General features: G+C 37.8%; 4 protein-coding genes and 4 pseudogenes across 11 annotated transcripts; 5 read left to right on the forward strand and 3 right to left on the reverse strand.

The window, feature by feature from the left end:
* Positions 1-808: 808 nt before the first annotated feature.
* Positions 809-4,841, reverse strand: LOC137733853 (GRF1-interacting factor 2). The gene is made up of 4 exons (XM_068473048.2): positions 4,488-4,841; positions 2,169-2,245; positions 1,707-1,791; positions 809-1,624 (listed from the first exon to the last, which is right to left on the reverse strand). The coding sequence occupies exons 1-4, from the start codon at positions 4,563-4,565 to the stop codon at positions 1,244-1,246; spliced, it is 621 nt and encodes a 206-aa protein (XP_068329149.2). The 5' UTR covers positions 4,566-4,841; the 3' UTR covers positions 809-1,243.
* Positions 4,842-8,303: 3,462 nt separating this feature from the next.
* Positions 8,304-11,046, forward strand: LOC137734126 (putative protein S-acyltransferase 12; annotated as a pseudogene). Its single transcript, XR_015964440.1, has 7 exons — positions 8,304-8,318; positions 9,011-9,246; positions 9,361-9,452; positions 9,775-9,901; positions 9,980-10,065; positions 10,370-10,435; positions 10,522-11,046. The product of XR_015964440.1 is annotated as a putative protein S-acyltransferase 12 (transcript).
* A 16,925-nt stretch (positions 11,047-27,971) lies between these two features.
* Positions 27,972-32,427, forward strand: LOC137733409 (CBL-interacting serine/threonine-protein kinase 9). Of its 2 annotated transcripts, XM_068472560.2 has the most exons (15): positions 27,972-28,553; positions 28,826-28,888; positions 29,096-29,167; positions 29,291-29,398; positions 29,519-29,599; positions 29,826-29,879; positions 29,969-30,094; positions 30,179-30,268; positions 30,468-30,590; positions 30,757-30,864; positions 31,149-31,265; positions 31,412-31,468; positions 31,631-31,705; positions 31,817-31,887; positions 32,003-32,427. In XM_068472560.2, exons 1-15 carry the CDS (start codon positions 28,377-28,379, stop codon positions 32,007-32,009), a joined length of 1,329 nt encoding a protein of 442 aa, XP_068328661.2. In that variant the 5' UTR covers positions 27,972-28,376; the 3' UTR covers positions 32,010-32,427. The 2 variants fall into 2 exon arrangements, with proteins under 2 accessions (XP_068328661.2, XP_088552640.1); XM_088696514.1 differs by lacking the exon at positions 32,003-32,427 and having other exon boundaries at positions 28,162-28,553; positions 31,817-31,891.
* A 1,876-nt stretch (positions 32,428-34,303) lies between these two features.
* LOC148695877 (uncharacterized) lies at positions 34,304-36,624 on the forward strand (annotated as a pseudogene).
* Positions 36,625-41,008: 4,384 nt separating this feature from the next.
* Positions 41,009-43,158, forward strand: LOC137734783 (3-ketoacyl-CoA synthase 1 pseudogene; annotated as a pseudogene). The gene has a single exon (XR_015964021.1). The product of XR_015964021.1 is annotated as a 3-ketoacyl-CoA synthase 1 pseudogene (transcript).
* Positions 43,159-55,371: 12,213 nt separating this feature from the next.
* Positions 55,372-56,021, forward strand: LOC137734365 (uncharacterized). The gene has a single exon (XM_068473643.2). The coding sequence runs from the start codon at positions 55,483-55,485 to the stop codon at positions 55,951-55,953; it is 471 nt and encodes a 156-aa protein (XP_068329744.1). The 5' UTR covers positions 55,372-55,482; the 3' UTR covers positions 55,954-56,021.
* Positions 56,022-61,937: 5,916 nt separating this feature from the next.
* On the reverse strand, positions 61,938-67,388 carry LOC137734027 (heterogeneous nuclear ribonucleoprotein Q). 5 transcript variants are annotated; one of them, XM_088696515.1, is made up of 9 exons: positions 67,227-67,388; positions 65,877-66,280; positions 65,651-65,767; positions 65,408-65,548; positions 65,138-65,314; positions 63,878-64,085; positions 62,721-62,902; positions 62,550-62,635; positions 61,938-62,457 (listed from the first exon to the last, which is right to left on the reverse strand). In XM_088696515.1, the coding sequence occupies exons 2-9, from the start codon at positions 66,276-66,278 to the stop codon at positions 62,319-62,321; spliced, it is 1,452 nt and encodes a 483-aa protein (XP_088552641.1). In that variant the 5' UTR covers positions 66,279-66,280; positions 67,227-67,388; the 3' UTR covers positions 61,938-62,318. The 5 variants fall into 5 exon arrangements, with proteins under 5 accessions (XP_088552641.1, XP_068329373.2, XP_068329372.2 ...); XM_068473272.2 differs by having other exon boundaries at positions 63,878-64,091; positions 67,227-67,387; XM_068473271.2 differs by having other exon boundaries at positions 65,877-66,329; positions 67,227-67,386.
* A 3,556-nt stretch (positions 67,389-70,944) lies between these two features.
* Positions 70,945-71,452, reverse strand: part of LOC137734366 (putative L-gulonolactone oxidase 6 pseudogene) — a 1,106-nt pseudogene continuing 598 nt past the window's right edge.

Genomic DNA, 71,452 nt, shown 5'->3' on the forward strand with positions numbered 1-71,452 from the left:
ACCAATAAAAACTTCTGAAGTTGAGCAGATTATTTCTTTGGCATTGGGAAATGATAGAAAATGAAAAGCCTCTGCAATCTGCATGTTGCATCACAATGGCTGCACAAAGAGGGGACCAAGGGGAAAAAAAAATTCAAAAAAGAAATGCCCCTACCAATTAAAATTTCCACTTGTATCTATGACAAAAAGTTGATACTACGGAGCATCATATAATTTCACTTCGCTAAATCTAACCATCTCTTTCGAGCTCTGATCTCATTTGAAGCATGACAAATCACACCATCCAGTTGGCAATGAGTATATTGCCGATTTTCTTCTTGAACTTTAATCTAACTTTCAATTTACTCCTTAAACTTTTATATTGGAAAATCAAGGACTTGAACTAATTTTTTTGGCCGATTTCCCCCTTACCGTTAGTTTTCTATAGATTAACGTTAACTCTTATCACGTGCACACCACATGACTCTCCTTTGAGAACAAAAACGTTACTTCGTTAGACTTTCTAACATAAAAGCTATAGAATCACACAAGTTTGTACAAATAACATTCCAAAAATCTAGGATTTTCATTTATTTAAAAAAACAAAGCAACTAAACTACCCCACATGTTGTGCACATGTTTTTATTTAACAGAAATTTAGATGAAATAAATTAAAAACTAATAGCAGGAAGGAAATCGACCAAAAAAATTAGTTTAAGTCTTTAATTTTTCAATTAAAAAGTTCAGGGAAAAAATCGAAAGTTAAGTGAAAGTTCAGGAGAGAAGCCTACAGTTTACTCAGTTGGCAAATATACGAAAATACAAAGCGTTCTAAACTTCAATCAAGTTATTTTGGCTAAGAAGAATTCGTACACACAAGCACCGAAAAAACCGAAACAAAAGCCGAAAACCTACCAGCAAAACTTGGAATAGGATCAGAATTTGTGGCGCATTACCACATGCATTTTATGAGTTACAAACTGAGACGGACATCACGTGCAGAACACATGCTTCCATCTCAAAAGCACTTGTGAACTAAATCTGTCTTCTCCCACCACTTGTTTCATCTGATGCCAAAATCCAGTGCATGCAAACGGACTTACAACACAACTCGTCTACCTAATTGCTTAAAGACTAAAGACCAGACAACTTTCGCTGCTTCGCTCAGATCTGTCACACATCACCGAGCACAGCAGCTACTTTAGGAAAACACCTACTATCAACAGACACATGTTTCCATATGCAATCATCCATAAGGGCCAATTCACTTGCCGTCCTCTCCATCACCGTTTCCATGCCCACCGGCTGAGGTCCCCTGGCCATCACCACCTGCCCCAGACTCTGAGGCGTCTTTGCTTCGTCCACGCCCATCATTTGGGTCTCCAGCTGAATTTGGTCCGCCACTACCACCACCATGTGTGGCCTCAGTATGATGCATGGAAGGCATGCCATTAGGCCCTCCAGGTCTCATTCCCATTTGCCCTTGCATGGCTTGTTGGTGCTGCTGTGGATCGTGCATTTGATGCATGTTATTAAACTGCATCGGCATCTTTGGGGAGAAAATACCCTGTTGCTGAGCCATTGCTGCTGCCTGAGGATGTTGCATGTAATATCCCGCCTGTTGCATAGCAGGATGTGGGGCCATCTGCAAGTGTTGAAACATAGATGATAAGCATGGATAGAAAAGACGAATCAGTAAAACATCGAGTCATGCTTACTACTCCCACCTGGGGAGGCGCAGCTGGTGCCTGTGGTTGCGCATCAGCAATTGCTGCTAAATACATCAGATTCTTTTGAAGCAGAGCCTGGTACCTAAATCATCAAATTTGCAACAAGAAAAGTCGTATCCAAAAATCATAATAGGGAGACTGCCATGAAATGAATGGCCAACGGTACCCCCTCCCATATCAATAAATGTGTAAAATCAATTTAACTAATGCAACAATTGCAATACTAAACAAGTTCTTAACATTAAGGATCTTATTATCAATGATACCAATACAAAACATGAGGCTAGTTCTAACTTATAAGAGACAAGTGCAATCAATTGTATATACAGCCCCAGCATATAACTAAAAACATAATTCACACAAATGCATGTGTCTCGGTGTGTGTGTGTGTGTGTGTGTGTGTGTGTGAGAGAGAGAGAGAGAGAGAGAGAGAGAGAGAGAGAGAGAGAGAGGGTTTACTGAGCACACTCAGCAAGTTTTCCAAGATTTTGATTATCCAATATTGCCAGAATCAACTTTTTGTTGTCATCAAGGTACTGCATCAAGAATTTAAAAACACATTATAAATAGATACTTTAAATTCCGATGCACATCAAGTGAGATCCAATAGCATACTTAACAATCAAGGTGAATATCCAGAAATATCAACAACAAAATAACTGTACCACAGACAACTTAGATCCAAGTTATATCAACGGTGCCAGTAATTATCAGCCTATTATAAATTCAGGGGAAAGTAATTAAAGCTATTAAAACCATACATGAAGAGAGCAACATTGTACATGATGCGAAAAAAGGCTACAGTCATCCTAAAATCTGAATATGACAAGTAACAACATAAGATCCTATCATCTAATGCTGGCAATGATCATCGTATGTCTTAATTCTTCGTCAATTTTAGGTTCAAAAAAGCATAATTGTACCTTTCAAATGAGCTTCTCGCTTATATGGAAATTTTTGGAAAAACATCAACCTTATCTATGACTTTATCCAACTACTCACTAGCTTAGGGTTTCAGACAATGAAGCTTTGGGAGAGAGTAACTGAGCATAGATTGAAGCAAGAGACACAGTGTCACACAATCAATTTGGGTTCATACTAGGGCGCTCGATTATGTAGGTAACCTATCTCTTACAAAAATTGATGAAATGATATAGAGGCATGCAAAAGAATTTGAACATGGTCTTTATAGATTTGGAAAAAGCGTATGATAAGGTCCCAAGAAAAATTCTTTGGACGATTCTAGAGAGAAAGGAGTATGAGTAGCACATATCCAAGTAATAAAGGATATGTATGATATGTATGATGGAGCAAGGACTACATTAAGAACTCATGAAGGACAATTGAAAGCTTTCCCATAACCATAGTGTTACACGAAGGCTCAACTTTAGGTCTTACCATTTTGCATTGGTAATGGACGAGTTAACGATACATATTCAAGATGGTATCCCTTGGTATATGCTTTTCGCAGAAGACATAGTGAGTGCTGATAGATGAAACGCATGTGGGAGTAAATACAAAACTTAACCTTTGGTGGGAGCTGTTAGGAATCTAAAGGTCTTCGCCTAAGTAGGTCAAAGACAGAATATAAAGGGTGCAAGTTATGTGCGAATGGGGTTCCGAATGAGGTAGGGGTGAGGATTGGAGACCACGAAGTACCAAAGATTCGACCCCTTCGTTATTTTGGATCTATCTTGCAAAAGAAAGGAGAATTGAATGGATAAGCCAACCATAGAATACAAGCTAGATGGATGAAATGGAAGTTAAGATAAGAGAAAATCGGTTAAGATGTTTTGGACATGTGAACTGAAGACCTACAGATGCTCTAGTTAATGCGATTATGAGATAGAGGCTCAGGGCAAAAGGGGTAGATGAAGACCTTAGAAGACTTAGAGAGAGAATTTAAGAAAAGATATGGAGTACTTGAAGCAAAACCGGGCACAATGGTGTTCTAGGATTCATACAACTGGCCCCACTTAGTGGGATAAGGCTTTGTTGTTGTATCAAGAATCCTGTTTTCGTAAATAAGAACAGACATCTTAGGTGACAAGAGAACTATATCATGTCTGCCTTGATCTCCAATTCAGGGGAGACTTGTAACCAGTGAAACAAAATCTGCATAGCAGTAGAGTAACTAGATAGCTTCTCAACATGAAATCCAGTGGCCAGAAGACTGATCGAGGGAAAAATCTTAACAGACATTAAAAAGGCACTTCACACAGATTAGGAGAATAAACTACAAGAAATACTAAGCATCCCTAATGTTTCAACAAAACATTCGACAAGCACCAACTGAAGACTATGTCCCGTGGGCTTTTTTTTCATATAACAAGAAGAACGTTCCCCTATTACCCTGAATGGGCAACAATTGATTAACTTGACTCCTCTGTGAAAACCACTTAAAGTAGATACAATTATACACCACCTTTTGAGTTGATATTTGATTTCCGTCTGCATAGACGCTGCTTACAATATGAATCAGTATTCTTAATTTCTTATTGGTTTCGTTGTTCTCTTCACACTCTCAGCCAACCGTAGTTCAAAACTCTATAAATGATCATCACCTATGATACATCAGTCCACCATAAAACTATACAACAACAGCGGGACTTATCGAATTCCTCCCTAAGTAATGTCAGCTAAAGGGCTCTCTTATATGCAGAACAAAATTAACAAATTTTATTCAAGTAATCACAACTAACATAACAAAAAATTAAGGAAAAACCCAAAAAACAATTAACAGTTAACAGTTTCAAATAAACAAGGGAAAAAGGGTACCTTCTGAATTTGCTCGGTGGTGATGTTGGTGGGAGGAAGTGAAGGCATGACGGGGATCATTTGCGGTGGCTGCTGCATCTTTTTTTCTTCCAAAATTCTCTCTGGCTTGGGGAATACAAAACCCTAACCCTAAATCAGCCCCCAAAAGAGAAACAAAATCAATTAGAGGCAGAATTAAGAGGAAAAGGGACGAAATTAATGGGGTTGAAAGTCAGAGAGAGACAAAGGAAGGGCGGTCGAGTGAGAGTACAGGAAAGGGGGAGGTGGGAACAAAGACTTTGAAAGAGGATTTAGGGGAACATCTTTTCGGTTTTCGGTTTTGGATGTCGACGAGGTTTCTCGACTTTTAAAGACAAAATAAAACAAAAAATAAAAATTCTTTTATAATTTCTACATTTACCGCTTTAAGAGCAATTTCACTGTTGCAAAAGTCCTTCCGGGCTATTCATTATTTAATCCTCCTAGTGAATAGTAATTCTCCGTAATAAATAGTAATTATTTTTTACATCTTCACTCTTACATTGAATAGCCCTGATAATAGATAATAAAATATTAGTATTTTATTTATTTATACTTTGTATAAATTAATATTATATTATTAATTTATCTTTTCTTGCAAATCCTTTGGCATCCCCTTTGAGCGCTCCGACTTAGTCGCCGCCTTCACCTTATCCCAAAACCTCTCAGCCCACCCCCACTCCTCCAGCGACGACCCCACCCATCGTCTCTTCGGTGTCTTCTCCCACACCAGCATCTCCCGCGAATAGCAAGTCCCGGATGATGTCTCCCCGGTTCAATCTCCAGGCACCTCTACACCAACCATTGCCTCTTCGAGGCAAGACTCCAGAGAGCGCTCCCAAGAAAAATCCAGTCGCGGCTTTGCTAGTTGTAAAGGGTGTTAAGATTGCAGCGACCCCATCATTACCGATAAGCATTCCTTCGAGTTCGGAAAAATCGGCAGGATCCCCGGGAATGTTGAGGCCCAGAAATTGCAGAGGAGATGATAGCTGACGTCGCCTAAACGTCAGCCTTGTGTCAAGTGGCCTTCGGGTTCTCGGGCTGGCAACTCCTGCTAGGCCTCTCCCTTGGGCCCGCTCGGGCTCCATCACCAACACACGCTGGACGTCCCCACTCGGGCTCTCTGGCCCTATTTGAGAGCCAGTCTATAGAGCAATAGCCCACGGTGGAACTGCTCTAATACGTTGACAAAAATTACTCATGTTAGAGCACTTCCATTGGAAGGCCTCCAGGACATTGCTTATTAAATCCCCTCCAATAAATAGTAATTGTCTTTAATGAACAATAATTGTCTTTTACATATCCACCCCTAAATTGAATAGTTATGACAATAGTCAATAAAATATTAGTATTTTTTATTTTATAAAATAATAAAAATAATTTTATTTGTAATTTTAGATAAGATTTTTAATTAGTCTCGTTGTGCCACATGTCATTAAATAATAAATTACAACCCAAAGTATTTGAGAAAATATAAAATTGCAGTGTAAGGTCGAAGATAATGATAAGATATTTATAGAAAAATTAAATCAATTTTTTTTATTTTATATTTTTTCGAATTTTTTAATTAATTTTTTACATTTGTTATTAATTTTTTTTACATTTTTAATTAATTCTTTACATTTTTTATTAATTTTTTTTACATTTTTTATTATTTTTTTATGTGGCTGACGTCATCCTAACGTCAGCCTTGCGTCAGCGCCCTCAGGCACTTAGGCCGTTGATTCTTGCCTCCCCTCTCCCACGGGCCCACCCCTAGCCCAATTGCCCACATGGGCTAGAGCAAGGAAGGTTGGCTATTGGATTTTTTTGGTCCCATGTCCACCGGGCTATACCCTCTGGTGGACTTGCTCTTATGTACTAGAGAATCTATCGCTTAAAAAAGGAACTCTCTATATTCCTTGTCACTTTATGTTTTTGGCACAATGCGTTATAATATTATTACAGGAACTGACTTTAAACTATGAGTTGACATAAAATTCATGTAGAATTCCACTTTAAGAGAGTTCTCATAATATCTTTGATAATGATGTTGAATACTAATAACTAAATATTTAATCTACTAACGGTAGTAAATTGTATTTATGTGTCCATAATTGGTACTTAAATTGTCTGAATTATAAGAGTGATTGTGTTTGATCATTAAGATTTGATCGCGGAATTGGAAACCATCAATTTAGTTCAATGAGAAAAATCCAAATCTTCAATCTATTGAAATTCTCATTAAAAAAATATTTCTAAAAATATAAATAATTTACTTTTTTTGCCATCTCTTTTTTTTTTTTTTTTTTGGGTAAAAAGATAGAATTTTATTAAATTAAATACGAGTAGCTACATTTACATTTTCTACTAAAACATTAAGGGGGCGTTTGTTTCACCTTCTTAAGTGGGATTGGACTGGCTAGGCTTATTGTCCCATGTTTGGTAAGCTTGGGGACTAACTTAAATGAGACTAGCCCGGACTCGTGTGGACTATCTCCCTCGCTAGGTCGTCTTAGCGAAACCCCCCGAAAACCACGGGACTGCTAAGACCTGCTTCATCTCCTTTGTGTCGCTTGGCGTCCTCCCTTTGCGAAGACTTTGCTTCGTCTGCGTTGCGTCCTCTCTCCAACGAGATCACAGCACCACACCAAGACGGGTACGCCGCGCAGGTGGAGACGTTTCCGACGGACTCGCCGGTCAAGAGCAAGCTCTGCAAGGTCATTCTGGTGGTGCAGAAGACGCAGGGCGATCCATTTTCGAGAGACTAGTTGCAGGTAGAGGCACCCAGCAGGACTCGGAGGCGTTGGGTGGGGGGAGGAAGTTGCCGGTGCGGCGGAGGTACTCGAGGTCGACGAGGCGAAGGCCCTGGATGAAGTACTGGCATCCGGTGTTGAGATCGTAACGGCGGCGGTTATGGGAGACCATTCCCTCATCTCAAATCCGAGAGAACTACGACGGCGGCGGTTATGGGAGACCATTCCCTCGGAGGCGTTGGTTTTGATTTGATCTCAAAGTATGGAATTGGGTTTTGATTTGATCTCAAAGTATGGAACTGGGTTTCGAAGAAGAGGAAGAGCTTTCAGAAAAAAGAAGGAAAAAATGAGAGAAGTAAGAATAAAATATTAAAAGAGATATAGATAAATTAATATAATGTTAGAATTTATTAATTATCCTGCTTCTTAGTCCGCCACTGCATCAAACGCTTCATTAAGTTAGTCTAGCTTAATCTATTATAAGGCAATCCAGCTTAGTCCTTAAAGCTAGTCCAGTCCGAGATAGTCCGTGTAACAATCGTCCCCTAAAAAGAAACACTGGGCCTTTTCTGCTATCTGACTGTGAAAATATTTTAGTATAAAGAAATTAATTAATTTTTTGTTCAAAAGTATAAAGAAATGATTTGTTTGTCTGAGAAAAAGGAGAGAGAGAAAGAGGGAAGTGAAATGATAGATCCTCCGACACGCCCAAAGTACCAAATGATCAGAATCCTCGTCTGAGTAAAGTAAAAGGTAAGGATTCTCTTGAACAAACCTATCAAACCGTTCAAATGAAATTTTATTCAACGATAACAAATAAGCCTTCTAAAAGTACCGAAGGATCAGTTACTACTCCGGAACACCTTAATCCTGGCTCCTGACATCTGGAAACGCCTCTTCCCACCGCGAACCAGGCGGCCAATCACCCTCCCCCAGTTCCCAATCGGCATATCTCGGCCGTTCCGAATCCCAATCCCTGAATGAAGATAAACCTCTTCAGGCTCTGCTCCGGCCTCAAAGTCATCGGCTACTTCATGATCCTCCTCGTTTCTTCATCATCGTAATGTTCCATATTCTGGTAATTCTCAACTTGTTCGGTCATGGATGCTTCAAGTTTTCTCCTTTTTTTTTTTTTTTTTTTCCTCTGTTGTATTTAATTTTAATTGAAGGGTATTTGGAAAATTAGAAATTATAAACAACCCACTTTTTATTTTGCAAAAAGGATTTGTTTTTTGTTTTGTGGGTTGTGTGTTAATTCCAGTTGATTGATACGGTTAGATAGCGTTTAGGTACATTAATTAGACTGATAGCTGCTGCAATGGGCACAATTTAGATTAGTTTGTACAATTTACTAATTTAGATTAATAGATGAGCTTGAACGAAGTTGGTCTCGAATGTCTGACGAGCTAATAAGATTTTAATTTGAAATGAGACCCGAAATTTGGGGAGACAAATCAAATATCGGGTTCAGTTTTGCTAGCTGGTTTACAACTCTTCTCAAAAACTTAGTAAATAGAGAGGTACATTTGATACTTATATCGAGAACCCGTGGGAGTTTTGCCATTGAAAAATATTAGAGTGAATGTTGATTTCTTGTCATGTAGAATTTTTTCAGTCTTGTTAAAGCAAACTGTAAGGAGAAAATACATTGTTAAATAATGTTATTTGTTTATGACTTCTGAGAAAGCAGAATTGAGTAGAAATATTAATTTGAAAGAAAATTAACTCTTGAGTTTGGCCCTCGTTTTCAATTTCCATTTGTGGTTGCAGCTTGTAATGTTATTGTGGAGTTACTTTATGATAGTCTTTAAAGACCCTGCTTCTGTTCCAGAAAATTGGAAACCTCTAATGGAGGCTGGTAGTTCTCTGACTTTGTCAGAAAATATCGAACCCTGAGGCTTTCACTTCAACACAATCTTCAGGTGGAGGAGAAAGACTACCACAAGTACGGTATTGTAGTCGATGCCAAAATGGCAAGCCACCACGATTGCATCATTGCTCTGTCTGTAAGCAACTTTCTGCTAACATTGACGATATATATATTGTTTACATTCAGCGATCAGTGAAATTGTCTATTAAGTGATAAAGAAAATAATTTGGTTTTCTTATATGCTCTGTAGGTCAAAGATGTGTACTTAAGATGGATCACCATTGTGTTTGGGTGGTGAATTGTGTTGGTGCACGCAACTACAAGTTTTTCCTTCTTTTCTTGGTAATGCCATATTCCTTTTCTTATTAATTTACTTGCAGTCACGAAATAAGAACTTTGTGTAGATTGCCTTCCCCACCAAATTTTTTGTTCAAAGGCGCCAGTCCCACAGAATCTAGGGCTGGGAACTGGAGATGTTTGAGTTTTCTTTGATGTGTGTGCGCGTTGGGGGAAGTCGGGGTGGTATAGAGATATGGGAAATGACAATTGATTATGAAATAAATACCTTCCAGTGTGCAAATAAATTAAAAGTGGGGATAATTGGCTATTTTACTCTCCCCTTGTTTTTGCTCACTCTTTCCAGTTTCTGTTTGTGCCTTGAAAGCTTTATACATTTCTGGAAACGACGATGGGTACCTTAGTTTTGCTGCCAAATTTTATCGGTTTTTTCTCTGAAGCCATGGATCATTCCGAATCTCCTGGCCATCTTGCAGTCGTTTTTTTGGCTTTTGGTAATATTCCACCGAGTAAATCATTGGTTCTGCTTTCATTGTTTACTTGTTTCTTACAGATTGTTGACCATGTTGCAGTGCTTAATTTAGCCTTTGCACTGAGTCTTCTTTGTTTTGTGGTTATGCATGCGTCCCTTCTGTCTAGCAACACCCCTACAGTTGAGGTAATACACTCAACTGCTACTTTCTTTCTACCAATTTTGAGATTTATGAATATTTTTGCAGTTTGCACTTACCATTTGAGACCTGAATTACCGAATGAAGTTTTGTTCATTTGGTTATTACCTTCTGCTTGAGTTTCTGTATTAATTTTATGAATTCATTTTACATGCATTGTAAAATAAGAATTTGCTATAGTTGCCTAAAATGATCCAAATTTTCAAAGTAATCTGAATCTATGAGGAATTTTATAGCGCCACATATTTATCATGTCTTAATCATATGCAACTATTTGAAGCAATGTTTCAGGTTCATGAAAAGAGAGGAGCAATCAGATGGAAGTATGACTTGGGCAGGAAGAAGAATTTTGAGCAGGTGGTACTCTCTCTCTCTCTCTGTGTATGTAAGCCCTTCTTCCATCAGACATTTGATGATTTTTAACTCTTTTCCCCATCCTGTAGGGTTTTGGCACGAAGAAGGCACTGTGGCTGTTACCACTGTTCTCAAAAGAGGATTTAGACAACGTACCTGCTCTTGGGGGACTGGAATTTCCAACACTTTTAGATACTGATGCTTGATGCTTGGTAAACTCCCATACTTTTACCTCCCACCAGCCGTTTAAATATTTTTACAGACTCGTACGTACTGGTCGCATTGGGTCTAAAAAGATGTGTTACCCCGTGGCCAATTTAGTCAACTTTAGTCTTTTAGTTAGGAGAGGATCCAAATTTGAGTCGTGCTTTTTGTTTTTTATTTTTATACGTTGGCTTCAGACCTAACAGGAAAACTTAGTTAGCAACGCATCAATTGTTATACAGATAGTTTTTCTGCTCCATTTTTTGTCCCTCGTTCAAACCATGTGTACAGTACCCAATCTCTTGGATACCGGAAAGAAGCCGTGCTGAAGTAGTTGCGTCAAAGATATTATACTGAAATCTTCATAAATCTATATTGATGTGTAGCTAAGTTTGCTCTACTTCCTCGAACTATTCGTTGCTGGAAGTTGTGATTTCCAGTAACTCATTCACAGTGCATGGGATGTTCATGTGCACTTGGGGTGATAATTTGGATGTCCGGTTGGCTGAAAACTTGGTTTATGTTATCACCAAATATTTTCTGATCATAAATCAAGGCGTATGTGTGCATCAATAGTTAAGGGAAGTATTAACTTCCTCCCTCTCTTCTCTCTTTCAATTTTACCGGTTAATCTTCATAAAAAACAATTGGCTTATTTTTAGCTACACCCTTGGAATTTCATTTTGATTTCACTTTGCCTTACTCAAAAGTCACCACTTTATTCATTTAAACACAAAATTCTTTCCATTTGACCTGTGGACTCTCTCTCCTCCCTGAAACTTATAGATCGACTCCTGAAATATATGTGGGACCTAACACACAGTAAACTGTGCCACATATGCAACAAATTTGATTATAAATCTAGATTATGTGGTGATATAAAAATTTGATTAGCTTGGTGAACCTAAATCAAACTTACATAAGAAATTAATAGATCTAAAACAATGTGGAGCGAATTTTGAATTTTATAGAGACAACTTTTAAGTTTTAGAGGACAAAATGGAATCAAAATCAAGTTTTAGGAGGCAAAGTGGTGTGAACTATGAATTCCAAGGAGTAAAGCGGTGACTTTTGAATTATAGGGAGTAAAGAGAATTAAAATCGAGTTCCAAAAAGGGTAACTAAAAACAAAGCAAACAAGTTTCTGGTAACATGAGTACTTAGTCCTAACTCTTAGAGCATCTCTGGTAGAGTCCCTATATAGGGACAACCAACGTATAAAATGAGTATAAAACAAATATAGGGACAAAATGAATCTCCAATGGATCGGAAAGTGAGTTCCTAAAATATAAAGACTCACCGGATATTGGTGCATGTACCCACATATAGGGACTAGAGGAACTGAGATGATGGACCCAGTAGGACAATTTAAGTGGAGAAGTAGGCGTGAATCCCAATCACATGGCCTTGCTTTTTTTGTTTTTTTGTTTTTCTTTCTTTTCAATTGTTTAAAATGGAGGGTCCAAATTGATTTTTGCTTTTAAATTTTTTTTACCATTGAAAGATTAACAGTTCCAATTAAATAACCATTTCAATTTTGGTTACTCTCTCATGTTGGTTTTCAAGTTCTTTTGTTTTCTCTTTTCACAATGCCCCGTTGAAATATTAATATTTTCAATTTGGGTTGCTCTTTCATTTGTTATCTCATCATTCCTATAAATACCAAATTATATAACCAAAACTTACCACAACTTCATCTCCTATTCTCAGTTCATTCGTACTCAATTCACTCATCCTAGTTAAAAATTAGTGTCAGAATTTGAATTTTATTTTGGTTAAAAAGTTCACAAAAATATTTTATGAGAACGTAATGTTAACATAAACAAAAAATGTGCACCTAATAAAAATATCACATAAAATTGTAAAACCTCAAATTTAGGAATTCTACTATAATGACTCTCCCATTGTAGACAATATTCCTTTAGAGACACAAAGATTCCTTTTAAGTCTTGAAATGAGCACTCAAAGGTGGTGGTAGGAGTCTCCAAATAAAGACAACCATTGGAAATGCTCATACAAGGGGACAGAGATACAATATTTAAGTTTACCTCATACGTGTTGTTTTGCGAGTGGTTACATGTAACGAAAGAGAAGATTCCCGGGAAGATTTTATATTTGTGAGTATTAATATTATTTGGAACCGTGCAATACCAGGGAAGGCAACATCTTAACCTCTACATATTATAGTTTATAACATAAACTTGATTCAAACAGCTCTCTAACCTTTTAATTATTTAACAATGAATCCATGATGAAATTATAACAGCACAAACCTGAGACTTATCCCACCCAATATCCTTGTTTCGGATTTTTAAATTGATTACAAATGCTGTTAAATTGTTTCCAAATGCTGTTAAATTGTTTCTAGGGAAAAAAAAATTTTAAGATTGGTTCATAACTATTTTAAATATTTTTTTGTTAAATAAATGAAAACTAAAAGTGAAGTGGTTCGTAAACTTAGCACAGCAACTGTACCAAAACTAAATCATACTAATAATGTGATTCTTAATTAAGTCATAGTACCAGGTTCCTTAACATAATATATGAATCTCAATCAAATACTTGGAATCTACATGGCTCTTATAAATCTCTTGTTAAAAAACTCCACCCATGTTAACAAATTGTAGGTAGGCATTATATATATTTTAAAAACTATACAAGAGCCACATGGTTACCCCATTGCTCATCTTTTTTGGCCGGAACCACCGAGCCATTGAGCGGGTGAAGCGGTTGACTCACTCTTGTGACATGATCGTCGTTCCGGTTACAGAGATCGGAGGCCACAACTGAGAACCAAACGATGGCCGGGGTAGCAAATAGGATGAGACCGAAGGGCACCATCCACAGCTGCCTATTTGCAGGATGATACTGGTACTCCCACCACCCTAACATGAGTGCTCCTGCCACACTCACCAGAACTGACCAAAAGCAAGCTGTTCTCAGCTCCACAATTCTTGGTTCCTCCAAGTAACTTATTGCATCTTTGTCTTCCTTGTTTGATTTTGATCCCATCAAACCACGATTAAAAAGTAAATTCATGGCTACACCCCTGAAGCCAAATTGGTGAAGGAAACGTAAAAGGAAAAGATCAATTAAGTATCAGATTCATAATTTGTAGAGTAAAGTGAAGTTCTCTTGCCATGTTATGCAGCCAAACATTGTGATAAGAGAACATTTCTCCTATATCATGCATTTTACGGTACTGAATAGATAGTTTGACAAGAGAACATTTCTCTTATACTTATGTACAAGTTTCGTAAAACAAAACAACAAAGCACAAAGAAACATACCTTGGTGTTATTGGTGATGAAGAAGAACAAGAGAAGAAGATTGAGAGGTGTGGAAGTTAAGTTATAGGTTGGAGGGCAAGAGTCCCATGAATCTGGTGGATAAATGGAGTGAGGTTCCGAGGAGGAGGATTTTGGATTTTGCAATGTCAAACAATAACAAACAAAAGAGTCTGATTGAGCTAAAGATCCGACGTGCCTTTCTATCAAAGTTGTTATTTGTTAAAGAGAATAAATATAAAGGAGAATGGTTACGCATCAAGATTACACAAAGTGTAGCTATCTGAGGTAGCTAGATTTTATATGAATCTATTTTTGTAATATATATATAAGGGATAGCTCCGTAACACCACATTTTTTCAATAATTTTTTACACACGCTTTTGTGAGGCTTACTCTGTAATGTATTTTAACTATCGAAATTGTCTACCTTTTGGAACATCATTCATAAATCATCATTATAAAAAATTAGACAAATTCAAAATCATTGAAACATTCATTTGTAGTGAAGGATTAGACAAATATAGTTCTACAAAAGAATTTCTAAATCATTAATCCAACGGTCGTCATATGGTTTTAGATTTGAGTAATTTTTAATAGACATGATCATTAAGGAAAACCTAAATGATAAACGATACGAATCGTTGAAATACATTATGAAGTGAGTCTCAAAAAAAAAACATGTATCAAAATTTGTATAAAAAAAGCAGTAGCACGAATCCATCCAATAGGTCATTGTTTTGGTAATTTGACAAGTGGCTTGTTTTGTTCGATAAACCAAGGGGTTGTGTGCATAACATTTTAAACTTTTATTTTTCAATATTTCTAATGGTCATAAACTGGTGGCTAGCAAGCTGGCAATACTAGAGGTGGAACCGAGGGTTCGTCCTCATTTATTAAATTATAGAAATTTTGGTTCAACTCCATGAAAGTGTGTGAAATATTTGAGAGGAAAAGAGGTGAATCCTTCATTGCATAATCCATTACTTATAAAGAAAATTAACTTATCTATTCTAATCTCTCTTCTTCTGCATAAATGAAATAATTAATGAGAAATTTCTTTTATATATGTCTAATTTTTTTTCACCTTGACTATCTGTAATATACTTTGAATTTAAAGATCATTCATTCAATCTAATTTTAGAGATCTAACGAAACATATGTGCATCAATCCGTTATAATCCAAAGGGATTCCATCCGAGCCCGAAGTAAATAACCAAAATCCTAAAATCGTCTTTTGGTACCTCAAATAAAAAAGGACTATAATCTAAATGAAAGTAATTTCTTTGATGTGTTTGACAAAATTTAAACACAGGATATATCTTATGACCCCTCTTTAGCTACTAAGGCACATCTTAGGTAAAATAGGCTACTCTTTTTCTCTTCTCATCAATTTAGTAACAAAACATCGAATGTTGAACCCTTGGTGTAAAGATAAACATTCTTAACCACTTGAATTTATTTTCACATCACAAGTTTATAAGGTACTATTATATGTTTGTTTGCAGAAACAGGTATGTAATTATGTATAGTATGTGAAACTCAGCAATTTTGCATATTTAAAAGGTCAATGTGACATCCCACATCGCCTAGGGGAGTGATCCTTATATGTATATTCTCATCTCTACCTAGTACAAGGCCTTTTGGGAGCTCACTGACTTCGGGTTTCATGGGAACTCCGAAGTTAAGCAAGAAGGGGGCTAGAGCAATCCTAGGATGGGTGACCCATTGGGAAGTTCTCGTGTGAGTTCCCAGAAACAAAACCGTGAGGGTGTGCTGGGAGCCCAAACTGGACAATATCGTGCTACAGTGGTGGAGCGGGCCCGGGAAGTGATCCGCCTCGGGCCGGGATGTGACAATTTGGTATCAAAGCCTAACCCTGGTCGCGTATGTGCCGACAAGGATGTCGGGCCCCTAAGGGGGGTGGATTGTGACATCCCACATCGTCCAGGGGAGTGATCCTTATATGTATATTCCCATCTCTACCTAGCATGAGGCCTTTTGGGAGCTCACTGGCTTCGGTTTCCATGGGAACTCTGAAGTTAAGTGAGTAGCGCGCGAGAGCATTCCCAGGATGGGTGACCCATTGGGAAGTTCTTGTGTGAGTTCCCAAAAACAAAACCGTGAGGGTGTGCTGGGGTCCTAAAGCGGACAATATCGTGTTACAGTGGAGTCGGGCCCGGGAACTGGTCCCGCCCAGGCCGGGATGTGACAGTCAACGTACGTGATATATATAAATATATATATATATATATATTAGGTTGTGCGGCTTAGAGCTTCTAATTTTAAATGTAGAGTTAATCTAGGGAAGTTTTGTTTCTGGGTAGTCCCAACTCTTGGACTTTATTCATTTGCTCGTTTTTCTTTTCTAAATAATTGAAAGATATTTTGTTGCAACCCTAAAACAGGACGTCTACACACCATGTCCATGTGATCCATATATATAACTTGGGTTGGTTTCTTCGACATTCTGCAAATGCCAACAACATAAAGTTGTTTTTCTTATTCTTCAGCTTGATTTGTGCACAACTGTAGACTTGTACTTATGCAAAGGAGTTCAGATCCTCACCGGATTTCTCTGTCCAAAACCAAGGGCCAAGAAATCTAGACCACTCAAATTGAATCATGCAGTCCTTATTAACTCATTAACTCATTTGGCTCTAGCGGTTGGTAAACGCCAATCGATGATCCTTTAGCCGAAACTTGGAGCCAAATAAACAATTCAAATGTTTATTTTAATAGTTGTTTTCAATTTAAATGTAGACCCTTGGATCATGGTCCATGTGGCAGCTCTCACTTGCATCTAGCTTAAGGGATAGAAATTTGACTTCTAAAGTGAAGATGGAGACTGGAGAAATTGTTCAGGTTGCTAGAAAAGGAACCCTGGTAATAGAGACCAAATTAAGAAGAAAACACATACAAGAAGTGATGCTTGTTCCTGGACTCGAGGAGAACCTTCTTAGTGTTGGACAAATGATTGAACATGGCTATTACTTAGTGTTTGGAGGAAATGTAATGAACATTTTTTATAGCTGATCACTTGATAATATGATAATTAGAGTGCAGATGACAAGTAATAGGTGTTTTCTTTGACAATGAGGCATGCAAATCAATTTGCACTAAGAGCAAGTGTCACACAATGCTCTCAGATTTGGCATAAAAGGTTGGGACACTTGAATGAGGAGTAAATGCTTGAAGAACAGGAGATGGTGCATGGATTACTCCACTTGGAAATGTCTACAAAAGTATGTGAGGGTTGCATGATGGGAAAAAAAAAACACAAGGATTAATTCCCTTCTGAGTTAACTTGGAGAGCCAAGAAACCATTGGAATTGATCCACACAGACATCTGTGGTCCAATGCAAGTTGAATCACAGTCTGGACACGTACTTCTTGTTATTTACAGACGACTGCACTAGAATGATATGGGTGTATTTCCTGAGATATAAGTCTGATGCATTTGAGTGTTTTAAGAAGTTCAAGGCAATGACTGAATTACAATGTGGCTATAAGGTGAAGTGTCTCAGAAGTGATAGAATAGGAGAATTCCTTTCTGCAGAATTTGACAAATATTGCAGTGAGTTAGGAATTCAAAGACAGTTGACTATGGCCTACACTTCCCAACAAAATGGAGTGTCAGAGAGAAAAAAAATAAAACTATGGTGGAAATGGCAAAATCAATGTTGCATGAAAAGAACCTTCCATATGAATTTTGGGCAAAAGTACTGAATACTGCAGTTTACTTGCTTAATAGGTGTCATTCCAAAGCCTTGGAGAAAACAACTCCATTTGAGGCTTATAGTGGTAGAAAACCAGGGATAGCTCACTTGAAGATCTTTGGTTCACTTTGTTATATGCACATTCCTTCAAATCTCAGGCACAAGTTGGAAGAAAACAACCATAAGTGTATCTTTGTGGGTTATGGTGACAGTGAGAAGGGTTATAGATTGTATGATCCGATTTCAAGAAAGATCATTCTCTCAAGAGGTGTTACATTAGATGAGAATACTTCCTGGGATTGGAACTGCACTACAAACAATGAAGTGAGATTTCTAACTGTCACTGAGTATCACAATGCTAATGAGATCTGTGAAAGTGGTGAAAGTTCTCACTTTAAGCAACTTATTATCTCTCAAAGTGAAAGTGTGATTGACAGGTCTCAAGTATATGATTATACACCTAAAAAGTGGAGAAGTGTGAGTGAAATCATGGCTCAGTGCAATATGTGTATTATTTAACCTGAAAGTTATGATGATGCAACCAAAGATGATTCATGAAAAAAGGCAATGGAAGCTGAGTTGGAAATGATAGAGAAGAATAACACATGGCAACTTGTTAAGAGACCATTTGACAAGCCAGGCATTGGTGTCAAGTGGGTTTATAAGACCAAACTCAATCTAGATGGTACTGTGCAGAAAAGTAAAGCTAGGTTGGCGGCTAAATGCTACTCACAAAAGCCCGGAATTGACTACAATGAGACTTTTGTCCCTGTGGCAAGGTTGGACACCATAAGAACCTTATTTGCTCTTGCTGAACAAAAGCAATGGAGCTTGTATCAACTGGATATGAAGTTTGCATTTCTTAATGGAGTATTAAAGGAAGAAGTGTATGTTGAGCAACCACAAAGGTTTGTGAAGGAGAATGAAGAAACTAAGGTGTACAAACTAAACAAGGCACTGTATGGATTGAAACAGGCACCAAAGGCCTGGTATGATGAGATTGATGCCTATTTCAACAATGCAGGTTTCAAGAAAAGCTTAAGTGAAGCAGCCTTGTATGTTAAAACAAAGGAGGATTCAGGTATCATTATTGTCTCCTTATATGCAGATGATATTGTATACATTGGTAGAACCCACAAATGCTTGAAGAATTTAAAAGTGATATGATGAAGCACTATGAGATGATAGATTTGGGGTTGTTACATCATTTCCTTGGAATGGGAGTACTACAAACTAAGAAGAGTATTTTCATACACCAAAAGAAGTATGCACAGAAGTTAATTGAAAAGTTTGGGTTAAAAGATTGCAAAATTGTGGCTACCCCACTTGCAATGAATGAGAAATTATGTAAGATTGATGGAAGTGAAGCTGCAAATGAAGGAGAATATAGGCAGCTTGTGGGAAGTCTTCTCTACTTAACAGCAATTAGACCTAATATGATGTTTGCAGCAAGCTTATTAGCAAGATTCATGCATAATCCCACCAAGAAACACATGGGGACAGCAAAGATGGTGCTAAGATACATTCATGGAACAATTGACTTTGGAATTGTTTTTGAAAAATGGAAGGCAACTACCCTAATTAGTTACTGTGATAATGACTGGGCAGGAAATGAAGATGATATGAAGAGCACTTCATGGTATGCATTTACACTAGGATCTGGTGTGTTTTCATAGGCATCGATCAAGCAAAACACAGTGGCATTGTCCACTACAGAAGCAGAATATATCAATGCTGCAGAAGCTACTTCTCAAGCAAAATGGCTAAGATTTGTGCTTGAAAACTTTGGAGAGGAACAAGTGGAAGGAACTCAGATCATGTGTGATAATACATCAGCCATTACTATGGCAAAGAATCCTGTCTTTCACCAAAAGACAAGACAAATCAGCAGAAAATTCCACTTCATCCGAGACGAAGCCAAGGAGATTGAATTGGTGTATTACAAAACTGAGGAGCAAATTGCAGATATTCTCACTAAAGCCTTGTCTAAAGATCGATTTGCATATCTAAGGAAGCTTCTGGGAGTTAAATCGACTAAAGGATTAGAGAGGAGTGTTAGTGTATAATCATTCAGCTGAAACTTAGAGCCAAAGAAACAATTCAAATGTTTATTTTAATAGTTGTTTTCAATTTAAATGTAGACCCTTGGATCATAGTCCATTTGGTAGCTCTCATTTGTATCTAGCTTAAGTGATAGATTAAGACATGTATCATCATCTCATAGGGTGATAGCAATTAAGGGTTGAGATTGTATTTCAGTTTGATGAGTGAAGGATCTCCCTTCCTTTTCCATGTATAACGGTAACAAACTACTCATGCTTTGAGTGAGGATTTTCAGAAATTAACTCTATCACCATTCTCTGCAATTCTCTGTCACTCTATGGTATTTCTCTAGATTTGTATCAAGTCTCCATCGAAGAATATCCAATACACACACACTCTAACAATTGAGAGGGGAGATGCTCATGAATCGGCTGGTTCCGAGCCTTACACAAAACTATGGCCCAGATCTCTCAGTTTTGAACAGTTCGAATTTCTTGGTCTTTAGGCTTCTAACATTAAGATTCAGAGATGATCTCAATTCTATCTAGTGGTTTCTCCCTTTGAAACTTTAAGCCCTAAAAAACTGGTCATAAAGTAGAATCCAATAACCTTCTCTGTCTCTCGTTTAGTGAGAGTCGTTATCTGTACCTGAGAATGTTTCTCATCGGTGTGTGAGTGTTCTTCCGTTCATCCTTTCTTCCACATCCGACGATCCTAGCTCTGGCTAGGGTCAGTGGCAGTCCTCATTTCTCTTTCTTTATTTTTCCTTCTCTTTCTTTCTTTTTCAACTTACTTTTTCCTTTGTTTGTTGGTTGGATTGATCTCATCTATCACCCTTGTTTTCCTCTAATTTTACCATCCTTTGGCCCTAATTTTCCCATCCCTTCACCTTTAAGATTTCCAACAATCCGCTGCATACCCTTCCTCATAGGCTCAATCCTTCATCAATCTCGTAGAGATCTGCTCCCATAAATCTTCAACGTAATTTCTCACGATCCCCTGGGAAGGTGCATGGAGCTTCTGCTCGGTGTTCACACCACCTTCTTCCCTTTCTTTGTCTTCGCTGGCACTGTTACTTGCAAGTTGGTTCCTCCCTCGCGTTTGTTTCGATTTGTGGTGGAGATCTCGATACTACTCTTTGGAGGATGTTGAAGCCTTCTCTTCATCCAGTTCGGGGGCTATGTTAGACCTAATTTTAGACTTCTGTTGGGGACGATGAGTCGAAATGGTGGGTACGTGGTGTTTTGGTGGCGATGAATGTTGCAAGTTGTTAGGGTTTGCTTTGGTGTTTTGGTTTTTTTGATGTTGGGCCCAGAACTTGGTTTTGGGTTCTTTTGCTTCACTTTGATGGTCCACTTATTTGTTATGTGCTTATTATAATTAGGCCTCTGTGTTTATAATTATGGTGTCTTAGTAATGAATTTTTACCCCCTTTATATAAATATATATAGGGATAGGATCAAGGGACAAATATTTTTACAAACATTCTTACACTTCTTTGTAGCCTTTAGATTTTATAACATCCAAGGGTTCCTATTTATTCATTAAATGACTTGGATACTTATGTGGATTTTAACTAATATTAAAAATAAAATTGATAAAAAACCATAAAATCTGGAAGAAAGTTAAAACTAAAGTTAATAGAATAAATAAAATTAACAAAGTTTTCTTTGGTGCATTGAGGTATGTATCGAAGAGATCCACCCTATCCAAAAACCAGAGACATCAAGAGAGAGTGGCATTGAATTACACCACTATTTCGCCTCTCTTTCCTCCCTCTCTGTGTCTGTCATGTCGTCGACCAGTGCTTTAAGCTCCCGACTTTCCAACTTCCACCACCTCACCGACTCCCAGGACCACCTTTCTTTTCGTAAGCTCTCTCGAAACGTTAGGGTTTATTTTTGATATTATTATTAGGGTTTATTTTTGATAAAAATAAAAACTCAATCCTTGTTTACGTTGGGTATTACGTATGCCTGGTATCACCTTTTTTTTTTAATTTAAAAAGTACGTTGTTTTGTTATTATTAGGGTTTATTTTTGATAAAATGAAAGAAGAGATTCCATCAAGCTTCCTCATCGGCAAAGAAAAAGTTTCATGATTTTTTTTATTAGGGTTCAAAGTCTGAATCCAAGTCTTGATCGAAATGGAAATGGGAAAACCAATTTCAGTTAAATTATCTTCCTTTTTTAATTATATTTTTAATTTTCCAGTTTTTTTTTTCAATTTTATTTTATCTTTAATATTAGTTAAAATTCACATAAGCATCCATGCTATAAATAAGAACTCTTGGATGTCATGTAATCAAAAGGCTTAAAAAGAGTGTAAAAGTATTTGTCTATATGTATGTATGTGTGTGTGTATATATATATGTATGTATGTATAAAGTACAATAAACTTTGTTGCCTGTTATACACTTCACTAGTTCACTTATATAAAAATTCCTTTTTAGGGGGCATATCCGCTCTTGGACCCGGGTCGTCCAGGACCACCCGAAAGTCTAAAATAGCGCCTATGAGGACTTCTGAGGAAGACCCAACGGTTTGGGCAGGTGGTGGAAGAGAAAAGACCACAATGGTTGTGCAAATGTTGTGCAATAGAAGTGTGACATCCCACATCGCCCAGGGGAGTGATCCTTATATGTATATTCCCATCCCTACCTAGCACGAGGCCTTTTGGGAGTTCACTGGCTTCGGGTTCCGTAGGAACTCTGAAGTTAAGCGAGAAGGGGGCTAGAGCAATCCCATGATGGGTGACCCACTGGGAAGTTGCTCGTGAGTTCCTAAAAACAAAACCGTAAGGGAATGGTAAGCCCAAAGTGGACAATATCGTGCTACGGTGGTGGAGCGGGCCTGGGAAGTGATCCCCATCGGGCGGGGATGTGACAATTTGGTATTAGAGTCTAACCCTGGTCGCGTGTGTGCCGACGAGGACGTCGGGCCTCTAAGGGGGTGGATTGTGACATCCCACATCGCCTAGGGGAGTGATCCTTAAATGTATATTCTCATCTCTACTTAGCACGAGGCCTTTTGGGAGCTCACTGGCTTCGGGTTCCGTAGGAACTCCGAAGTTAAGCGAGAAGGGGGCTAGAGTAATCCCATGATGGGTGACCCACTGGGAAGTTGTTCGTGAGTTCCCAAAAACAAAACCGTGAGGAAATGGTAAGCCTAAAGCGGACAATATCGTGCTAGGGTGGTGGAGCGGGCCCGGGAAGTGATCCGCCCCGGGCCAGGATGTGACAATTTGGTATCAGAGCCTAACCCTGGTCGCGTGTGTGCCGATGAAGACGTCGGGCCCCTAAGGGGGGTGGATTGTGACATCCCACATCGCCCAAGGGAGTGATCCTTAAATGTATATTCTCATCTCTACTTAGCATGAGGCCTTTTGGGAGCTCATTGGCTTCGGGTTCCGTAGGAACTCCGAAGTTAAGCGAGAAGGGGGCTAGAGCAATCCCATGATGGGTGACCCACTGGGAAGTTGCTTGTGAGTTCCCACAAACAAAACCGTGAGGGAATGGTAAGCCCAAAGTGGACAATATCGTGCTAGGGTGGTGGAGCAGGCCTTGGAAGTGATCCACCCCGGGCCGGGATGTGACAAGAAGCTTTGAACAACAAGAGAAAAATTTAATTTTAGACGAAACGGAACACCCTAAGAAAACCACCATGGCTTTGAACAACAAGAGAAAAATTTAATTTTAGACGAAACGGAACACCCTAAGAAAACCACCATGGCTTTGCTGCTTTTTGGACCTTGGTTCCAACAAAGAAGAAAGAGAAAATTACTTTCTACCTCCATTTCCCACTTGACAAACTCCTAAATTTTTTTTTTAATTGTTGTCTAATTAGGTTGTGCCACCTAACATTTTAATTAATAAAGGAATAATGTATTATTCAACCAATACCTTTTATACCATATGTTTACTGCTGTTATTTCTTTTGAAATTCACTGTAAATTCATGTGACATCTGAAAAATATTTCGTAAAGTACTACAAACTTGTAATCACTTGAACTTACTTCTTATACCATCAAATTCACTAAAATATTAAAGCAACAATTCCGATATTTTTGTATGTTATATGTTAAATAATAAACTTAATTAAAGTAATAAACCCAGTTTCTCAATAATATTTTCGTAAGTGTAAATAGACACTTATTTTATGATATATAATAAATTTAGTTAAATTCACCTAAGACCTTGCCTAGGTTCCGTCTAGGTAACAATGTACCATCCGACTAGCGCCTACCGTAGCTTGACTAAAACCATCTGACGTTAGAATCTTGAATCTGTCATTGAATCTTCTATGAACTCTTTTCAATTAAATTGTGCAAACTGATCAATTATTCTCCAAATTTTCTAGTAAATAATACATGTAGTATAATATAAAACTAACAACCAGAAGTTCGCTCACATCTTTCTGCACAGTCCCTCCTTTTTTGTTTCTGGGGTTATAACTAAGTGGAGGAAACAAGGCAAGGAGTGCTGAAGGAGAAAACAAGAGTACAGCTTCATAAAATAGGGTTTTAATGCAATGACATATTTTCAATTAATTTGGTATAAACGTATAGCTCTTTTTGTGCTTTTGGAGAATAAAATCAAAGGAAAACTAATGAAAAATGCTTGAAAACTTTGAGTTTTAACGATAAGGACAAAATAAAGGGTAAAGTGAATAGTATCATGATTGACTTTTTAGTGTAAAAATATGGTTTTTTGTTAAAGTGAATAGTACCGAAAGCTTTTCGTTAAAGTTCTCTAAAATCAAACATTCCCCGTAATGAACCTAATAATTTGCATCAAAAAGTGACCAATCGCTAATCTCACACAGTTATACATCTATCTCTTTTATAACGTGATTGACTTTCAATTTTTCTCGTAGCTCGTATGTCTTTTTGCTTGAATGTGGACAGGAGGACCAGTACTAATTTTGATCCAATGAGAATTGGGCTGTAATTCAAGCCCAATAAGATTATTTTGATTCTTGACACAACAGTGTAGAGCTTGTTTACTATAAAGCTCATTTCTCAATGATTTGGATAGTTGAAATTCTTAACCATTGCATGCATAAATGGCCAATGAAGAAAGTTTTTTGTGATTAATTTATCCAATAGAGGGTTTTGCATGGCAGAAGTGTGTTCTTCGTCGCATTCAATCATCGTTGAATTTGATATACAAGATGTATATTAAATGGTCGTTTGTCTAATGTTTCAATCTCAATTTTTGATAGTAAATTCAACGATGAGTGATATAGGTCGCTAGACCACCGAGAGAACAACAGCTCTTGCTTATTTATGGAGATAGAGGCAGGAGTTTCTACAGTGTTACAAAGATGAAATGTTATCCTAACTCGATTGAGTAGTTTTTGTACATGTTGTTTACACTTGTACGTTACATATTACTATAAATCTACATGATATACAATATTATAATTTAAATAGACATTAACACGTGATTGTGTGACGGTTACAAACAAATTCCAGTGTGGCTTGGCAAGGACAATATGTCCCACTCATGATACGTGGACACAGTTACATAGTTCCACGTCAGTGAAAGTTACAGGATAAGATGATACGTAATTATTGTACATGAGGTGTAGAATCAATAAAAGATATGAAGCTCGACATAGAAGGCCCCAGCAAAATCATCCCCAGTTGCCAGCCCTTTGTCTTGGAGCGAGGCATCCCTCAATTATTGTATGAGAAATCACGTCTGTGTTTATCTATATCGTTTAATTTTGACCACAAATCGTTTGTCTCTCCTACATAATTAGCAGTCAGGTTATAATCACAATTACACAATTGCCCTCGTATCCCAACAATGCTAATGAATTTATTTTTTATTTTTTCATTAAAATAATATATTTGTTAGATTAGATGTTAGATTAGGAAACCAATAGAGTTCGAATCCACGTGTGTAAGGGCATCACTTCTCTCTACCATTGTCGTATGAACTGGACTAACTAATAATAATGTTAGTATAAAATACAAACTAATCAATTAGGTTAGATATCAATGCTATTATGAAATTATAGTTACCAAAATATAAATTAACTAATTTGATTTTCTTTATTAGTTACACTCTTATTGTAAATATGAAATAATATAAAGACTAATTAATCTCATTATATTAGTTACAAAATTGTTTTACAATTTATATAATATGTCCGAGATTCTAATGTACTATCGAGTTTTATTTTGTAACGCATTTCACACATGCCATTGTTAACGCATGGTCCTTTTATACGCATTAAAATAAGGTATAGTTGATTATTCTCAAAGATGGCTTAAGAGAAGGTCCACAAGTGCTGAAAGTGTGAAATACTAGGTATACAAGTCAGCCTAAAAGATTTAGTAGATAGAGCGCTACCTCAGTGATAGATGATGAGCGCTACCAACGATCACTCAATGTCATGGATTGTCTACCAACTACAAGGAACGAGCATTGGGCTTAAATTACTTCTCGTCTGCTCAAACCAGTTGGTGGACCTAACAACTTTTTGGCATAGAGCTCCAAAAACAAGTCTGTCCAAATGTAATCTCTAGACCACGCGTTGGCCAGTAACAGGGAATGAATCTTCGAAAAGGCATAAATACTATCAAATCCAAACACTTGGATTAAAATGCTTTCCAATCACTCTCGAATGAGCGCTACGTTTGGTGGCGTTGACTTGAGAAACCAAGCAAGTATCCTTAAATTAAAGTGGTAAAATATAATTTACCTACAAAAACAGAAAAAGAAAACTCAATTCAAACAAACCTCAACATGCAGTCGTGCAATGTTAAGAGGTAAAGTTCACGTGAACGCGTTCATTTTTTCAAAATATTTTAATATTTAATTATGAAAGTATTTTTATTTTATTATTATTATTTTATTTTTCTTTTGAAAAAATTATGAAAGTATGTTAAGACCACTTTGTAATCCTTGTCTTAGAAACGCATTTTAAATTGATTCAACTCTACTTCATAATACACTTTGGTTCTTTTGATTTTAAGTAAATTATAAAAGGAGAAATTAGGTTCTCATCCTTCTTTTTGCTACTCCATTGATTAAAGGGAACTTTGTAAACCGTATTTCTTTCCATTTTTTATCAAGGTCCTTAGGTATTAATAAATGTCATTGATTATTTCAATAATAAAAATATTTTTTTATTTCTAAATATATTCATTTAGTGTTTACAAATGTTACATTATATTTATATTTAGCCATGCTAAATTTTTTATCTTATATTTTATTTTTAGTTTGTACCCATTTTTAATTTGCAACCTTTTTTTTTTTTAATAAATACCAATTTTCTTTTTAGTTTTAATTTGTACCTATATGTTAATTTCTTTTTGTGCCCATATTTTTTAAAGTTTTATTTGCATTTGTGCCCATATTTTTTAATGTATTTGTACCCATTTTTAATTTTTCTAAATGTAACCATACTAATTATATGTATTTATTTTCTTTTTAAATTATATAAGTAGTTATTTTTTAAAATATGTTAATAATCATGTGGGTTGTGTCACATCCCAGCTCGGGGTCCACCACATCCCGAGCCCCCTCCACCACCGTAGCAAGATATTGTCCGCTTTGGGCCCCGATCACGCCCTCACGGTTTTGTTTCTGGAAACTTAGATGAGAACTTCCCAATGGGTCACCCATCATGGGAGTGCTCTCGTGCGCTACTCCCTAGCTTCGAGTTCCCAGAAACAAAATCGTGAGGGTGTGGTAGGGGCCCGAAGCGGACTATATCGTACTACAATGGTGGAGCGAGCCGGGGATGTGGTGGACCCCGGGCCGGGATGTGACAGGTTGGGTACATTATTTTCTTGCTATAATTGTGTGAAGAACAATGTTACTGTAAATACTTATTTTTTAAGTATTTAGTATATTTTAAAAATATTATTTGAATTTTTTAAAATTTCATAATTTGGGGGACATTAAATGCATAAATGCATGAGTTAAATCTCTTAAATAATGTTAAGGACCTCGATCAAAATATTGAAACAAACAAGGTTTTAGTCCAACAATTAAGTTAATTAGGGATCAAAACCAAAATGATTCATTATAAAAAGTGCGCATATATTTCTTGTAATAACAACTCTAAAATTGAAAATATTGTCCTGTAAATTAAAAGATTTTGTGATTTATGTCGCCTCAAAGAAAGCGCACTTATCTCCCGGTCTGTGAGAGTGTTTGGATTGAGCGCGAATAACTCCGGCACCACTAAAACAGGCTCCAAATTAGCAAAGGCGTCAAATATTCCACCACAATTCCAGCCTTTTGAGGAGAAGGGTGTTTTGGGAAAACAATAAAAAAAAGAAGAAAAAAAATAAGAGACAATTATCGAAATTATGACATAACAGCAGGTGATTAAGGATGATGTAGGACATGCATGGACAGCCATGGAACTTGTGAAACAATATCAGACGGAGCATGTGCCTGATTGGTAGAGTCGTGTGATACTAGTCATCCCCCCATGCGGGCCCAACACGCTTTCGACACGATAAACACCACCACCTTAATGCCTCCCTCTTCTTGCTCTTCTTCCTATGATCTGCCACTCTCTCTCTCTCTCCCCTTCTCCTTCCTATCAAACCCAATCCAGAAGCTGCAGCAAACACTGAGTTATAATCTTTAGATCCTTCGCGCGGGACCCCAGTTGGAAATTTCGGACCGTGGGATCTTGGACGTGCGGTAAGGAAGGGCGGCAAGATGAGCGCGAAGGGGCCGAGGATGAGGACCCAGGTGGGGAAGTACGAGCTGGGGAAGACGCTCGGAGAGGGAACGTTTGCGAAGGTGAAGTTCGCCAAGAACATGGAGACCGGACAGTGCGTCGCCATCAAAATCGTCGACCGCGAACAAGTCCTCAAACACAAGATGGTCGAACACGTATGTATATATTCATACATATATATATATATATATATATCATTTATATTGGTTGTTTAGAAATGTTGATATTTTGGGGATTATGGGATCTAAGCCAAGGTTGCATGTTTTTGAGTAGTTCAGGTGATAAAAAAGAAAATGACTTTGATTCAGTAATATGTTTGTTTCTTTTGAATTTGGGAAGAAGCGAATAATGTTTTAGGTGGTTATAAATAATGTTGAGCAGGAATGAAATTATAACTAATTTTTCTTTGGTGTTTGTATATTGGCAGATAAAAAGAGAGATATCAACAATGATGCTGATCAAGCACCCAAATGTTACGCAAATGTTCGAGGTAATGCAATCCCTTCCATTTTTTTATTTTATTTTATTCAAGAAATGAATTAGAGGTGTTTTCTTTGTGATCATTATAAAAGAGAAGTTGAAACGCCTTGGCTTTGCCTACGCCTTTTAAAACATTGGTGTATTTCCCTAGTGCCGTATGCATATACAGATTTCTTCGCACATTTTTGAATCGTGAACTTTTTGTGCTTATGAGTAGGTCATGGCAAGCAAAACTAAGATCTACATTGTTCTTGAGTTTGTTGATGGGGGTGAGCTCTTCGACAAAATAGTAAGCAATTGTTGTTTCAACTTGCATTATCCTGTTTTCACTGAAATACTGTCTTGTTACTGTGGACGCAAGTCTTATGTTTACTTTAGAAAACAATCTTTTATCAGCTTCATGTTTCCTTAGGCCAAAAATGGGAGACTGAAAGAGGATGAAGCCAGGAGATATTTCCAGCAGCTCATTAATGCTGTGGATTACTGCCATAGTAGAGGCGTCTACCATCGCGATTTGAAGGTTTAACAGACTTTATAACTTTGTCCTGATTTCATTGGTTATACTGGATATGCTCTGGAATGAATATTTGGGTTTCTTAGACTATTCATGACTAACAGCATCAGACTCATATTTTTGCAGCCCGAAAATCTTCTTCTAGATTCATATGGAGTGCTTAAAATTTCAGATTTTGGACTCAGTACGTTTGAACAGCAAGTGCGGGTGAGTAACATTGTTGCAAGAAGATTTTAGTAGATCTAAAATCTTGTATTGAAGTGGTTATAGTTAAGTGATGTACTGTTACCAGAAGTGAATCCTCTTGCTATGAGGAGTGTCTTTGGACCTTGTCGTTGGTGGGAAGTCGGAATATTCAATTCAATCTTGTTGCCGATATGTTTTAACTTATGTTATATGACATACTAAAGCAGACAATGTACACATTTTGTAGGAAGATGGGCTGCTTCATACTGCCTGTGGGACTCCAAATTATGTTGCTCCCGAGGTATTCACTTCCTACTTTATGAAAACAGGTTATTGCCTTGCTGTTTGATTATGTTCTTTTGTTTCTCACATTTGGTATTTTGGTATCAGGTGCTAAACAATAAGGGTTATGACGGCACATCGGCTGATATTTGGTCTTGCGGGGTCATTCTCTTTGTACTCATGGCTGGTTACCTGCCTTTTGATGAACGAAGTCTTATAGCGCTGTACAAAAAAGTATGTAACCAAGTATTGCTTTCTCTGTTTAAATGATGGGAATCTCTGGATAACTTATTAGTGTATGGCTATTGTTAATTTCAGATCTGCAAAGCTGAATTTTCATGCCCAGCATGGTTTTCATCCGGGGCAATGAAATTGATACAGCGCATACTTGATCCAAACCCTGTAACGGTGAGCTCCAAAGCTTTTTTTCCTGTGCCAAAATTCAATAAGTACATTCTCCATACGCTCATGAAAATTATTATTTGAGACCATTGGTATATGAGCGTGTGCATTACAGGGCATTAAGATCTAAATGCAGACGATCTTTTGTTATATAGCCTGACTAGGTGTTCTTTTCTTGTTCTTGCCCTTGTTTTTTCTATGGCAGCGGATAACAATTCCTGAGATCTTAGAAAATGAATGGTTTAAGAAAGACTACATGCCAGCACAGTTTAAGGAGGAAGAGGATGTGAATTTAGGTGATGTAGATGCTGTTTTCGGCGATTCGAAGGTATGAATATTAGTCAGAAGTTAATTTATTTCTCTCAACCATGAATTTTTCTAGGTAGCTTTAGTCAGAAGAATCTGTAAACTTTTGTATGCTTGATCAAATATTGTCTTGAGTTTGTAACTTTGTACACATTCTAAAATAGCCTTTTTCTATTGGCTTGTTGCAGGAAAATTTAGTAACAGAAAGGAAAGAGAAACCTGTATCCATGAATGCTTTTGAGCTTATTTCTAGGTCAAAGAGTTTCAATCTGGAGAACTTATTTGAGAAGCAAATGGTATGAATGCTTCGGTGTGGCGCTCTATAGTATGATTTTATTTGGAGTTGCAAATTACATGTTTTGTTCCAATTGTTAGTCAGGCAGAAACTAAGGATCCTAGTAGGTTTAGGAAGATCCGAAATCAAGGATTCGCCATAATAGTGTTTGGGACTTCTAGGTCTTGTTGAATCAAGAGCATGCTTAGTTTCAGAACCCATAGTGGCCTTCTAATTCCTTATAGTTGTCAAAGTTATTCTGCAAGAGTTTGCTGCCTTCTGATCACTCGGACTTCCATACTATAGGGTCTTGTGAAACGAGAAACCCGATTTACTTCTCAACGCCCTGCAAATGAAATCATGAACAAAATTGAGGAAGCTGCAAAGCCATTGGGCTTTAACGTTCACAAGAGAGACTACAAGGTAATGAGTTTTACAACACTCATTCTCAATTCTCATGCTACACCTTATATGACCTGACTTAATATGCAAGTCATCGTATTGAAACAATTGTCTTGTTACGTTTATAAATTCCAAATATATCTTCTGCTAATTCCAAGCAATTTCAGATGAAGTTGCAAGGAGACAAACATGGAAGGAAGGGCCACCTCTCCGTAGCTACCGAGGTATTGCCTTTGGCATGCGTATATATGTTTAGTGTTCGATACAGATATTTGGAAAAACAAGTCACAACTTTACAAAATCTAAAGATGATGTTACTTTCGATTAAGTACTACCAGATTGTAAAACATGGTGTAATTAACTCTCTTCTTAACTTCTTGTTTAAGGTGTTCGAGGTGGCACCCTCCGTGCACATGGTAGAGCTCCGGAAAACTGGTGGTGACACACTAGAGTTTCACAAGGCAAGTGAACATTTTATTTTTGAACATTTTAGTTCGAACATTTTCCATACTCTTTTTCAAGGGCCAACTTACTGTTGACTGATATTGCCCTCTAAATGTCTGTTAGTACAGTTCTACAAAACTTTCTCATCGGGTTTACAAGATATAGTGTGGAAATCTGAAGAAACTACCGAAGAATCGAGGTAATCATCTCTCTTTCCCTCTCATCGTCTCTCTCTGCACGCTCGCTCAAGTGTACTTGTGAGTACATTGTTACGAGAGTAGGCTTGTTGACAGATGTTTAAATTTTTTGTGCAGGGCATAATAAAAACTCTTCTTTTGGGTCCATCTCTCTATTCTTCTGATCTGTTTGCATAGTGGTACGTGGATGCAAGGGAAATTGGGAGCATGTATCGGTCAGTGTAGCCTGAAGTAGTCTGCGGTAACGAGACTTGAATCCCTCCCTCGGAACTGAGGTGGTCTGGGTTCTCTTTGGTATAGTTCTATGAATTGAATCCGTCGACGATTTTGAAGAAACGATCATAAATCATTAGAGTGAAGTGAGAAATTCTTCATTCCCTGCTGTAATGGAAGATTGAACAATGAACATTGTTGATTGTAATTTCCAATTTTTAGACAGTCATGCGATACTTTGTTCATGATAATCCCATGTAGTGACTTATGTTTTAATTTTTTTTTATTGTTCAATGTGATTTTATATAAATTTCTGACAATTTTTCTGATTTGGCAACTCTTACCTACGTCACCATTCATCTTTTGTGGACGTTGATAAGGATTTACATGAAACGGGTTCACCGCCACTATAATGTTCCATTCTAAGTTGTTCTCGTTGATAGGAGCCTTCATTCAGCAACACCTTGTTATAGATTGGAATCAATATAAGTTATAAGTGGCGGTACAATGTAATATTTCTAGCATTTTTTATATGTTTAGAAGGACTTCTAAGCCCTACGGATTGTGGTCAAGTTAGTAAAAATGAATCGCAAATGTTGATAGGAGGGATTAGAGGATCTCCATGCATTACAAACTCGCTTGAGAGAGGTTTACAAATCTCTACTTGATATGTGTCATTGACAAATCCTTCTTCCTTCTTACGTACATGCCTTTGTTATATTACTATGAGGAGTTTTCTAATCTTCTTGTCGTTATTTTGTAATTTATTTTTTATTTATATGATCGCAATCTCTTAGAACTTAAAAATTCACTCACCCAAACATTAAAATACAGTTTATTGAATTCTCTAAATACAGTTTATTGAATTCTCTACAAAGTTAAATGAAGTAAAGTTGTATCTTGGAAATTCAAGCAAAGTTTTTTTATTGGTATAACTTTTAAAATCGACTAAATCACAACAAATATAAAATAAAAATTGGTCGGCCACCAAGTTGGTTCAGTCTCTATTTTTAGTACAAGTCCACCCATCCTTGGATGCAAGGGTAAGCGCAAGGAAATTCCCCAAAACACACCAAATGTGGCTTTAGTGGCCCAAAATGAAGAAGGCAATCGATGGGCTTCACCAAGCCTGTCGGGCCGTGCGCCCGTTGGCATGGGGCGACGTCACCCAGCAGACAGGGGGGCTCGCCATGTTCAACACCACAGAGCCTAATGACTTCTTCTTTTGAGCGCCTCAGTCGTTGGATCATCGGACCTTTGACCATTGTGCCATATGATACGACCCGTGGTCTGATTTCCAGGTGGGACTTATGCTCAAAAAATTATGGGAGTACTGCGAAGAGGTTAGAAAGACAAATATAGGCGGCACTATGATGATGAAGGTAGATCCTCCTTATTTTCAAAGACTTTATGTGTGCTTGGATGCATGCAAACAAGGGTTTGTATCTGGTTGTAGACCTTTGATAGGTGTAGATGGCTGCCACCTTAAGGGAACATTCCAAGGGAAATAATTACTTTGTAGTTTTATTTGACATCAACTCATGTAGATGTGGTATTAATTTAACATAACATCTATATATCTATACGTGCATATTAATTCAATACCTTGGCAGGGCAATTACTTGTGGCAGTGGGAATTGATGCAAATGATAATATGTATCCCATTGCTTATGCAGTTGATGAATTGGAGACTAAAGAGTCATGGTGTTGGTTTCTTCAACTTTTGATTGAGGACCTTGGTCCAGTTAGTGAACGTGGATGGACCTTTATTTCAGATCAACAAAAGGTAATTATTTGCTTTAATTTTTTTGCTATATATTGAAATGTTAAGAAAAAACTTTATATCATTTATTGGCGTTAAGAGTTGTATATATAAAGTTATATGAAAAACTTTTATGTTGCTTGATTGATTACCAATGATGTACAACGTATACCTTCTTTTATATATATATATATATATATATATATATATATATATAGGGATTAGATAAGGCTTTTCAATCAGTGGTACCTAAAGCATCTCATAGATGGTGTGTGAGGCATCTCTATGGAAATTTTAAGCAACTTTTTAAGGGTCAAGCACTGAAGGATAAACTGGGAAGTGCAGCCATGGCATCAAATGAAGTAGATTTTAATTGTGAGATGGAAAAATTGAAAGAGTTAGATGAAGAAGCTTATAAATGGTTGAAAAAGAGGGATCCAAATATGCGGGCTAGGAATAGGTTCAGTTCGAAGATCAAATGTGATATGTTGCTGAACAACTTGTGTGAGTGTTTCAATTCCTGGATTTTGACTGCTAGGGATAAACCAATACTTACCATGCTTGAGATGATTAAGTGTAAAATAATGAGAAGGTTGCAAGTTAAGAGGGACTTGATTAGTAAATTTGAGGGTCCAGTTTGTCCCAAGATCCAAGGAAAGTTAGAGAAGAACAAAACTTTGTCTCGTAGATTCAGACCAGTGTATTGTGGCAATGCAGTGTTCCAAGTGGGGGACTCATTGGTTGATCAACACTTGGTAAATTTGACTAAAACTTGTAGTTGCAAGAGATGGGAGCTCAATGGAATACCATGTATGTACGCTATTTCTGCCATCTTCCACAATCGGCAATGATGGGTGCATATTTTCATATATTTCCTTTGGATTTTGTCTATATGAATGGGTTAAATGCACTAATTATATTGTTTTAATTCATAGGCATTCAATACCGGAGTTATGCAAAAAAAAAGAGCGGAAAACAAGCTTTTCGGGTGTCTAGAGTAATTATAGTGGAGCACGATCCTAACTAACTACGCGAAGACATGTGCATTACAACAAGAAGATGAAACCAAGCAGTTTTGGAATCAAATGGACATGGGAATGCTATTCAATAGACTTTAGGAGAGAACTTAGTTTCTAGTTTTTATTATTTCTGTTTATTTTTTCTTTTCTTTAATTAGGATTTAAAGGTCCATTAGAGCTAAGATTTGTGGTCATTTATTTGACCATTTCTACTTGGTCTTTTCAATGCTTGCCGTTGGTTTTATATATGGAGATTTCTTCTCCATTGTAAAAAGACTAAGCCACAAAATAAAACCAAAAATCAGCTATTCTACATAGGGGGTTGGGGCAAGGAAGGCCAAGAGGAGAGCTACTTTGGAGTTCTTCTTTGCTAGGGATACGATGTAGCCAGATCATGAATACTTAATTGCCTTGTGGCATTGTTACTATCAAGTTTTTCATCTTTATTGAGTATCTTTTGCTAATCGTAATGTGCTTAATTTTTATTTAGATGCTTGATCACCATCTAGGTTTAAATTAGGTTGATTTGATGCAAGTTAGAGTAGATGCCATACTTAACTTGGGTTTTGGCTTCTTGCAATTGATACCATAACCATCTATTTGTAGATGCCATGCAATTAGGGTTTGTGTGATTTTCCAACGATTTCCATAGAGCTTAATGGGTTCGTACTTGTTTAAATCCATCTAGATGCCATGGAGGGTTAACATGTAAGGATACTTTTGATGCAACCAGATGCCATGACCGTTGAATAATTTAGGGAAAATCGATCATCAATATTGGGGAACTACTTGAGCATAACTATAAGGGGAATTAATTAGAATTGGTTACGGTGAATTCGGATGCCCTGGGTTTTATGTTCTCATTTTTTTAATTTTATTATTTCATGCATTTTATTTTAAAGTCATATTTCATTTTTAGCTTAATTCAAATCTTCTATCTTTTCCGTTAAAGCTTCTCCACTATAATTTGTTTCGATTTAGTTATTAGGATTTTAGAATCAATTCGATATCCGTGGGACGATATACGTGCTTATATACTATACAATCATCCAATTCGTATACTTGCGAACACTAAAATTTGAGACTTAATGAGTTTAATTTTTGTTATCTAATTTACGCAACAGGCAACAAGCTAAAGAGTTTGTGGATCAATGTTACACTCTATATGCTTATTTGAGGGCTCATTACCCAGTCACATATCCTGTCAAGGGTATGAAGTATTGGCCAAAAGTTAAACAAACAGCTGTCCTACCTCCAAGGGTTAAAAAGCAGCCCGGGAGACCTAAAAAAAGGAGAATAATAAGGGATCCTGAAATGGAAAAGAACAAAGATCCCACCAAATTGGGTAAGAAGGGGAGTAGTAAAACATGTACAAAGTGTTGGGAGAAGGGACACAATAGAGTTGCAAAAATCAACCTCGTGAAGCTCCACGTGGGGTTTATATAGACAAACGATGGGCTTATCAATTTCATAAAGATGGTAGTCATGGTAGGGGTGTGAACAACAATGAAGGTAATGAAGAAACTCATCCTACTCCTCCGTATCAGTGCTCCAATGTCCAACAAAGTGGTGAAGTCTTTGTGCCTCAAGGGAATGTATCTGGAGAGTCATCTACACATACTCTTAATAAGAAGAATGCAAGACCATCTAATTTACAAGTAAGGAAGAATAGACTTGACTTGTTACTTTTCAAATTAGAGGTAATATTTAATATTTTTGTTGTTAATTTTACTTGTGAGAGGTGAAGAAAGTTACAAAAAACTCTATACAAAGCTGTTTATACAATGAACTCAACTACAAGTTCAAAGAAAAAGAATATTTGATTTTAATTTGAGTTGTTTTAGTTTTTCTTTGGTAGTAGGGTATCTATGTACGAGAAAGACCATGTAGTACTTGTTTTTGGCGGAGTTCAAAGCAACTTCATTTTATACTGTTTGGAATTAAAGCATGGGTTTTATTTTTTACGTTTACAAAAGCATGAAATTAGTTTTCTTTGTGGTCTTGCTAGAGTTCACTTTGAAGTTGCTTTTTGTTTTCGTTTGTGCATATAGGAATATATTTGTGATCAAGTTTACGTGCATATTTAATTGGAACAAATGTAGTCTCATTTATACTCAAATCGAACAAGAAGTCAACAATTATCTCATAATTAAAATTTAAATGAATGACTTTCTCTATTTATGTACTTGTGACCAAGTTTAGTGAGTGTACAATAAAATTACGTTTTTGTCCTCTCATGTGCCAAGTACATGTCAATTTTAACAATCTTTTAACAGATTATTTTGAATTAGCTAACAGATCTAAATACAGAGACCAATTTGACCAAATTAAAAACACATGAATTCAATTGGTCGATGAAGTAAAACATAAGGACCAAGTTGACATTTAAGCCTTAACCAAACGGCAGAAGCCCTACAAGGCTACAACTCATGGCCCACTGCCACCCAAGATATATTTGGAAGAGAACTACCCTCGTATTTTCATCTCCTTCCATCCTCTCCTCTCATACGTTGTTTTTTGTCTTATTATCTCTATAAAAATAAATTAATATAAGATATTGACGTGACTTAACTGTGACCGTTCAAATATGAAGACATGGAAGGATAGAGAGATTATGAGAGTAGAGAATCCTCATCCGATATATTTACGTTGCAATTAATGTGGAAAGGGCACAGTTGGCAACGTACAGGTCGTTTTCCAATGTGCCACTTGGTCATTAATTGGCTTTAAGTTTCTAGTTAGCAGCTCCAGGTCCTGTCTCTTGTTTCTTTCCTTACAATACAATAAATTCCGTCAAAGTTACCAAACAGTACCAACTTTGCAGATTCTCAAGCTTGAGGGCTATGAATTCTCACCAACTTTACCCCCCCAAATAAGCGCCAACTTTATCACGGCTATTGCACTTTGAAACATCTAAGAAGCATTTACTAGATAACGTTAGTAAATTCAAGAAAAACTGTTAGGAGGTTAGTAAAGAAATAGCGTGTGAAACATGTAAGTTTTTTGGGACATAAACAATACCTAAATTTTCAGTGTGGCATTTCCTTGGATGGGCTAAAGTCATATGCGAGCTATGTTGTGTGGTCGTCAATAAGTGCTCACAACTTCGAGCGAGTCGGCCAACATATGTTGACATACGTAATAAAGTCCATGAATAGATGACTCCAACATTTCGTACATAGGCGATGTCGAGTGCTGTCAAGTCTCACCGAATACCTTTATTGCACAAAGTGGTTTCCACCCGAACAACCAAGGGGTCATGGAAAGCACTCCCATGTAATTTATCTGGTCGCCAAGGCCAAGGGATTAACTGACCCGTTAACCCTATGGTGGATCAGCCAATGACGTCATTAGACTAAAATTTGGTAACATAGGAGAAATTATGAATCCGTTGTGGTATATTAGCATCTATAAAGTTTTTTATTTTTTTATTTTTTTTATTTTTAACAAACGATATTATCTAAACTAAGGAGGAAGTGATGAGTTTAGCCTCACAATGAGCTAGCAATAATGTGGTTCAAATTCGCCTTTAACGAGAATTGAGCCCATGATCTCTCACTTACAAGTGAAGAGAAATACCATTAGACCATAATACTAAATGACCTATAAAGTTTAATTTTAAATTCGAGTGTTCAATCAATTTCACAGATGTAAATAAAATACATGAGTAAGAAATCTTAAAATTAAATCTAATAGACAGTAAATTCGATACAAATTGACTCTTCAACTCTTAATGTAAATACATCGGTGTATTAAAAATATCAAATTGCAAATTAACTCTAAATATTATTTAGCCATGTGATGAAAGAATTAATTAAAAACTCGTTTGGATATGCTTTTGAAATTACTGAAAGCGCTTTTGGTGAAAATGTTTTTAGAACCAATCATGAGTAAATGCAAGTAATTCTGAAAAAACATTTAAAGTGTTTCCTAGAAGAAACACATAATTGATACTTATTGTAAAAAGCACTTTAAGTGCTTTTGAAATCTAAAAATATTTTCTCTAAAAGCATTTTCAATTATTTTAAAAGCACATCCAAACGATCCTGAAACAAAAAACACACGTGGCGAAGTGGACGGTTTGTTTGTTTGGTCAATTGCTTCTTCTTCTTCGTGGACAGTTTAGCGGCTACGTGAATTGGTTTGACCTCAATTTATTGTTTCTTTGACGGCTTTAGTCAGTCAACTACACCTACAACCACTACGCACCACCACCACACTCCTCCTCGCATGCCCAAAATACCCCTTCCCTCTATTTGCTTCCTTCGCCACACTCCCATTATATAAAAAAGTACTTGCCTAAGCTCACAAACTTTGTGCCTGAACTGTGAAACAGTTTTTTATTTTTATTTTTTTTGTTATTCTTTTTTCTTAAAAAATATTTACGGAAGAGAGAGAAGTTGGAGGTAAATGTGAGAGAGAGGGATGTTTATATTTTTATTTTTTTACATTAAATATATGCTACGATAATATGTTAGTAAATGAACAAAGAAGAAACATTAAAGTTGGTTTATATAAAGTTACATTACTGTTTGTTGTAAAAAAAAAAAAAAATGGTTACATTATTGTTCGTGATTTTTTGTTAAAGTATTTTATTTTATGTAAGCTGTAATTATTTTATTTTATTTTTTAAAGTTGTAAAAGTTGGGGACCATTTGTACTGCTGCTGCTTTGCGCCTTTTTTTGTTTTGGGGGTTGGGGTGGTGGTGTTTGAAGTTGTTACGCCCAATATGTGGAAATGCCAAGAATGTGCGTTTGTTCAAAAAGAGATTTTTCAGTGTGATTGTTTACGTGTCGTTATATAAATGGTGAGATATTTGTATTAAAAAGTTAATAACTTAAAAAAATAAAATTTTCCATCACTTACATAAAAACATGTGGTGTACCACTCGTGTTCTCGTCGCAACTAAAAATTTCTCTTGTTCAACTAAAAATTGGAAAAAGGGGAGGGGGGGAGTTGTTACGCCCAATATGTGGAAATGCCAAGAATGTGCATCTGTTCAAAGAGAGATTTTTCAATGTGACCGTCACACGAAGTGGTACATTACGTGTCGTTATATAAATGGTGTGATATTTGTGTTAAAAATTTAATAACTTAAAAAAATAAAATTTCCCCATCACTTACCTAAAAACCACGTAGTGTACTACTTGTATTCCCGTCACAACTAAAAATTTCTCCTGCTCAACAAAAAAAGGGAAAGAGTCCTGCAGGATCTCACCCGCTTCATAAAGGATTTGTAAGCTATACTATGTTGAACTGTTGTCCAATTTAATTACGTCAGTTAGGTAGAACTTAGACCTCGTTTTGTTTGTAGAACTAGTTAATCCAACCCTATATTTGGTGCTAAAATATGACTAGGGTTTCAGATGAAATAAAAAACTAATCCCTCGGAATCTCATTATTTTCTTTCTTGTAGGATAACTTATCCTGAGAAAGAAGGGAACAATAGTTGTACTACTCTAATTCTGTAGCGCAAGAATCAAGAAACAAAACTCAAGACCTGAATTCAAACGTATGACCTCATATATCAAATGTTTTCATTTTCAATCTAATTGAGGCCGAGCTTGCTCGAAAAAAACCTCACTCTCTCTCTCTCTCTCAATTATCTCACATGGGCCGTATTGTCAGCTGCCACTATGAACGCGCGCACACTCATATAATGTTTATATAGAACAAATTTCCAAAACCAGAAGTTGGATCCAAATAATTGGATAATGACAGGAATATTAAATTTGTAAACATTATTTTATAAATTAAATGACATGAAAGTTGATGGTTAGATTATGATTTAAGCGTTGATAAACGTGCTTGTTCCTATTTGCAAAGAAAATTTTCATTGTGATCGAAATACGGATGGTACATTAGGTATTTTTATATAAGTGGTGAGAAATTTTATTTTTTGAGTTATTAATTTTTTAACACACATATCATATCATTTGTATGGTGACACGTGATGTATCATCTCGTATACCAATCATATTGAAAAAATCTCTCATATTTGTGACATTTAGTTTACAAATTTTATCTACAAATTAGTCTCGCTAGTACTATCCATATTAATTTAGTCTATCAACCCTAATGGTGGTTGAGCTATCTGCCTATCCAATCTCCCTTGTAGGAACGACTCACCATTAATTCAACACCGTCATTCCAGCTTTCATGCACCTCCAACTTATTTCTATGCCCTCCCCCCGCCCCATGTGGAACAACACCAACATCGATATCTTCTTATATAAACTTCCCTATTTCTTCTTCCTCACAAGTTCACGTCTCTCTCTGGACGTCTTCGACTTTGCTTGTCCTGCTCGATTTAATTCAAGCATTCTCTCAACTTGTTTCATCTGGGTATTTTATAAATTATATATACTCATCATTTCATTGTTTATTTAATTTACAAACACCCAGATAGAGAAACCAAAATTCAATCCAGTTTATCATCAATGGATGCTGTTTCTGTTGATACTAGCAGCAGTAATAGTAATAACAGTAGTAGCATAAACATGGACAAGGAGAGATTGACGGCGGAGATGGCGTTCAAGGACTCGTCCTCCGCCGTCATCAAAATACGGCAGCGCCTGCCGGACTTCTTACAGTCTGTCAAGCTCAAGTACGTCAAGCTCGGCTATGGCTACACCGTCAACGCAGCCACCATTATTTTGTTCATACTCATTTTACCGCTCTTCATCTCGGTATTAATCCAGCTCACCGGTCTGGAGCTGGAACGGATCACAGAGCTCTGGACCAACCAGGCTGTCCGGATCGAACGCATCGACGCCGCCACCAGGCTCGCCGGTTCAGGGGTCCTCCTCTTCTTCTTCGGTCTCTACTGGGCCAAGCGGTCTAGACCAGTTTACCTGGTCGACTTCTCATGCTACAAACCGGAAGACGAACGCAAAATGTCCGTTGAGTCGTTTCTAAAAATGACTGAAGACAGCGGCGCATTTGCTCCGGACACGGTTAACTTCCAGACCCGCATTTCGAACCGGTCCGGTCTAGGCGACGAGACGTACTTGCCGCGTGGAATCACCTCCAACCCGCCACAGCTGTCCATGGAGCAAGCCCGGTCAGAGGCCGAGGCGGTCATGTTCGGCGCGCTCGACTCACTCTTCATAAAAACAGGAATCAAACCGAACCAAATCGACATCCTCATCGTGAACTGCAGCCTGTTCAACCCGACGCCGTCGCTGTCGTCCATGATCGTCAACCACTACAAGCTAAAAACCGACATTAAATCGTACAACCTGGGCGGCATGGGCTGCAGCGCCGGTCTGATCTCCATCGACCTCGCTAAGGACCTCCTCAAAGCAAATCCCAACTCCTACGCAGTCGTCGTCAGCACCGAAAACATAACCTTGAACTGGTACTTCGGAAACGACAAATCAATGCTCCTCTGCAACTGTATTTTCCGAATGGGCGGCGCCGCGGTTCTTCTATCGAACAGGAACCGCGACCGCCCCCGGTCCAAGTACGAGCTCGTACACACTGTCCGGACCCACAAGGGCGCCGACGACAGGAACTACAAGTGTGTCTACCAGCGAGAAGACGACAAAGGGACCGTCGGCGTTTCGCTGGCGCGTGAGCTGATGGCCGTGGCGGGCGACGCATTGAAAACGAACATAACAACGCTGGGCCCACTCGTCCTGCCGTTTACCGAACAGGTGTTGTTTTTCATAACGCTGATTAGGAAGAAGGTTTTCAAGGCGAAGGTCAAACCGTACATTCCGGACTTCAAGCTCGCGTTCGAGCACTTCTGCATACACGCGGGTGGACGCGCCGTCCTGGACGAGCTGGAGAAGAATCTTCAACTCACTGAGTGGCACATGGAGCCGTCTCGGATGACGTTGCACCGGTTCGGCAACACGTCGAGCAGTTCGCTGTGGTACGAGCTCTCGTACGCGGAGGCCAAGGGCCGGGTCGGGAGGGGTGACCGGGTTTGGCAGATTGCTTTCGGGTCGGGTTTTAAGTGTAACAGCGCGGTATGGCGGGCCCTCCGGCCGATTTCTGTCGGGGACGGGTTGGGTAACCCGTGGATGGACTCGATTGACAAGTACCCGGTCAAAGTCCAGATGGCTTAGTCTGTGTTTTCCACGTAGCGTTGTTTCAGTGGGCGAAGAGCTCCACTTGTACTCTCGCGCGTGGAATTAGTTGTGGCTGGGATTGTTTTCTTTTTTTTCTTTATTTTTTTTTAAATTTTTTCTGTTTATTACTGAATTTCCTATATACCAATTTGTAGAATGAATTATTTAAAAAATAATTGAATATTAAGGTTTTTAGAAAATTATTCTTAATGTTTTGCTAATTTTGTTTAAATTTGTAGTGTTGCTCGATTAGATTGATTTACTGATTTGTTATTCAGTTGCAATTAGAAGGGGACAAGGAGATTAAAAATCCCAGTACATCAATGGCATTGATATGTTCTGCATTGAACAATTATATTCAATGCACATAAAAGAACAAGTTAATATATCTCAATCTAAAATCCCAACTACCAGAAAGTAGAAATTAATCATGTATTGGTTAGAGAAAAAGGTCAAACATTAAGATCTCTTTCAACAAGATGAATATAAAGCAAGTGACTTGTAACTCAGTTAGTTAAAAATATTCATCTTTGCATTTAAAGTTTTGTGTTTGAAACCCCATCATTGTAGTTTAATGTAAATTATTCTATCGTTTGTTTAAAAAAAAAAAAAAAAAAAAAAAAAAAATGAAAATGAATCTAAATGGTACATAGGACTAGTAAGTCAAACGTGGCCCTTAGAGCAAAGGAGCTAGCAAGAGGCTATAGAACTCTAACCAACAAGGAAGATAACATGCACGAGGACTAAACCTTGCAATCCGATGAACTACCGTCAAAGCACTACGATTAAACTACCCCTTGATGATCTTGCAGGGCTAGCAAAAGAAGCATTGTTGTGAGTCACCTCTGATGAATTGATATTATACTTTATATTTTATCCTAATCTTAGTTATAATTTATTGGTTATTTTTGGTAGAACTTAGATACTTTGTTATGTACTTTCAATGTAGGACATTCAACTTCCTCTTAAGCAAAACGTGACCAAATGAACGAATTTTGGAGTGATTCAAATTGGAGGACGTTCATGTGTCTCTCAACTCGATCGTGTCAAAGTTTCAGATTTTTCTACCAAGCAGTTTATTTATGGCAAAGAAATAACGGAGCAGCGTAGTGCTGTCAAAGTGACATTTTGGGCTTATTTGAGCTTTTTGGTGTCCAAGATGGTGTCTTTTGAGTTCGAGGCCTTCTGCAATTATGATTGGGACATTAGCTTTAATTCAAGTCATTTTGGGCCTGCTTTGGAGCCCTGGAAATCCAAAAACGTGGGATTCTTGTAGCTGGGCAAATTTCCTAAAGTTAGAATAAGAATTTATTTCTTAGTTATCTTATTTTATTATGTTTCCTAGTTTTTAGAAGATCTTTTCTAGTAAGGATTTTAATTTTGTGGTAGTATAAATAAGGTTTTTTTTTTTTAGCCATTAGGGTTAAGAAGAGGGGGAGAAAAGGAAGAACTCATCAATACTTTGCTAGACTGACAAATTGTGTTTTTCTTTCAAGGTGTTTTCTATTTCTTTTCTATTTTAATAAAATTCCTTTTACTTTATGATTGTTCATAATTAATTTTCTTTTGCTAGAGCGAGGCCACGAGCCTTAGCAAGAATATTTAGTTTCTTTTCAATTTACTTATGATATTATGCATGCAAGTTTTGAATTATCAATCACCGGTTTAAACTATCTAATTGTTTTGATGTTTGATCATCATTAGGATATTTAGAAAAATAATTTGATACAATTTTGGTCGGATGTTGGTCCCTGAAATTGACAAAGGCTTCTTGTGGTTAATACGTGCAAGTTCACTTAGGTTGAATACCAAGTCTTAAGGGTTGTATGGTTTTTCCAAAGGTTTCATAAAACTTAATGAGTCATGCATGTTTAGATTTGATCTGAATACCACGGATGGATTGCATGTTTGATATACACTCTATGTTGGGGTCCAAGTAGGCATATATTAGGAAAACCTAACCTTCAAATACGCATGTGTAAGGCACAAGTAATTGGAAGAACTATGTATGATTGTTAAGGTGACAACAAAACCCTAGTTCTTTTACAATTTAATTTTCAAAAACTATTTTCTTTTGTTTTCTTTAATTTGCTAATTTCTTTAATTATTTTTATTAAATTAGTTTTTATTTTTTTAAATCGCAAAATCAACATTTTTTCAAACTTTCTTTTAAATAATTGATTACGATTTGATTTAACATAAATTATTCATTCAATTCCTGAGGAGAACGACCTTACTAGAGCCGACTATACTATGATTACCTTGTACTCTTTTAAGCTTCCTCCTCATAATATTTTTTTTTCCAATGCATAAAGCACAAGAATCACAAAAACCACAATCTCATGTCTAAACAAAATCCTATGTTAAGCAGTAATCCATAACTGCTACAAAAGACTTTTCTTTACAAAGTGAGATATGAACACACAAAGGTTTTTTTCGACAGCACAAAAGAGCGACTACAACAAGGAGATGGAGATGATTAAAAGAGATAAAAAAAACATGGAGGATAGAAGAGAGATTGTCACCAACACCAAGGCCAGAGGCTAGAGTTGAAGGGTGTAGAATTTTCTCTCTAGCGGCTACAATATTTTTACAATCCAAACTTTGTGCCCCCTTTTCATTAAGGATGCCCTTAATTGAGAATATTTTTGATACTGCCAAGCCAAGGCCCTCCCTTCGGTATGCGAAATCAGTATGTAAACTCTATGGCCCAGTTTGAAACTTCTGGTTTTAGGGATTGAACCGCTAACGAGTATCTCAAATATCTCAAAGCTGTTGCAATCAATCAAAGCGAGCTTTCATTTTAGCGTGTATTTGAAAGAGTTGAAAAGGGTTAGATTGGTCTTGTACATGCTTTTAGTTTGTTAAACAAAAATCCTTGTCATGTCATCGAGGTTCCTCAAATAAAATGAAACCAAACTCGAAGATAGGGTACGTAACTCTAACATAACTAGGCCTCGGACCTCAACAAAGAAAAATCGTGTGGCTAGGATTGGAATTTGTGTTTATCTTTCTTCCCTATCCATATGGTCAGTGGCGAAGCCAGGAATTGTAAGGGGGAGGGGCGATTTTTTTTTCTTTCTTTTCGAACAAATGATATTATTTACACTGGGGGGGGGGGTAGGGGAGTGGGCTAAGCCTGACGATGTGCTAACAATAATGTAGCTCAAATTTGCCTTTAGCGAGAATTGAACCTAAATCCTCTCACTTACAAGTGAAGAGAAATACCACTAGATCGTAGTACTAAATGGCGGGTTGGGGTGAACTTAAAAGAGTGCAAGTTTAAAAAAGATTAGCCATTATTTCATCAAACTAAGTGTCCTCGCTTTGTTGAGAACTACCTGGAATAGTCGAAGAGGACTACCTGAAATATTTGAAGGATGACCACTTGGAATATTTGGAGGAGGGTTTAAGCATTGTTTCTTATAGTATCATTTAATTACGTAATTGTATACTATGGGAAGAAAAAAAAGTCTTAGATTCTTAATCAATACCAATATCATATAAATTATTCATGAAACAAAATTCATTCAATTAATCAATATCAATATCAATGATCAATTAATAAATAATCAAGAATTCAATTTTTACTTTAAATAACAAGTTTATTCATCAATAATTATAAGATTTCATATTCATAATCAATAATTAATAACCATATTGATTAATTACTCTATGATTCTATATAAAATAAACAAAATTTCAAATTAAATAAGCAATTAGGGTTAAGGCTAATATAAATTTGGAAATTAAAAACTTCATCTAAGAGAAAGGGGGCCAAGAATGGCTGCTGGAGGCTAGTTGCTTGCGGCTTGGATGGCTTAAAAGCTTGAAGTTGAAGCCTTAATTTCTGGCAGCAGGGGAATAAGGGGGCCAATGGGATCTGTTCTGCTTGCTATGATCTGTTTTGCTGCTATCTGATTAATTTTATTTTTCAATTAAGTACCTAAACGATGTCGTTGCATTAAAGGAAAATTTTTAACTAGGACCAACGGTGTTGTTTGGCCTGGCTTTTAAAAAATATATAAAACCAAACGCAGCAAAGTTGCGCACCAACAACAAACCCAAATCCAGATGAACACAGACGGAACCACCGCTTTAACAACCATTTTTGACGGGACCAGAAGGGCGAAACCACCGCTCCTGGACTTGATTTACGGCAAGGGAAGGGGCGGCCGCCCCTCCTCGCCCCTATGTAGCTTCACCACTGCATATGGTATGGAAGGACCACACATGCAAAAAAAAATTTATGTTATGGACATGCAACTTTGGTTGAGAATTTTTTGTTTGCCTTTTGTTGCTCAATAAATTTGATTAGGACATGTTGTGGAGTCAAAAAATAATCAAGAAAAATATGGAGACGACACGTGAATTTTTAAAAAGACAAAATTACCCTCGAAGCACATCGGAACTCCTATGCGCAAGCAGTGGATAATAACAGCTCAATCAAGGTCAAAGGTGGTCAAAATAGGTATTTACTCAAAACCTATTTCATCAATCCTCATCAAATCCTCCTCACAAGGTAACCTCCAATTATTCTTTCAAAATAGGATTGATTACCAAAATTAATTGATTGCAAGATATTATTTTGACAAAATATCTTGCAATTAGAGCTAAAAAAACCACCATATATGGTCGGACCCCTTTTCTCCAAAGAGGGCTGGCCGCACCCCTATAAAAAGCCCTCATTTCTCCAAAAAACCTAAGTCCAATCTTCTTCTAAAAATCTCCAAATTTCTCTAAACACTTTTCCCTCAAATTCTAACTTTGGCATCAGAGGTTCTTTGACCAAAGGCCACCACCACCCCCCCCCCCCCCCCAAAAAAAAAAAAAAATCATCGAGGGAGAGTGTAGCTCTTGGCCTGACCTAAGGTGTTAATTGTTTTGCAAGTGCATTTTCGTCAAAGAAGAAGAAGGCGGAAATTTGCATCCACAACTTGGTGCTTTCATTCAGAGTCTTGATTCACACGCTTGTAAAAGACTCTCGCATTCAAGGTTTTTCGTTTTCTTGTTCATTTGTAGATTTTTTGTACGTTTTTATTCTTGAGATTTTTATTTATAAAAATTCTTTGATAAAACGTAAAAGAAAAGTACAATGACTAGAAACTCTTAAACCATGACGAACGGAAGTTCCAACGTTCAAGAATTGGGACCGCGGTGATCCACGAGGCTTAACACGACAAGTGGAGTGGTACCACCATGGCAACAACCACCGTGGCCATACACGACGAGATCCACACCCACAATGAAGGCTTCACCTTGCAACCACAAGCCTAGGCCCGTGCCACCTTGCAGTAACGAGGCCAGGCTCGCTCCATGGAAATGCCTAGCATGGCCTAAATTCAACGAGTCTAAGCTGCAGCCGCAGCTGCCAAGGTAATAGCCCAAGGCCTACAAGCCCAAGACGCTGCGCAAGCCTAAGTTGCGCCAAGAGAAGCCAGCGCAACGTCTATGCACTTCAATGGCTCGGTCCGTGCCCATAACTCGGCCTGCTCCCGTGGCTCAACTTGAAGCCCAACCCCACTCCTGTGGCCTTCCAAGCAGCCCACACCGGTCTAAGACCGGTTCAACCACCCCGGCTCCAAATTTCTGGGCAGACGATTAAATCAGGGACATTTTCACCATATTTCTCTGTGAATTTGACATTTCCCAACTCAAATCTCGAGCCCGGAGTCTACTACACTTCTACTACCCAAGGAGACGCATTTCGTCCAAGCTTTTCCAACCCAAATGGAGAATAACAATTGTCTCAACAAGTCATAGAGTTGATAAGCACCTTTGCACAACAGACAACCTTAGTCAATCAGCTTTTGCAGTGCACCGAGATGTAACGTGCCCCTGACGAGGTGTCTCGAAGTAGGACAAGGGCAGACGAGGAACCTTTCTAGCAGCGTCCTGGCAAGTAGCCACTAGACCAACCATGAACTGAATGTTCCGGCAGTGTACATTCCCGACTGGGCCCTGAGATAGTGTATACTTCTGTCTTAGCACGTAAAGGAGCGTGCACTTTCGATTAAACCCACGGACGAGCATACACTCATGGTTGGAACCATACTCTGGTAGTCAACATGAGCAACCTTCCAGGTGAACTGTTTATTCGCGGCTAGGCTCGCAAGAAGCATCATTCACCTCGCATCGGAGTAGGCAACATGACGGACGGAGAGAAGCAGTCACTCAATTCAGCTTAAGTTCAACCGGTAGCCTGTGAAGAATTCCCTTGCCTGTTAGGAATGAACCACATGCACCATTATCGCAGCATCGACGAATGGAAAAAGTAGAGGACAACCAAGAGCTTTTCTGCCCCAGCAAAGGCAAATTCAGGAAGAAGTAGAGAGGTTCTTGCGTGAGTGATTGCGTGATTTCAGCGCAACGAAGTCACCAACGAAGCGCTACGATATGACATGACTAATATGAGCAGGTTACCCTTCACGGACAAGTTTGAGCAGGCAAAGCCTCCACGCAAGTTTAGCATGCCACATTTCACATCTTTCAAAGGAGATGAAGATCCAGAGAAACACTTGAAGCACTACCGAAGCACGATGGTCTTTTATCAGAACAACGATGCTTTTATTTGCAAGATATTCGCCATCAATTTGCAAGGCAAGGCACAAGATTGGTTTCACACCCTACCGCCATGATCCATCAGGAGTTTTGATAATCTTTCTTTGGTTTTTACCAAAGAATACTCATTCTACCGCTAGAAGAAGTCCGATCATCTGTTTAATGTGAAGAAGAATCTAAAAGAGTTACTCCGTGACTACGTGAAGAGGTTCAAAGAAGAGAAGGCCAAAATAGTCAAATGCGACAACTCAATAATGCAGCCTTCCAAAAAGGACTCCTAGCAAACCACCCCCTGTTTGGAGAGTTGATCATGAAAGAAGACCTAACTCTGGCAGACTCATTTTCTCTAGCAGAAAAGCATGCACTTTGGGACAAGGCTCGACAGTAGCCAAGACGCCTGAGTAGCCTCAAAGAGAGTCGGCAGTGGCTCAAAAGAATGAGTACGGGAAATAGTACAACAAAAGTAAGCAGCATGCCAAATGGTAATTGACCCACGACTAAAGAAGACTTGGCATTCAAGAACTAATCAAAGTTGTCGATCCCGATTCACCAAATCCTCCTCGACATCAAGAGCGAGCCATGGTTCAAGCTGCCGAAACAATAAAAAGGAGATACTTCCAAGTTGGATCATACCAAGTACTGCACATTCCACCAAGGTCCCGGTCACACAACTGATGACTGCTACACTTGGAAGACTTAGTTAGAGAAACTCGTGAAGGAAGACAAGGTCGATAGATACTTGGACAAGTCGGTTGCGTAGCCTAGAAGGAACGCGAATGTCGATGAAGAGCCACCCAACAAGACGATTCAGATTAACGACATATTCGTCGAATTTGAGCACTTAGGGGCTACTAACAATTCAAAGAAAAGGAAGATCTGGTAGGCTTTACTAATCTCGCAAGTCCAGCAGTCAACACCCAACCTTGATCCATTGTTAAATTCACTGGGCAGGATGTCGAAGGCATTGATTTCCCGCACAACGATGCGCTGGTAGTATTTGTCCAACTAGCCCATAGTCAACAGAATGATGGTTGACAATGGAAGTGCAATCAACCTATTTCAACTCTCAGTAATTTAGAAGATGGGCCTGGAAAACACAATCATACGCCGAGTTGAGGTATTTATCGGATTGAACGAACACACTTCGACTGCCATCGGCCACATCACACTTGACGTGAAAACATCACCAGTTGTCTTAAAGCAGACGTTCACGATAATAAGCGACTCGCATCCCTATAATGGGATTCTAAGGTGACCTTGGCTGATAAAGTTGGAAGCTATCACTTCCGTCAAGTATGAAAATATTTGATTCCTCATCTAGGAGGAAGAGTCAGAGAATTAAGTATGACCAGGCCGCATCTCGACAATGCACTGTGCAAGTATTTAAAGAATCAAAGAAGAAGACCTTTACCCCCGTTGAGGCTATCGAGGTTTGAGGGGATGATGTGCTACCAAATAGCAATTACAGTAGACGAATCAAGAAGATGGTGTCCAAACTAAAGCGCCAGCAGACAAGACGGGATGGAAACCCGAAGAGGACGCCGAGCACATCATTCTTGATCCCCAGTAGCAAGAGAAGACTGCTTGTATCGGCTTACGTTAGAGCCCGATGAAAAAGGAAGAACTCACGGTTTTCCTTAGGCAAAATCGTGATATCTTCGCGTGGTCACTTTTTGACATGCTTGACATCGACCCCAAGATAGCTTGCCACAAGTTGCACATCGACCCGCTGCCAAACCAGTGATCCAAAAAAGAAGGCATTTTACACGCGAACGAGTGACGATCATCAAAGTGGAAATTGACAAGCTACTAAAGGCCGAATTCATTGCCAATGTCGTGTTAGTAAAGAAGAAAAAGAATGAAAAATGGAGGGTTTGTGTAGACTACACTGACCTCAACAAAGTATGCCCAAATGATCCTTATCCACTTCCCCGAATTAATCTATTAGTAGATTCAACTTCTGGGAGCCAGCTGCTCAGTTTCTTAGATGCATACTTCGGCTACAACCAAATAACCATGCAATAGCCCGACAAAGAGAAAATCATGTTTGTGATCGAGCGAGGCACCTACTGCTACAAGGCCATACCATTTGGCCTCAAGAATGCAGGGGCCACTTGCCAAAGGTTGGTAAACATGATGTTCAAGAAGTAAATTGGAGTAACTATGGAGGTCTATGTCGACGACATCATGGTAGAAAGCAAGCAGCGATCATACCACATCAATAACTTGGTGGAAACTTTCAACATCTTTAGAAAGTACAAGATGAAGCTCAATCCCGCCAAATGCACGTTTGAAGTATCTTTAGGCAGATTCTTAGGGTACCTAGTAACCCAACGAGGAATCGAAGCACATCCTAAGTAAATCTGAGCGATCCTAGAGATGAAATCTTCAACTACCTTGAAGGAGATCCAAAGCTTGATTGGATGAGTAGCTACCCTCAACCATTTTTTCTTGCTGTCCACCAATCAATGCAAGCCATTTTTCAAGGACATCAAAAGGGCACAACGAGACAAATGGGATAATGAGTGCGAAAGGGCTTTCCAAGACTTAAAGAAGTACTTACATCACCTCCCTTACTATCCAGGCAGGAAGACATGAGGGCAGTTGGGCCCCCATGACTTATACATCTACTTGGCAATCTCAGAAGTAGCAGTGACCTCTGCCCTCATACGAGAAGACATGGGGGCCTAACTGCTGATATTATATGCTTTTAAAGCTCTTTTGATGCGGAAACTAGATATCCAATGATCGAGAAATTAATTTTGGCACTAGTTGTTGCGACTCAGAAGCTTAGACCATATTTTTAAGCTCATAAAGTCATCATCATGACTCAATATCCTTTAGGATCAATCCTACATGGTCCAGAGGTTTCTCAACGAGTGATGAAATGGGCGTTGGAATTTGGCGAATACGGTTTAGTTTTCTGACCTCGCACGGTAATAAAGGCCCAAGCATTGGCGACCTTCATAGAAGAATTCATGCTTAGCCTAGGCGATGCAATAGAGCTGCCCAACGATGCTCCGAAGGGAGCCGAACACACCTTAGCTGTGTCTGCTTTACCCGATAGAGACTTCTGGCCTTTTCATATTGACAACGTATCCAACTACAAAGGCTCAGGAGCAGGCGTGGTCATTGTCACCCCAGGCGGTTCGATGCTCGAGCAGGCTTCTGAATGGTAAAAGACTTGGTGGTGAAAAAACTCTTAATTCATTTTGATTCCCAACTAAGCTTCTAAATGGTAAAAGACTTGGTGGTGAAAAAACTCTCAATTCATTTTGATTCCCAACTAATCACCAGCCAGACTATTGGGGATTACACGACAAAACATCCAAGGATCGCGCAATGCCTAGAGAAGGTACGCAAGCAACTTGAGGTATTTCACACTTACACCCTCATTTAAGTGATGTGGGTGATCCTTATCCCACGTAGACGAGCTAGCCAGCCTAGGCTTCGCCCTCGACCACTAACTCAAACACTCTATTCTGGTGGAGTATCTAAACAAGCCAAACATAGAGGCGGAGTTGGCAGTTGAAGTGTCATAGGTTAGTACAACTCTCAATTGGCAAAGTTTTATTATAGATTACCTGGTCAATGGCACACTCCTTACGGAAAGGTTGAAGTCTAGAAAGCTCTAAATAAAGGCAGCTCGCTACTACATGTAGAACGACATTCTCGTCTGAAAATCCTACACTGGACCACATCTCCGCTGCCTATTGCATCTCGACTACCTAAAGGTCCTAAGCTCAATGCACGAAGGTGTTTGTGGAAATCACTCCAGAGGCTGATCTTTAGCACAAAAGGCTCTTAATTACACCATGCATTAGGATGCTAAGGAATTAATACAAAAGTGCGACTGCTGCCAGTGAACTACACCAGTATACGAGACATTGGCCATTCATGCAGTGGGCAATCGACTTGGTAGGACCAATGCCGTTCGCTACTAAGGGCAAATGGGTATAAGCAGAGCCCATGACAACCACAACTCAGATAGACATAGAGCACTTCATATAGAGGAACATCATTTGCTGATTTGGCACTCTTCAATCCATCGTCACAGACAATGGCCCGCAATTCGTGGGCAAAAATTTGGCGAAGTTCTTACAAAAGTATGGCATCAAGCAGCATATGTCCACACCGAGATATCCTTAAAGCAATGGGCAAGCTGAAGCATCGAACAAGATGATTCTCGACTACCTCATGAAGTTCATTTCCGACAAGAAGGGAAAATGGCTAGATGAACTCCCCAAATGTCTATAGGCGTATCGCACCACCAAATAACGAGCCACCGATGAGACTTTTCTCTTTGGCATTTGGTTAAGAAGCAATCATTTCTCCCAATGACATCGTGCCAAACCTTAGCACTCTACTACCAAGCATTAAGTAGAACAGCAAGAGATAGCCATAAGCTTAGATCTGGCAGAGGAAAAGCGTGAGCGGACTATTACCCGCATTGCAACATACTAGCATCAGCTTCTCTCCAGCTACAACAAAAGGGCCAATACTCAACAGTTCCAACCCGGAGATCTAGTCTTAAGAAAAGCCTTTATCACTGCCCGCAGAGAAGGCTCTAAAAAGATAGATCCTATTTGGGAAGCTCCGTAAAAGATTAGCAGAGTAGGTGGCAAGGGTAATTACACCCTCACCACCATGAACGATAAAGAGATCGAAAAGCAATGGAACACCTACAATCTGAGGAAGTACCAAGTATGATCTCCCGCTACATCAAAGCCCGAAGAACTCAAGCAGTTCAATGGGCACCACCTCGCGAGCCAAGGATTATCCAGTTGTTATGTAGTTTCTATTTTATAGCTAAGTTGTCGTTCGTTTCACTCGTTTTTCAATGAGGAATTCAGAAGTAATTTACAACTTGGCTCGAATACATGTTTACAACAACTGATCATTCCTGCACTTCAAAAGAAGACCTCGTCTTTCTTAGAGACTCATTGTAGGAATTCACCCCCCACCCCCCCCCCCCCCCCCCAAAGGACCAACCATGCTTTCTAGTGCGGAAAGGTAAACCAATTCCCCGACACCCACATGGGTCTACTCTCCAAAATGGGAGGATTAACTCTACACTTCGAATATCCAGACGTGGATGAGTCGGGCTGCCCTAGTATAACTAAATGCACAATGGCTTGCACCGGGATTCCTAGAAGTAGCCATAATTGTTTTTTTAAGACTTGTTCCTGCTATTCTGTCTTTATGTATATTTATTTGGATGGTTGTAGCAGGAAATGAGAGCTATTTTATAAATGATAAATTAGGTTCCCATCCTTTATTTTTCTTTCTTATTAATAGAATTTTTTTTTTTTTAATTTTCATTTTTGATCAAGGGTAGGCAATTATTTTAATTTTAATTAAATTTATTATGTAGCATATAAATAAATGTTTGCTTATAATTTAAAAAATATATAATTATATTAGAATACATAAATTGTAAAATAAACTAACATATAAATTATAAAGTATTTGAACATATTGAAAACATGATGAATAAACATATAATAAATTCTTGAAAAATCAAATGCATAATCAAAGTTATTTATTTTTTGTCTAAATGAGACTCGTGATCTATACGTGCTCCTATGTTGGTTTAGGCGGATTAATCAGGTCTAGGTGTTATTTTTTAATTTTTAAATGCCTAAAACTCAATTAAAACAGTGACCAACCATCTAATCTAGAATCTAGGTTGCACTAGACTCTGAGTTTTTAGAACAGTGACATAAAAAATTTACACAAATTTGTATTTTCATTCGATGCTAAACCCATGCCATATAAATTCTCTGACTTGGCCCGTGAATCAATGAATAGTCCAAAATTTTGTTTCATTTGACAGTAAATCCGTGCCTTAAAATTTTTGTCTCCAACTTGACCCGTGGATCAACGAATAGTCCAACTCCAACTTGCCGATAAGCCAAAAGCCAACCCATCTGCAACACAAACCCGAGCACAAAAACCAAACCATGTGGGCAGTGTCCTACCCTCCCCCACCACCACCATGCCAACCTCTCATCCCCAAACCACCTCCGATGAGCCCCGTCCGCCTCTCTGTAGCCGCCAAGTCTCAGCCTCGATCGCAAGACCTCGGAGGCTTAGGCCGATCGGTCATAACAAAACTCAAATCCAATCCCGACCCAAAATTACAGGGAAACCAAAAGCAAGATGAAGAGGGTAAGAAGGTAATTAGCGGGTCGGATGTGCTTTTCGCCATGCAGAGAGCTGCGGCCAAGAAAAACAGACAGAGCGGTAAGAAAAAGAATAAGGGAAAGGTGTCGTCGTCGTTATCGTCATCATCCTATGCGGGCAGTCACAGGGAAGAGGAGGGTGTGGACGAGTACGGTAGCGTGAGGCCCTTGTGTGTGAAAAGGGAGTGGGGTAGTAAGTTGGATGAGTTGGGAAAACGCCTTCAAGAGCTTTCTTCCATGGCCATTTGACGCTGGATTTTTGCCCACCTATGTATTCCTAAATTTCCAAGAGTGAATAATATAATATTTTTGATAAATTATTAAATATGGACCTTTTGCGACAGTCTTTCCATTTTTTGTTGTTAACGTTTATTTATTTTAATGCACAAAAAATCGAACGTGATCTAGTTTGATTTGGTTTAGATTTCAACAACACTTAGAATAAAGGTGATACGTTGTTTAGATTAGGTTGGTTCAAGCCTCAAAATTGTAGCATAACTAAATCTAATTAATCAATTTGGTGACTATTGACTAGTTTGGTTCAGTCATTTCCCTTGGTGTAAGCAATTAATTAAAAATCATATATGCATATCTAAGTTAGGCTGGTCAACCAGCTCTGTGTGTATAGCTTTTTACACAAGTTGGAATACACAACTTTGTAACTTAAAAGGAAATTAGAAAATAGTCTACTATATATATAAACCTATCGTAGTGAAAAATTCGGCTAAAATTAATCATGGATTTTTTTTTAACCAACGAATAGGATAATTATACTAAATTTATCTAAACTATGGGAGGAGAATTCGAATTTGGATGCATAAAGTAGAGCACACTGCTCTAACCAGCTTGACTAAAACAAATCTACAAACTAATCATGTTAGTTTATTTTGAGTGGATTAAACGATTCAATATATTTTTTTCACCTTTAAAGTGATCATTGCAACAACAGAAGTTCTTTTTTTTTTTTTTAGTAGTAATACAACAATATATTTATATGTTAATTAAATTCATAAGTTCATATTCCATTGAGATAAGTCCACCGTCGTAGTTGCCATGATAAAAGTAATATGGTGGGGGAAGTGCCGGGTTCAATTATTTGGCTTGTTGTTTAGTCTTTCTTTGATTGAATTAGATTAATTGGTGTAGTAAACCTTTTTTTATTTGCGTCGCAATTAAGCTTGTTTCTTACTTGTTTATCACACTCATTCCTCAATAGTTTATTTTTGTTGTGTTTCTTAATCCTTTAACTTTGCCGATATTCAAACATTTTGGGTAAAGGTTATCGATAAACATTGCATAACTTGGATAACTTTGCCTATATCCAATTTTTTTGGGTAATGGTTATCGATAAACATTGCATAACTTGGTTGTTCTTTCTTTACCTAGGAAAGAATGTAAGACTTGGCACTGGGTTTTCCTTTGGATGGGACTTTTTTCAAACATTAAGAAACGTGCACTTCTCACCTCTTAGAAATAATATACCATTGTTACGCATCCGAAAACTATGTCATCATGACAGGATTTTACTTTGAGAAATGATTGTTGGATTGATTGGTGGTTCTTTTTAAATTTCATTGAGTCTTTTTGAGATAGAATTCTATAGGTAGTGCTATCCATTCCTATTTTTATTTTTTACACATTTTCTTCAAAATTTTTACGTCTAATCAAATAAATTGAAGAAAATCAATGTAAAAAAAGGTACGTAAAAAGTAAAAATAATGTGTAAATATCACTTACGTAAATCTGTTAGACCTGACCATCCTATAGGTACCGCTTGGTACGTGGGACGGGACGGAACAGAGTGGGACAAGGCGTTCCGTCCCACGTTTGGTGCTCTTAAAACGGGTGGAACGAGCTGTTCCACGGGACGAGTTTTGGGTGAATTTTTGTTCCACCTCAACCCCCTGGAACGACTCGTTCCACATCCGTGGATAACAAAATTATAACCTCTCCGTCTCCTTCTTCTTCCTCCTTGTTTCCATCCGAGGGCATCTTTGCTCCCGCTCCGTTCCGTTCCGTCCCATCCAGTCCCGTTCCGTCCCGTCCAGTCACATTCTGTTCCGTCCCATTCCATTTCATTCCGTCTCGTCCCGTCTGCATACCAAACGATACCATAATGAATCACCGTGAATAAATTAAAGTAAATAGAGATGCAGTTTTTTTTTTTTATCTTGACTCTCGAGAAGAGTAGAAATAGTAGGGCCCCGACACTTGGGTCCTAAGATATTGGGGGTACGAAACAAAGTGTAAAGGAAATGATGTGATGCTCCATTTCCTTGAACTTTTTATTGTACTTCCTTATACAACACTCTGATTATATGGAATGTGCAAAGGATTTATATGTCGACAAATCTGGATTACTCGATTCTATGGGACATCTGTGATTTGGTTTCTTGTAAGAAAATTTGTGTCTGTCCAATCAAATTATGTATGCTTTTTTAAGGTTAATATGAACTTCATTAATAGAAGTAAATATTACACAAATAGCAACCCAAGAGCTCGATAACTTGACATGGTAAGAGATGATATGTAACTTTTCAGCGAAAAAAAGCATACATCACAATTTCCACAGATCCAATGTAAGAGGCAACATAAAGATAACAAAAAAATAACTGCAACATGACCTAAGATTACACAACCACACCAATCGCAAATAATGCCCCAAATAAACCATCGAACCAACTAAGCAAATAAAATCTTATGTCATCTTCACCAACCAGAGACCAGCAAGAGCTAGCAAAGCCAACAACCATGTAAACAATAATACCATTGAAGAAGGTTGTACAATGACTCAAACCGAAACCAAGGGAACGGTTTTGCACACCTTCCCATGAATGAACGATAAATCGCCTTCATAGCGGGTGGTGAAGATGAGTTTCAAATTATGCTTCACAACATAAAGTAAAAACATAGAAGGGAACCTGGTGTTATGGGAGAGAGGGGATGGGAGGAGTTGGAGCATAAGTGTGGCGGTGACTGGAATAAGGGAAAATAACTGAGCTTAAAGCCAGGGATTTGAGATTCATTTGGGTGGATCCAAAAATTGTGGCTTGAGAGAACAAGTCTAAGATAGCTATAGGAAAATGCAAATAGTGGGAGACATAGCCCCATTGTTGAGATTGTGCTCAGCTCCAAAACCACCGTCAATCGTGGTTTGGTGTAGCCATCGTCAACTCTCACCGATGTGGAGAGAGAGAACGAGGCTGACCATAAAGGCCTTTAGCAGGGCCGCGCTGAGGGGGTGCACGTGGTGCTACCAGACAGGGCTCCCTATAGTAGTAAGTGTAGAATATTACAAACTTGAGTCTTAGCGCAAGTGGAATTATTGCTTGTTTACATTGGCCTAGGGGATGGGTTTGAAACTCATCTCCATCATTTTTTCAGTTTATATTTTTATTCACTGCATAAGCTTCCACAAAATGATATAACAATTTCACACAATAACATGAAAATTCGAACCTTGACCCTCTAAATAGTTAAGGAAAAACAATACGCCACCTTTCCATTTGTTTGTTTGTTTGTTTGTTTTTTTTTTTTTTTTTTTTTTTTTTTTTGTGTCGAAGCCTTTCCACTTGTTGATTTGTTAAATTTGTTTGTGCTATTAGAATTTATAGAAGCTCAATTGAAAACTAAAATTAATATTTTGAACAAAAAAAAAAAAAAAAAAAAATTCTTAGTACTTTTTAGGGCTTCCAATTCACTTTTGCATAGGGCCCTTAAAATCTCAGGACTGGCTCTAGACTTTAGGGATGTAAGGATGGAAGAAGGGGAAGACGGAAGAAGATGAGGACAAGAGAGGGAATGGATGTGAACGCTATTAAGGAAAGGGAAGGAGGAGACAAGGCAGTAAAGGTGAATTGCACCTAATAGTACTGCTCTAAAAATTCCCACCTAGCGCCACCTAGGGCCTGCCTAGGCACTAGACAGCTGGCCACCGCCCTGATTAATCCCTAGGTATTTGAAAACTAAGAAAGGTGCCTAGATCTGCTTAGGCACCCGCCTAAACCCGCCTAGGCACACACTTAGGTTGCCACTCTCGTTTAGATAGAAAGTAGATAACTTTCATTTTGCATTTTTTTTTTTGCAATAAATTGTAAAAGACTTGTTGAATACTTGGATGGAGACTCATTATATTATGGTTCCCATGTTTTCAATATATTCTAATATTCTCTAAGCTATATGTCATTCTATCTTTTCAATTTATGTATACCAACACAACTATGTACTTTTTAAAGTAAAACAAACACTTATTTGTACGATATATAATATGATAACTTAAGGTCTCGGTGTTAACTGGAGTGGGGTTAGGATATTTAAACTATTACTTTTGTTTTTCTATGACTGATGTGGGATTCAACACGCCCCCTCACGTGGGACCCAATTTACGTAGGAGATCCACACATCGACAACCACGTGGAGCCATGGGGACTCACCCTACACAAGGAGCCAAAGGACCCAAGCGCTCTGAACCATCTGTTGTTTTTTTTTTTTTTTTTGGGAGGCTTTCGTGGGAGAAAGTCAGAAAGATTGAGAAATAGAACCATCTGATTTGAGATAAAATTTAACATTCTTCGAGTATCATTAATAGCATTTTCTACATTTTGTTTTTCAACATGAATTTCAGCAAGTCTCGTAGTCAACCATCTTGTATTATGATTAACCATTAAAGAGATATGTCTAACCTTGCTAAGGCGAGGTGCGTCTTCTCGCGAAACAAGATGGCACGGCCCGAGTCGACAACAAATGGTTACCCACCCACAAGGCTTTACGTTTTGTTTGGATCATGATATCGTCTCGAATGGGGCTAAGGGGACCCACCCATCACGTGGCAGTACATTATGGGCCCACTCACTGGCTCTGATACTATATAGAATTATCAGAGAGATAGGTCAAAGACCCACTTTCAACAATACTGATACTGACCCCAACTTGGTAATTATCACTTGCATCATCCATTAGGTATGGAGTTTTATCACAAAAAACCTCGGTATTAGTTAGAGTTTGGTTACTGATTAGGATATTTAAACTATTACTTTCGTTTTTCTATGACCAATGTGGGATTCAACACTATGTACGTCAAATTCAATCTCTTCCCTCATTTTACCATAAATTAGAGTAATAATATAGTCTGTAATGAAAAAATTAACAGAGAGAAGAATATAGTATATACGAGAGCATTTTGGGTTTGGTTCTTGTGATCTGAATATGATGCATCATATATAATAGGGTCCCTTTACAGTAACTGAGTGACTCATCCACAAATTGAGACAAACCGAAAAGCACTTTGGGTTTTGGGTTTTGATCCGCAAACCTACTTGTCTACAAACGACTGTATGCTAGTTTTCAAGTCTACAAGCACAAAACGTTAGCTGGTCCCTTTACTATTAGATTTGCCAAATATCCCGAGCCCTGATAGAGGAGGGCCTTCATGTTGCATGTAGACAATTATCTTGACGTTCTGTTTTATTCGTATAATGCTATGCAAAAGAGTTTACATAACATTGTATCATTAACATAAATTACAGTGTAACAGTTTTATTGAAGTTTCATGCATGTCATACGTAAACACTTGTACTAGAGTGCATACAAGACAATTACTATAATTTATTGGCTTGTTTGAATGTGCTTTTAAAATGACTGAAAACGCTTTTAGATAAATTTTTTTTGGATTCCAAAAAGCACTTAAAGTGCTTTTTACAAGAAACACCAGTTATGTGTTTCTTCTAGGAAGCACTTTAAGTGCTTTTTCAAGATTTACTAGCATTTTTACTAAGGATTATTTTCAAAAATATTTTCACCAAAAATATTTTTACCAAAAATATTTTCAATCATTTTAAAAACACATCCAAACAAACTTTATGTTATTTGGGAGCAGCATTTTTATGACCACCTTAATTACTTGACCAAACTAGAAAGGCCTCTTTATTTTGTTACTTTAATAAAAAACTAGGGGAGGGGTACGAGAGATTGGAGACACCATATTTTCAAGCTATATAAGTTGATTACATTGATAAATATTGTAACATAACACATGAAACTGTCTGTGACGTAATCAACTAAAATAGCCTAAAGGCTCGTTTGAAAACACCTTTGTGTGCTCGTAAATGTTTTTATAAGAATCATGACAAAACTTTCTAACAAGCCTTGCCAAAAATGCTTTTTTACCCATCCTAAAAGCAATGCCAAACGAACCTTGATTGTCAATACAAAATGTGACAGAAGGAACAAAGCAATGTCAGAATTGGGATAGCATTGCACTGAAAATCAAACTTTGATTTTTGGTAGGTGTCGATTAAAAAATCCAACAAATGCATTACATTAATACATAAGAGAGAATTCCTAGACCGTCAATAATCCTGAGCATTCTCTGTAGGCATAGATTAACAGCACCGAGACACCAACATTCAGTTATATAAACCTCAATTTTTCCTAATCCTAGAAGCCTCTTTTGTCTTTGTTTTCCTTTTTTTCTACCCCATCGTTTCCATTGTAAAGATAAAAAAGGAAATAGGGAGAGGTGGTTCTGTTTTTTTCTTTCTTTTTTTGAAGTAATTCATCTTTCAACCAATCACATGTTCCTTGTCTTATCCCAACCAGCCTCAATCCTCTGCCCCCTAGTATGGTCGGTACCTCCTGCCGCCACGGTGGCCTTCATCACTACCGCCACCTCCTCGTCCAGGATGACTGCCTGGAACATTGCTCCGATCTGCTCTCCGAGGTCGAGGAGTTGGCATCTGTACACCAGGCTGCTGACTGCACAATACCAATCTCTATGAGACACTGTTCTATAAGTTTTTCACTCTTTATTCTAAAGTAACTCCCCCAGAGAACAACGGACAACTTACAGAACATAGCCGATTCGACCATCTGGTAAAACCATAGGGACCATGTGCATTCCTGCAGGCATTGGCCCTCTGCCATATATCATTGGCTGTTCATGTATAAAACCCGTTAGATAGACTGAGAGATGATCAATGCCAACACACGAGAGGACCAATCTAAATTCAGCGACATACCTGCTGAAAGCCTCCAGCAACACCATATCCAGCCCCTACAGAGCCGTATGGATTTCCACCAAAACCACCACCATACCCAGGGTGTGCAACGTGGTTTGCATGAGGCCCCGCATTGTACGGATAAGCCCCATCAGGTTTCTTCTCAGTCTGAGGCTTCGCAAGGACAACTTCCAGTGGATGACCTATAAACAAATAGCTTCGTATATTAATTTTGTAGACAGTGAACTCAACAAAGAAATAAAGAGGACATTTCAGACCTGTGTCTATCGACAAACTCATGATACTTTATACAGCAATCAAATAAACATATATGTAACAGAAAGAAACATTTCAACTAAGACCGTCTCTCTATTGATTATTGATTAATATTCACATTGAGTAGCATTGCACAAGCAGGAGGAGCATTTAAACAAAGATAACCACGATATGTACAGGCCTACAAGCTGTTATTTCTAATATTTCAACAAAGAGTTCCTAATGGAAGCCACAAATCGTTTAGGTTATACGTTTGTTATAATATAATAGGAATAAAAGTTTCACATTTGATTTAATTGAAGTAACTTTACACCACAATGATGAAAAGAATGGACAGTAGAGTTAATACTTTCCACAATGAGTTTGTATGTCTAATTCCAAATCAAATAGCATTGCGTTCTACAACATGAATCTCGACCCGAAACACCAAGTCTTAAAACATTATGAACCATCCCCCTATGTTATTTTATTATTTCACATATTTACAGGGAAGATAGTTGTGGGGCAGATTTGCTTGCCCACTTTGAGATATCTCTGGGCCTGTGGTTGTAGCATTATGAGCGCACACCCTACAGGCATGTGCTATCCTTTTTAAAGGCATTATTCGTGTCCACAGGCTTAGGGTTGTTCGTGCCTCAGGCAGTTAATTTCTGCGTCTTTGCAGCAATGCCAACCCCTAGATATTCCACATTAATTTTAGCTTGATTTATTAATTTCTTTAGTTAAGAAATTCCAAAATCATCAACTCCATACGCTTTAACTTAGTGCAAGCTGCATGTAAGTTGAAAGATGCATCAATCACATTGCATCAAACTAAAAGCTACTAAGAACAACTTCTAAAGTAGAGGTTTTATCTTGCTTGATTTTAAATGTAAGCCCCTGAAGTGGTGCAAACTACATACCATCAATTTCATATTTCTCAGTGTCTTTGACAGCTTTCAGTGCACTTGCCCTTTCAGCGAAATGGACGAAGCCAAAATCTCGTTTTCCTTGACCACCTTTTCCAGGTGGCATAACCACTTTTGTCACTTCACCATGGTGCTGGAATAGTTCCTTCAGCTTCTCAGTGCTAGTGTTCTCAGGTATGTTTTTCACATAAAGAGCCTTCACCTGGGACTTGTCAAAGAAACAGCATACCAGCAAGAAAATGTCAATTCGTATGCAGTAACATAATCTGAAAATTTTAGATACGAAGTAAAAGGTATCATTTAAACTTCAAGTAAATGAGCAACTGACTTTTAAATTATCCATCAAAGTTTTCAAAATAATTTAACTAAGTTCATATCAAGTCAAATTGTGACTTTTGTGAATTAACGATTTTGAAAATATAACTAGAAATATATCTGTACTAATATGAAATGCCAAAAGGCAACGACCAATTTGGGTCTTCACTTTTTAATTTCGGAAAAAAAAAAGGATCCCTCACAAACTTACAAAAGTGTGCAAACAAAATCCACTTCCAATAAAGAAAAACTTCAATAAAAAGAAGAAAAATAATATATTCCAGTCCATCCCACTCTTCCTACAAATTAGTACATTTCTTTTGCACTTACCGAATATCTAAACAATCAACAGTTCATCATTTGTAACGAAGAATTTTCAGAAGGGCTAATGTGATACTTAAAAATGCATTTTAGGTGTAACTTTAACGGCAGGGAAATTGTAATGCCCCTAAGCTTGTTCAAAAGCCTGTACTAGTGAGTGACAGCTTGAGGAGTGAACCACCAAGCAACCACATTGCTGGTGGTCTTCCTGGCCTCGCTGACAACCAAGGTGCCTGTGGGACGATACAGTCCAGTGAGATTGACTGACAACCAAGGTACACCGGCATCCATGGGGATGCGGCTTAACGGGCCATGGTGGAAAATAGAATCCTAACTCAGTCATAAACTCTGCTCTAGTATGGTATATGAGCTTCAGTTGACTCTTTCCAATAGCCTAGACTTTTGAGTTTTCATACAAATTTTGGGGCATTACAGTCATACTCATATTGTACAGATTCTTATAAACTACTTGTTTGCATCGATATGCTAATCAAACATAATAGATTAATCTTTTGGTGATACTTTTGCCTTTAAGTTCTAAAAACAAAAACAAAAACTGTGAACTGTCAATTAAGCCCCCGAACCTGGAACCTCATTCAATTAGAAATTGGAGTATACCTGAGCAGCAGCAGCATGATCAGAAGTACTTTTTGGATCAGCCCAGGTAACAGTTGGGGTATTTCCATCCAGCTTAAAATTTGAATTTGACATTTTCTGTCTTGAATAATCAGCGCAGGCATTATTATAATACAAAACAAAAGCAAAACCACGATTTCTACTTGGATTTTGAGGATCCTGCAATTAGCAAAAGATAATTCCATAAGAATATTAATCCAAGCCGCATTAACCCTAAATGAACATGACTAAAGATGGATTAACAAATCTAACCTTTATTAGCTCAATGTGCTCAACCCCAGGACCAACCTCATCAATGACTTTTCGAAACTCATCCTCGGTCCAGATTTTTGGAACATTGCCAATGAACAATCTATGTTTAGTTTCAGAAAGTGAACATCTTAAGGTTTTACCCTGCAGATATGAAACAAAATACAGGTGACAATCATGCTGGACCTATCTTAAAAAGGAATAAAGATGATAGTACACAGCACTGCCCAAGATAAACATCACTACCTTGAATACTTTACTATGTAACTCTTCAATGGCATTTTGTGCAACCTCTTTAGTCTTGAATCCTATAAATGCATAACCTTTGCTTTCACCAGTTTCTCTGTCTTGCATTAATCTTACCTGCAAAATAACTAAAGAATGAAACCCTCACAGAGAATACAACTCCAACTCCGGTCGATCCCAAACATAAGGCTAAAATGTTACAAGCACAAGAGCTCAAAGTTCTGACCTCAATAATTTCGCCTATTTCATCACATAGATCCCTCAGATCTTCCTCTGAAGTGTCTTTCGGAAGTCCACCAATGAAAACTTCAGACCCATAGGGAGGAAGGGCAAGAAGTTGTGTATGTTTCTCTTTCTCCTCTTCATTGACAGGAGAAGAAGGTTTCTCTCCATCTTCCACAAACTCACCAGCACTATGGCTTTCCTCTGGTTCGGGTGGGTGATCTGTGTCGCTAGACTTAGTTGCAGGATCTTCATGTGCTTCTTCAGCATGCTCCTCCACATTTTCCTCACTGCCCCCATCTACTCCATCTTCATCTATTTGCTCTTCTACATCATCATCCATCTCTTCCATGTAGTTGTCCTCGTCAAGATCCACCCGCTCCTCAACTTCTGCTCCTTCTGCCATGTCTGGTTCACGCACCAACATTTGTCATCCAATAACTAACCCAATTGTCAGCTGAATAAGATGCAGGCTCACAGAATTATTATGCAAATTACACCGATGCCATGATAACTTGAATGAAGGGCATACATATACTCTTGTGAAAAACACCCATTAGTTGTTTCTTTGTAGGAGGAAATTACAAAATTAATGGCAAGGGAGACTTAAAAAGGTGGTGTAAGAAATGCAACAAGAGCGTTAAAACTAGCCAACTTTCCTCCACACCTCACGGTTTCTGAGAAATAACAGAAGAACCTTATAATTTCCACCCCAACTTACAGACCATTTATCAAATCCAAGTTTTATTTCCTTTACGCCACGAATCCATCAAGCAAATTGAGCACAAGAAGCTACAAGCAAACTATGTTTAAAGGGTTATGCAGAATTAAACTCCAAAAGTGTTTGCTTTTAAGGATTCCCAAACCTAAGAAACAAGTTAGATTAGAAAGCAAACCAAATGCTTTCTATCCAAATAACATTATATTAGAGAGTTGGGCAACCCATCTCAGGCAATTGGCAAAGCAATATCCTTAGTTCAAGGGGGATAAAAAAAGTTCATATGAGCAAAACCCAAGAACCCAATTGATGAAACTGTTCCAGGTAAAAGACCCAATAAAGTTTCAATTACTTATCCAAGAAAACCCTCAATTACTTATCCAAGAAAACCCCTCTATCTGTCTGAAAACCCCATTAGGGCAATCAATTCAATGCCTATCAAGGAGCTACAATGGAGAGTCAATTAGAACAGAGACAGGTGAACAAAACCCACAAATTAAACCACATATTTCGAGGTTGTCAGAGTCATGAGAATGCTCAAAAGGGAATCAGAAATACAAAGGGAAGGCAACTCCGGTACAGCAAAGTTATCAGAAAATTGAAAAGAAAAAAAAAGAGTGAGACTTTGCGGCGTACCAGTGGGGTGTGAATCTGGGGGCAAAGATTTGGGTGTCGGGTCTTTTGACGTTTGGCTTTGTTTCTCGTACTGGGTCGAAGAAGAAGAGGACCAGAAACTTGAGGGCTCTGTGTGCGTCTGCGTTTTGTGTTTTATGTTGTTATCCGACGAGCCCCGAATGCCGCTTTCAATTCCCGAATTTACCCTTTTAGGGAAAGATAGAGAGAAATGCAAAACGTATGCGTTAGCATCATATTCTTGTGAGACTGCTTTCTGTTGTCCAATGAAAATGTGCCACGATAGTGACATGTTGTATTTTTGGTTTGCCTAGCTGGATTTTATTTTGAAAATTATGGTAAGCATAGCAGTGCACGTGTGGAAATTGCGTACCAAATGGCGCGAGGCTTACAATAATCAACGACTACTTGCATATGCTCGGAGTGTCACTAAATAGCGCGAGCTTTACACCAATCAATGACCACCCTTTATGCATCAACGGCTATTATTTGTACTTATGCATCAATTGTATCACTAAATGGCACGAGCTTTATGCCAATCAACTATTACCATTGCCGCATCAACGGCTTCTATTCTACATATGTGCGGACACGTAAGGTATTTTCCTTATTATGAAATGACAATATCACCATTGACTACATATGGTTTTGTTTAGGGTGAACTTTAGTCTCTGAATTATCACCTAAGTGAAAACTAGGTCTCTAAACAATTTTTTTTAGAAAAATTAGTCCTTAAATTATAAAAATCTACGAATTACGCCCATAATATTATATTCGAAGCTACTAAATTCAATTTCTGTTAATCTAAGTCATGTTCCATGCATGTGATACACCTTGGAGGGTAAATTGGTAATTTTACATAAAAAATAGTGTATGGAGTTAACTTTGGAGAGTAAATTAGAGGTTAGATTCGCAACCTATATGAAATGTTAATGGCTTATAAGCAAAAAAAGAACAGTAGTACACTCTAAAGTGTGTCAAGCGACTTAAGTTGACTAAAAATTGAATAAAATAGTTTTGAATATAATAGTAGGGATTGAATTAGAAATTTTAATGAATTTAAGGACTTATTTTACCAAAAAAAAAAAAATTCAATGACCTAACTTTCACTGAGGTGATAGTTCATAGACTAAATCGGCACTTCACCCTTTTCTAAAATTTGTATGGCATGACAGATTTGAAAGTGAGATCTCTTTATAAACTGAGAAGAGAAATATTACTAAATTAAGAGTTAGTTGATACAAAAAAAAAAAATAAAAAAAAAAAAAAAAATATATATATATAAATGTTACCTATGCGAAACTATAAGCACGGGAGCACATGTGCAAAACCTCTTTTTAGGTTATTTAGGCATCAACAAATAAGTTTCTTCGATTCATAAATACTCATGAAGAAGTGTTCAAACTAGACCTCAATAATCTCTTCTCGTCAGAATTTGAATTCTCTTAGGTTAAAAATGGTCGTATAAATAAAATAATATAATTTGTCTAAAAATTACAATAAAAAATTAGCAACATTTTGAGGTTAGAACAATGTTTTGACAATTGATACAGATGAATTTTAGCACTGCAATATTGGAGGAAAAATCTGTTTAAAAGGCTAAAATTGATTTCAAGATCACAAAATTCTGCATTTAGTATTTTTGGATTTGAGATGCTCTAATATAAGCTTTTATTAGATGGAAAGATTTGAAAACAATGGATTTGCATTCTAATAATTATAAGGTTACCTTAATTAGGTAGTTGAAAGAACCACAAAAATAATAAATACAATATATGTACGCAAATTGACTAGACACATTTTGATACGATGAATTATTCGAATCTAATGCATTGAACTAAGGCTCTTCTTCAAAGAGGTATGTAATGCATATTATGCAGAAAGCAAGCACAAACGGATCAATTAACAAACGCATGGCCAAATGATGAATGGAATTGTGTTCTTGCACATTTCGCTCTTAAAGTCAACTCACATTGAACCCTTGCCCAGAAGTTTCAATTTGAATAGCTTACATAAGGGTTTTTATTTTATTTTATTTTCTTTTTTTCGTCAAAGGATAAATTTATTACCCACATAATTAGTGGTGGATTGAGAATTTTAATATTGGATGGTCTTGACTATGAAGATGAGGCATCAGTCAGACATGTGGTGGCCGTATGGTGGACCTGGTCATAGTCTGTGAAGACTGGTGAGGTGACTAGTGTTAGCCTTAGGTTGTGTGTTGTGTGGGGTAGGAATTGGGCAATAGGGATAGGCAATTAGGGAGTTAGAATAATAAATGATAAAGTGGACTCTTGAACGTCGAACCCTTTTGTTTTTCTAATGAAAAATGATGAGGCTCTTAGCCTCTCACGTGACTTAGGAGTTATGAGGTTGTTTTCAAACCATGTCAAAGATCACTGTTCTGTTGCAATTGCCGCTGCTATACTCCACCATAGTTCCACCGTATGCCCAAATTTGGGTGGTCATCGAAAGTTCTCACAGCCACTTCTTCGAGTTTTCAGGTGGTCCTAGGACCACCCAAGTCCCTTAATAGATCCACCCAGGAACATAATGGTTTGGTAACATCGGAACCAACTTATATACGAACTAAAAAACGTATTGTATCTTTTATTTTGGTGGATTTGTGGATTATATAGTTTATTTAAAAACTATTGTATGAAGAAGTTGAGGTTCCACCATAATGGCCATATGGATATTTTATTAAAAAATTATTGTATGAAGAAAGTCGAGGTTCAATCATAAAACCAATTGACAATATAGGGAGTAACCTAACTTACTTATAAGCTCATCCAATGTTCATTTTCCCATTAATGTGGGACTCATTCTCAACACGCCCCTCATGCGTGGTAACTTTTAAGCCAAACACATGAACAACACAAACGGGTTGACGTGGAGCATGTGTGGCCGTTAGACTTCACAAGCATGGGTGAAGCTACATGGGGACAAGGAGGGGTCACCCATTCAGTTGCTGAAAATCACCATTGAGCTTTCTCTAATGCAGACTAGGCTAGGGACCCAAATCACAGAAGATCAACCGCATGTTTTGTGGGTTTTGTGGGTTCCAATCCTATCTCTTGGTCTTCTAAAAAGCAACAAACTGTTTCTAGGTCTTCTACAGAGGCTGAGCATAGAGCTTTGTCAACTACTGATGCAGAACTTGATTGGATTAGGTAATTGTTATCCTTTCCGCATGTTTCTCTTTTTTATTAGCTTATCCTCACTTTCTGTAATAATGTATTTGTAATAGTTGTTACTTGCAATCATGTTCTACATCAAAGGATTAAGCATATTAAGGTTGATATCAATTTTGTAAGGGAAATAGTTGCTCAGAAGTTGTTTCAAGTTCAATTTGTTTCTTCCAGTGAGCAGTTTGCTGATGTTTTGACCAAAGGCTTGTCTGCTCCTTTATTGCATACTAATTGTAGCAATCTCAGGCTTGGTTTCTCTTCTCTTGAGTTTGAGGGGGCATGTTAAGGATAATGATCCAATGTTTGTATAAGTTATCCTTTGTCAATTGATTAATGATTTTGTTGTAATAGGTAGTTATGAAATTACTTAGTCAGTAAGTCTTCATAACTATAGTATATAAAGACAATCTCGTAACAAATCATTGTTGTTAAAGATCATCAGTAATCAATCACATTGGCTTATTGCAGACTCTGGTGCAACTAACCATATGACTGTTGATCCATGATTGCTAAACCAAATAAATGGTTAACTACATGTAATGCAAACATGTGGTTCTGATAATTGCAAGCATAAGCAAATATGTGGCTCGAAAAATAATGGAGTCATACATGCCATTGCCAGACGTATTTGGTGAAAGACAATTATCCATCCGATAGACTAACTTGTGCTGGTTGGGGTACCAAATCATGTCTGCAAACTCATACTGCTTGCCAAACACAAGTACTGCATCTCTTAAGTCATAATTGTTCTCGCTCAAATATGTGATGGATTGCTTAAACATAGGTTTTAATTTTCGAGTAACCTACAAAAGAAAGCGACAAAGTAATCCGCATTTTCTAACTAATATATATATCCATTAATTTTTTTTAGTATGATCTTCACAATAAAAAAATTTCTCATGCAAGCTGTTAAAAGTAGTTGAAACGAAACAATGTTATATCTGTGAAATTGCTTTAATGACTCTAATGGAGACATTGGCTACACTAAGATCTTGATCACTATCATTGAGCCTCTTAACGTTGACATAACCATCTTCA

This window comes from Pyrus communis, chromosome 7 (genome assembly GCF_041283825.1).
Source record: "Pyrus communis isolate YQ-2024b chromosome 7, ASM4128382v1, whole genome shotgun sequence".
Taxonomy (NCBI): Eukaryota; Viridiplantae; Streptophyta; class Magnoliopsida; order Rosales; family Rosaceae; genus Pyrus; species Pyrus communis.

Excerpts from the sequence above, each read along its gene's own strand:
- LOC137733409 (XM_068472560.2), top strand. The coding sequence starts at position 28,377 with ATGAGCGCGAAGGGGCCGAGGATGAGGACCCAGGTGGGGAAGTACGAG. Across the intron at positions 28,554-28,825 it reads AACACAAGATGGTCGAACAC|ATAAAAAGAGAGATATCAAC; the intron begins GTATGTATATAT and ends GTATATTGGCAG. Across the intron at positions 30,591-30,756 it reads CTGTTTTCGGCGATTCGAAG|GAAAATTTAGTAACAGAAAG; the intron begins GTATGAATATTA and ends GGCTTGTTGCAG.
- LOC137733853 (XM_068473048.2), bottom strand. The coding sequence starts at position 4,565 with ATGCAGCAGCCACCGCAAATGATCCCCGTCATGCCTTCACTTCCTCCC. Across the intron at positions 2,246-4,487 it reads CCACCGAGCAAATTCAGAAG|TACCTTGATGACAACAAAAA; the intron begins GTACCCTTTTTC and ends TTCTTGATGCAG. Across the intron at positions 1,792-2,168 it reads AAACTTGCTGAGTGTGCTCA|GTACCAGGCTCTGCTTCAAA; the intron begins GTAAACCCTCTC and ends TTGATGATTTAG.
- LOC137734027 (XM_068473270.2), bottom strand. The coding sequence starts at position 66,299 with ATGTTGGTGCGTGAACCAGACATGGCAGAAGGAGCAGAAGTTGAGGAG. Across the intron at positions 62,636-62,720 it reads TTGCTGGAGGCTTTCAGCAG|CCAATGATATATGGCAGAGG; the intron begins GTATGTCGCTGA and ends ATACATGAACAG. Across the intron at positions 62,458-62,549 it reads GGTCGAATCGGCTATGTTCT|TCAGCAGCCTGGTGTACAGA; the intron begins GTAAGTTGTCCG and ends GGTATTGTGCAG.
- LOC137734365 (XM_068473643.2), top strand. The coding sequence starts at position 55,483 with ATGTGGGCAGTGTCCTACCCTCCCCCACCACCACCATGCCAACCTCTC.